General features: G+C 38.6%; 4 protein-coding genes across 4 annotated transcripts in view; 2 read left to right on the top strand and 2 right to left on the bottom strand.

The window, feature by feature from the left end:
* Positions 1 to 1,784, bottom strand: part of LOC134002400 (kelch-like protein 34) — a 1,942-nt gene extending 158 nt beyond the window's left edge. The window contains exon 1 of the mRNA XM_062441742.1: positions 1 to 1,784. This exon is cut by the window's left edge and continues 158 nt beyond it. Within this exon, the coding sequence (XP_062297726.1) occupies positions 1 to 1,784 (1,784 nt within the window).
* Positions 1,785 to 6,588: 4,804 nt separating this feature from the next.
* On the bottom strand, positions 6,589 to 19,313 carry smpx (small muscle protein X-linked). Its single transcript, XM_062441800.1, has 5 exons — positions 19,193 to 19,313; positions 15,147 to 15,206; positions 11,045 to 11,131; positions 10,481 to 10,633; positions 6,589 to 7,038 (listed from the first exon to the last, which is right to left on the bottom strand). Exons 2-4 carry the CDS (start codon positions 15,180 to 15,182, stop codon positions 10,484 to 10,486), a joined length of 273 nt encoding a protein of 90 aa, XP_062297784.1. The 5' UTR covers positions 15,183 to 15,206; positions 19,193 to 19,313; the 3' UTR covers positions 6,589 to 7,038; positions 10,481 to 10,483.
* A 6,126-nt stretch (positions 19,314 to 25,439) lies between these two features.
* On the top strand, positions 25,440 to 40,869 carry mbtps2 (membrane-bound transcription factor peptidase, site 2). The gene is made up of 11 exons (XM_062441848.1): positions 25,440 to 25,679; positions 26,957 to 27,105; positions 27,914 to 28,052; positions 28,793 to 28,896; positions 30,827 to 30,954; positions 34,094 to 34,212; positions 35,106 to 35,286; positions 35,857 to 35,963; positions 37,414 to 37,612; positions 37,938 to 38,013; positions 39,410 to 40,869. The coding sequence occupies exons 1-11, from the start codon at positions 25,605 to 25,607 to the stop codon at positions 39,630 to 39,632; spliced, it is 1,500 nt and encodes a 499-aa protein (XP_062297832.1). The 5' UTR covers positions 25,440 to 25,604; the 3' UTR covers positions 39,633 to 40,869.
* Positions 40,870 to 43,233: 2,364 nt separating this feature from the next.
* phex (phosphate regulating endopeptidase homolog, X-linked) lies at positions 43,234 to 61,544 on the top strand. Its single transcript, XM_062441849.1, has 22 exons — positions 43,234 to 43,682; positions 46,872 to 46,928; positions 47,129 to 47,290; positions 47,678 to 47,761; positions 48,339 to 48,565; positions 49,543 to 49,611; positions 50,583 to 50,699; positions 50,877 to 50,960; positions 51,813 to 51,955; positions 52,186 to 52,279; positions 53,663 to 53,791; positions 54,005 to 54,106; positions 55,151 to 55,228; positions 56,353 to 56,456; positions 56,540 to 56,598; positions 57,046 to 57,100; positions 57,664 to 57,731; positions 57,848 to 57,978; positions 58,252 to 58,317; positions 58,724 to 58,828; positions 59,466 to 59,542; positions 59,666 to 61,544. Exons 1-22 carry the CDS (start codon positions 43,559 to 43,561, stop codon positions 59,766 to 59,768), a joined length of 2,238 nt encoding a protein of 745 aa, XP_062297833.1. The 5' UTR covers positions 43,234 to 43,558; the 3' UTR covers positions 59,769 to 61,544.
* The last annotated feature ends 10,545 nt before the right edge of the window (positions 61,545 to 72,089 follow it).

Below are 72,089 nucleotides of genomic sequence, written 5' to 3'. Positions count from 1 at the left end.
CACTCAGTCCCAGTTAAAGGTCTGGGGAGCTGACAGATTTCCTTCCAGCGATCTTTCTTAGTATCGTATTCCAGCACAGTTTTCACTATCACTTCCTGTCCTTCGCTCCATTTTCTTCCTCCGAATACCAGAAGATTCCCAGACGGCATTGACACCATCCCGTAGCTGAAGGAGCCGATGAGAAGAGGTCTGAGTCGAGTCCAGTGATCTGCTTGTGAATCGTAGCGTTCGATATCACAGAAGGGCTCATACCTCCCTAACAGGGCGTAGATGTAGCCGTTGGCAGTTGCCATGCGGTGACAGAACCTGGCAATGGACATGGACGCCCGCTTGTCCCAGACTCTACCTTTGAGGTCCCAGTACAGGACTTCTCTGCTGATCTCTCTGTTTTCAGTCTGGTTATCTTCTTGGTTAATGCTATTGATGCTGCCTTGGTTGCCCGGGATACCTCCTGACACGTAGATGCCGTTTTCAAGCACGGCAGAAGCGTGGCCGCGAAGGGAACGAGCCATTGGTGCCCCTCTCCTCCACGCTCCTATGGCCATGTCATAAAACTCAACAGAAGCCACAGAGGTATGTTTGTTGGTGTCTGCTTGAATGTGTCGTCCCCCAATGGCATAAATAACATCCTCGACCACGCAGCAGGTGAACTCCGCCCGTCTCTGCAGCATGGACACCACCTGCTTCCAGCAGTCGAAGCGAGGATCGTACCTCCACACTTGCTTGGATGTTTCCACGATGACGGACTCTTTTCCATCCTGATCACCCTCTTTCACCTCTTCTCCTCCAATCACGAAGAGGAAGCCACCCACTGAGCACACGCAATGACTTCTCAGTCGCAGCGGGAGACTGGAACTCAGAGATGAAAACTTCCTGCTTCTTGGGTCAAACGTCAGCAGCTGCTGCTCTGGCAAATCTGCACTGGACCCTCCACCTACAAGCAGTACACAATTGGGTGACGCTCTTAGTGTTGATTGTCTGCTTTGTTTGATTGGTTGAATAGAGTCCATACTGTGGTACACCAACGCTTGATTCAGCTGGCTTCTTATTAGAGGTGTGGCCATGGCTCTGTGGGCGTGGCTGAGGCTGTTGAGGTCAGATGGGGCAACCAATCCAAAGCGCAGATGACTTAGTAGAAAATTTGATTTCAGCAATGGGAAGGGCCCATTCTCATCCAGCCAATCCAGAGTCAGCTTTATGAGCTCCACCTCCTTGGCGCCACATATTTCATCTGCATCGAGGACTGCCATCAGTGAATGGATATTCAGCCCAAGAAGATCATCCCTCCTTTCCTGTAGTAACGTCCCCATCTCCATGGCAATGGTGTAATTGGCAGCGTCAAGTCCATCTGAAAGTCCATGGCGCTCAGCCAGGTTAGCATAGCAACAGCAATTTTCAGCACATAACCCATCAGTAATGAAGCGCTCACATATAGCCACAGCTGTGTCCACTTGCAAGTACCTGGCGGCCTCCAAGACGTCAGGAAGCGTGACTGTTGAGACGCTAAGCCAGCCAGAATACAGGAAGTCAAGAATCGCGCCTAAACCCTCAGGTGTTAGCACTGGGAGGCTAATGGAGCCCGCTAACCTCTCTGCTGTAGTGTCTCCAAAGAGAGCCCAGAAATACTCGCTGGAGCTGGCCAAAAGAGCGCGATGACATGGAAAAGAAACACCATCGGTCTCTAGGACGACATCACACATCCTCCTGTCAGAGCGCAGGCGCTGGAAACCAGAGAGGAGCCTAGTTCTGTGTGAGGAACTGTAGAGGAGGAAGTAGCTATCCATCCAAAATGTAGGAGACAGAGAGAGAAAGAAGGAAGGAAGGAGAGGAAGACAGAAAATAAGAGCTTATTAGAAAGAGGCAAAAAAGAGGATGAGTTAAAGTTTAGTTAGAAAGTAGCGGGGAGGCAGAAGTAAGAGTGAAAAGATGTGGAGGAAGAGAGAAGAAGACAGAAAGAAAAGGAAAAGCTGCAATGAGTGCAGTGAAAAAAGATGTAGCCGACAAGCTGCACAAAAGAGCGCTTGACATAAAGAGAATCAGACGTTAGTAGGAGAGCATCGTAATGGGCCGCTAAAAGCAAGAAGGAGGAAACGAGCAAAAAGAGTTGAGAGGAAAAGAGCTGAGAGTGCGTCTCCTTAGTTGAGATCTCTCCATCTGTGTTTTTGTTCTGCTCTGTCGGCAGCAGTGGGCATGTGACATAGGAAGGTTAACCAACTGTCCCCCGCTGCATCCCCCCACCCGCACCCCACCCCCACAAACTGTGTACCACCCCCTGGCCCTTAAAAGTGAACCGTCCCAAAGCCCTCTGTCTGTCTGTCTGTGTCCAGCTCTGTTGGCTTTGATTTTGTCCCCTGCCCTTTTCTCTATGTCCGGGAGGGAGTATCTCCCAAATTCATGCATACACACAAGCAGTTGCATGTATAAACACACACACTCGTACACACACACACACACACACACACACACACACACACACACACACACACACACACACACACACACACACACACACACACACACACACACACACACACACACAGAGGCAACCTGACAAGGTTTAGTGTCTATCCCAGTGGATGAACTCATTGGTAAATACAGCTGCTCGTAGCACCAAGATTCCAGGGCACGGTTGCCACGGCACCTATCTATGCCCTCATCGCCATGGCGACAGAAATAGAAACACAGACACCGCTTGTTGGTTTCAAGGCGAGGTACATATCAAACCCGCAGACGTTTTGCCAAGCTGTCAAAGATTTTACCAGTATCACATAGCTTTTGTATTGGGTAAGCTGTGCCCTTTTGGGAGGCATTTAACCTCATTATGACCTGCAGTGTTTCAAAATCACGCACATGGGTGTCATGCTATTATTTTTATCTAGACATAGGAGCCTTAGGGTGGGAGTGAAGGAGGGAGACATAATGAGGGAAGGAGTAGATTTGTTTACAGTATCAGGCTCCAAGTTGTCCAGTGTGTTTACGGTCATCTGATTAATCCTGAGCTGCTGTGTGATTTGCTACTGTCTATCTAACACATGCTTACACAAAAACATATGCACATCAGTATGCAAAAACTCTGTTTCATTGTGCACTTACAAGTTGTTGCAGCGTTCTCTGCAGCCTACATTTTGCAGTGAGTTATGATCACTGTCTCTGAATAGATGCTGGCTCACACTCAGAGAGATGAGTGTGTATCTGTGTGTGCGTGACAGTGTTTGTTTTTATGGGAGGGTTACACCAGTTCAAAATTCAGCGTGCAGGCTACTCGCAAAAGAAAAGGAGAAAAAAAAATAAAAACAGACTCACACCTTTTTGAAACTGCAAAGTGTTTTTAATCTTTCCCACACAATGTCAAATCCTCCCATATGGTTTGTTAAAACTCCAGCAGTGAATATTCCACCATGACCTGATGGAGGCTAAACTTAGCTACAGCTGCTCCGTGTGTGTGTTGGTCGGTGTGTGCATGAGGACATGTGATGTGTTGATGGATACGCACAGTGATGGGGTAGATGTGGGGGGGTATCAGGGCTTGTGGTGTGTATGGTGGCATGTGTGTAATGTTGCATTCCTTTCCGAAACAGATGGATTTGGAGGTTTAGGTCGGGATCAGAGTGACTCCATGCACAGAGACGCCCCTGACTCCAACTAAAACCCTATAATATATAGGATGTAATACAAGAATGTTACAGTTAGAGATATCAGGCCTCTTTTTTTGTGTCTGCAGTAATGTGACTCTGAAAACTCTTCAAGCTAAATTTTCCATTTCAATGAACATGAAGTTTTAATTTGTTTTTGTCAGAGTTTCAGGTTTAATTTAATTTAGCCTGAATGGAGTGGGGTTTTTAATGTATTACAGCAGACTCTGTTTACTGTCAGCCTCCTGACACCCACAGGAAAAGAATATAAGTTTCTGCTAGGAAATAATCTCCTTTAAACACCTTAAAAATGTGTACTGTCACATCCTGTCTTTTTATGTGGGATATTTGTTATCTTATACACCCCAATGAGGAGGTTTTCTTTCTTGCAAAACGACAAAAACAAGTAAATCTTATTACATAAAGCAAGTGTTCTAAAATCGAGGACAGGCATACTGGAGAAAAAAAAAAAGCAAAGATATCCAGTGTTTGTCTTTTTGTCAGAAAATCCAATAAAAAAGACCAAAACCAACAATGTGTCGGTCCATCTCTCAATAATTTCTGACTTTCATAAAACCTGTCTGTGACTCTCAGCTCCAAGCCTATTCACTCCACTGAATGGGCTTAAATAAAAAGTCATTACCTAAAACAGCTGGGCACTGTAGTTTTAGCAAACAAAGTAAAACAGGGGTTAGTTGTGCTTTTGTTGCGGACTATTTTCAGCTGCAGATTTTGTGCTCCAGTGAGTATTTCTGGCAGAAGGATGGTAGATGAAGGATTTAGTCAAAACAGACTACAGTGCCAGTGTTTATTGTGATGAAAGAACATGTCACTCAGTGCAAGAGTGAATCATCAATGTATTTTTGATTGGACAACAAGCTGCAACTACCACAGATGGCCACTAGATGCTGGCTCCAATCAACCCCTAGCTCCAGTAGATTCAAAAAGTGTCCACTTCACTCTAGAAATACTAAGTCAATCATTACGGTCTCAGTCCTTAACTTTAGGCCTCCGATACGTGTGTTGGTGGTCATTTTGCAAATTATTTGCTTACTTTTACTAAGATTTGAAGTCTTATTGTAGGTTTGATGTCTGTGTTGATTGACAGCCAAATCAATTTAGTTAAAGTAGCCAAATGTGCAGTGCTCGCTAAGGATGCCAACTTCCTGAAATGGAAATACAGAGGACTGCAGAGCTCTGACAACTGTCAACCAATGACAAACATTTTATTAATGCTCATTCAGTTGAAAACAATGGGTCTTACACCTGCCTTAACCTTCAATAGTAGACTTATCTAAAGATATAATGTAAAAAAGACTACATACTTGGTTGTGAGAATTCCTATCCAAACTATACATAGTCACATTAAGGAAGCTGCAATGGCTTCAACCATTTACCTGACAATTTCTGACTCTTTAATGAGTAGTCACATCGGTGAATAATAAGCAAATTCAATGACAGCAATAAAACATGTCTGAGCCATGCTGCTAGATTTTGGCCTATATGTGGAAACCTTGTGTTTGTTAAAATCGTGCTATATAAATAAAGTGGATTGGATTGGATTGGATACTCAAAACAACATGTATAGTTGCCCACATATTTAACTTTGGGACTGATACAGTTGGTCCGTATGCCAAATTATTTCTTTTTTGCAATTATTTATGAAAATACTTGTTCAGATCTTCTTGCCCCAGAATAAGCTGACACATTTACAGTCAAAACTTATGCTTACCTTGTCTGATTTTGTTCTTGTCCAAAATAGTCCACACAACGGCCATGTCCTCCTGTCTATCCTCCCTTTTTGTCTCCTTTGGCACTCCAGTAATTAGCCTGCAACTTGTGACTCTTCAATTGAAGTGCCACCCTAACATTAGTGCATTTAATGTAATTTTCACCGCCATGTTGTTGTTTTTTTGGAGGTTTAGATTTGAACTTCACTGGGTGCATGACTTGTTTACTGTGCGCTTGCTGTCATCACAGAAACAGAACGTTATATTGGTTTGATGCAAATGATACCAATTGACTGAGCAGACGCCTATCAATGGTGTAGTGACGTCACCTTCTGATAATTATGGAAAGTAGCTGCAAGTAGAAAGCAATTATGGGACAATTCCATATATTATCAGACAAATCCATATTTAATGCGATGAATGGCAACTCTTCTGCTCGGTGTTCGATGTAGGCTAGTGTTTGCTTCAGTCTGAGGTTGCAGAGCCCTTTTCAGGAGTATGGAAGGCAACGGCCACATTACTTATTTGGATGGTCCTGGCCGCAAATGGAAAAGATGGCGAAGAACATAAGGAGCAACTCTGAGCTTCAAACCGGCTCCAATGCAAACCAGTGGTTACTATGACACCCTACTATATCCATCTTCATATACAGTCTAAGTTGGATATTAATGGAGCTATGTGACACAGAGGAATACATTATATCAAGCTTTGGATACAGAGACTATAATTGTTACTAGGATCAGTGTTGATGTTTTTTTTATGGAATTTGTTGATAATGAAGATAAATATTGAATATTGTCAGACTTATCCTTTAACTCTAAAAGACACCACTGTTCTCTACTTTAACAGCAGATGCAACCAGTAATAAATAGAAGAGTTTGGTGATATTTTTTTGACCGTCTTGATTTATTGCAGTATTTTCCTGAAGAAAAGCAGTTTCTGGGAATCATACCATGAAACAACAAAAATATTATAATTTTGAAACAAAAAAAGTAGTACAGTTGAACTCAAAAATTGTGTTACCTGTTATGAACAACATTTAGAAATGAATAATTTAAAAGAAAGCATCAGTATAAATCAGTGCTGAATCATTTGAAAGTATGGAAAAGAAGTGTCTTCATGTTGTTCATCACAGAGTTAGAAGGGGAATCACAGTTTTTGCTTTTGTCAAGGTGGATTCCTTGTATTCATGTCGATTGTCAACAAATGTCCATGAGATCTAACATATTGCTTTTGTTAAAACACCTCTGAAGCAAAAATAGCAAAGAATATCCCTTTATTGCAATCCAACTTACTTCTAAAAGTCCAAGTAAAATGGAGGCTCACCTGCAGTACAAAGAAGTCAGATTATCTTGCTTTATCTCTACAGTACTTTTTTTCTTAAAACTATGATATAAGTTTGAATTCAGAGACAAAACAACATCAACTGACGTGGTAAGATAAACTATTATTAGTGTTTCAACCTGTTAGAGTACTGATTGAAAGAGAGTTTGTGGATGTGAGCTTCCTGGTGGTTTTACAGGGTGAATGTTGGACACTTTCTGCAGACGTTGGCTTCACCGAAAGCTGTTGCCAAACATGTTGAGATTGAACTGTACTTCGCTAGTCTTCGGTGGCAGTGGGCAAGTCTGTGTCTATGTAGATTATCTGCCTTCCTCTGCGCCTGGCTGGGCCTCCTAGAAGAAAAAGACAGATAAAAGACACTGTGAGAGATCTTTACCATCTCCGTTCAGCATCTTCAGAGCTGCTGACCCCTTAGAGACACAACAGGACCGGGACAAGGAGAGGGTCAGATGCAGACCTCCTGTAAAGAAACATAAGACCTGTTTTTTCTGTTCTTATTTCTCTCTTGACCCTTTTCCCGCCTCTCTGTCTGCCACATGTTCTGTTTATTTCTATCTCAAAGACTCAAGTTTTAGTCATACAAGCCTTCAGGCCTCGAGTTAGACATGAGTGGATGAAGCCAAACAGCGACACTGACGCCCATTGGAAAAGACAAGAGGTTAAGAGAAAAGCTAATAATTTGAAGCATAAAGGTGCTCAGTGGTTGCTGATAAACAATCATCTACCATGCTAAATGATGCATCATTTAACTTCACTGACCCTCATAATTTGAAGCAGTTATGCAAGCCTGCAGCCAAATAACAGCTTCAAAGGTCCTCTTTTGAATCAATATATATGGATTTCTTTGCCCTTTTTTAAAAAGTTGTTTTTAGCTAATGATGGTTCAAAAATCTGCTTTATTGCTCAAACTTAGCTTAGTACAACTGAAAAATATCAGTGTTATACACTGATTTTCATGGTATACTCTTGTTATAGTACATATCTTTTGTTTTACACTAACAGGAAGTGATACAATATTACCAAAACCACATGGACACCCCTGCTGACAAACTTCTGCTTCGAGGGTGGTTTTCAGTTAAGGGAAACCTTAATACAACAGTATAAAACAATATTTTAGACAGTAATGTGCCTCCAACTGTGTGGCAACAGTTTGAGGAAGGCTCTTTCCTGTTTCAACCTAACAAATCCGAATTTGCTGAGGGAACAACTCGACTTGCCTGTACAGAACAACACCCACAATGAGCCAGGCCTTCAACATCAGTACCCAGGGAGCAAATCCCTCCAATCAGGCTCTAAAATCTTATGGAAAACTCTCCCAGAGGAGTGATCGAGACTCTGATAGCAGCAGATTAATGCCTATGGTTTTGGAATATGTTCAACAACTACATACAGTATGGGTGTGTTAATATAGTGCCTGCATATTTTTGGCTATGTTGTGAATATAATAAGTGCTGACAGACTAAAATAACCATGACAGTTAAACTTCCCTAAAATAAATTGAAATGTTTTTCCAATTTCTAAGGCGTCTACAATCTTCCTTAAGCTTTTTCAGTTTTACAACTCCTCCATTTCTGTTGTGGTTTGGACTGTGGGAAGTGTCTATTAAAGGCACTCTAAAAAAATCCAGCGGTTTAGTGTGTATGCTCTTTTTTTGGAATATATCATACTAATTTTGTCACTTTTCCTGTGTGAATGCACTCTTAACCTGCTTAAAATGAGTATGTACAGAAGTCTTTTTTCTCTTTCCAGAGCAGCTCAGCCTCTGAGAAATGTGTTCATAACTGAAACTTCAATCAGTGTCTTCTTTTCTTTTTCCATCTTTCTCTCTCATTTATCTCCTACGCAGCACTCCCACGTGGTTTGGGCAGGGCAGAACAGCCACAGTGTTTGTATATTGTGGTTTTTGTGTCCCACTGAGAAAGTCACAGCACGGACTGCCCTTCAATACACACATCTTCTAAAACACACACTCCTATAAAGTATAAATAGAGCCTGACTCAACCCCTCCTGCCCACACACAGAGGCATCAACACTCTCTGCTTGACCCAAACAAAAGCTGCACAGCCCACACTGACTCCATGTGGCAAACCTCGACCACTGCATGTAATTATTGTAGATACAAGACTCACTGATGCCATCCAGTATCAGAATGCATCATACTGTAGTAGAAATATAATGACAACAACATTGGCATCTAATGGTTGGGTGTATTTTTTCAGCTGTTTTGAATTGAAACGAATTGGCTCTGAATTATATAACTCACTTAACGTTTTACTCACTCACATGAACTCTTTAAATGACTTGATTAGCAACACCTAGCACTTGTAAGCATATGAACAGTTAAGAAATGGTTTACAACACACTATTATGTTTGTTATAAACAGATACAGTAGAAACAGTGTTTATATAACTCCTCCTATGGGCACCAATAAGTGGAGGCTTGTGTTTAAACAGATAATGAATGTCAATATAGTCAAATACAGTGTACAAATACTATACATTAATAAACACTCACAACTACTTATGCTTTGTCATAAACCATTTATAAAATGTTTGTTTAGTGTTCATGAATGCTAGGAAATAGGAAAAGGAGTGTAATGATGTGTCAGAGTTGCTCATTTTAACACCTGACGTGACATTAGATGACCTGGGCAGCTGGGGTTTTTCTAGTTTGCATGTCGTCTCAGTGTCTGAGTGGTTTCCTCCCACAGTCCAGTGACAAGCAGGTTGGGTGGATTTGAAACTGTAAAATGCTCGTAAACAACATTGTCTCCTAGAAGTTACATTTATAAACTACTAAATTTAGAGGAAAATGAGTACATTTTGAAGGAAACACATTACAACCTTACTATTCTTTACTTCATCAGTATGTTTCCAGTGCCCAAAGGCTACTCTTTGTGTACTGTATATACAGACCTGTATGTAGTTATGGATTTAATTTAGACTAGATTTGCATCATTTACACAGAAACAGTGACTCACTTCATAAACTCAGCCGTGTCTCTGTAGTTTGGTTCTGATTTGCATTTTTCTCTTTGGACTCTTTAAGCCTGATGTGTCAGCAATGGACAACACTCACAAAAGAGTTGCGGCAAAAAATTCCAATTAAGCTGTTATCACCAATGGATCAGGGGTGTGTCCAGATACTGACAATGATAAATACACAAATTACCAGATGATTACATGCACCTGTACAATCTAATGCAATCCAAACAGTGGTGGAATAAGTTCTACCTTATGCTTATAGCTTATGATATTCAGTTGTCTGACAAGTTCAATGCGGCAAACTAAAAAAGGACTGAATAGATCCTCATTCAAACCACAAAAATACTTATTTACTTGTTTTTCATGGTTTTTCCTAATTGTATGATTATTGCTTATAAACATGATTTTGAAGTGATTTCGATTTTTGATGCACTTCTTCTAATAGGGGCTCCAATGTGTTTCTAAATAATTTAAAATATAATGAATTTTCACTACATTATGTAACTGGTGTTGACAGAAAATGTCTACCCAGGACCCTCCCCCACACCCTCACAATTCCCATATAAATCTATTTGAAGTTCTGTTATTAGAGATTTATAAAAGTTTTTGATAACTCATTGACCCCTAAACAAAACAGTAAAAAGTAGTCGTATCACAAATTGGTGACAAACCAAGGGGTTAACACTTCAATACTCTTTTTTTTGTTTTTTACATATTGGGTTTTAATAGAGAAAGCAAAGAGGGAGGGGTTTGTGGGACCCCAAACAATGTAGAAAACAGGATTCATGACCTGTTAGTCCTTGGTGACCCATCGTAGTTCGCTCTTGACGTTCTGCAGCTCTGAAAGGTTGACAGCAGGCCCAGGCAGTTTCACCGCACCCGGCAACGCCTTCTTTTCCTCCGGCGTCTGGGCTGCATCCACCGGCTGCTCTGGTGACTGAGCCTGAGAGAGAGAAAGAAAGAAAGAAATAAAAAAAGAACAGAATACAGACAGAGGTAGATATTGTCATGCAGCTGGACATGTCCCCATATATATGTCTTTAAAATACAATGCGTGAAATGGATTTTTGAAAATTGCATCGTAGTTCTTCAAATCATCCAAGCCAAACTGTTCTCTTTATAGTAAATATTACACATGAGGGAGGGTATTTAGTGTATGTGTGTGTGCTTTTAAGCTGCTTGAACAATGCATTTGCAATCACACATTACTTCAATAAAACCTAGTAGTATGAACAAACTATGAACAAAGTAATATATGGCAAAGGAAATAAGTTTGCATATAGAACAATTCTATATCAATTACATGTTTTATAAATCTACTGAAACGGTGTACAGTTCTCATGTGTTGTCTTACCTCCTCTGTTTCTACTGTCTCCTCTCTCCTCTTCGCAGGATGTCCCGCCCCTGGACGCAGAGCTCCCATCGGGATGTTCAAATTAGCCTGATGGACAGCAGGACTAGCCAATGAGATACTTTCAAACATATACACAAATAAAGTTTCCCTTCTCTGCCTCTGTGCATGTGCGTGTGTCTGTGCGTGTGTGTACTCCCGCTGTTTCTTCAAAACCCCTTGTTTTGATTATCACCACTACTTCCTGGTATCATCATATCCCTAAAAGGGACTTGTGTCTTTATGAAAATAGGGATACACGCACTCACTCACACACATACACACACACACACACACACACACAAATAAATACACTCACAGAGCTGAGAGATCTGCCTGCTAACTTGATGTTCTAAAGCTGCCTGCCCTGACGTCCTGTCACTTGGATTTGATGTGTTTTGTATTGTACTGTACTGTAATGTATTGTATATATGCTCATATTGTACAGCTGTACAGAGAGGGAGTGTGCTGTGTGTTACTGAGGACGCTGGCTGTTGTTTTATGAGAGAGTTTTATTTTTCCCAGAGATTAAAGTTTGAAAGGAAGGTTCTGGAAAAAAAGAAATCATCTCATTCACGGCATGTTCGCTAAGATTTGTATTACTGTAACGTTGCTTTGGCTGCAGTTGTTTACTGTCTTATGCTTATCGTGCTGTTCGCAATCATCTTCTGACATTCCACCAGGCGCAACCAAAGATAACTATAAAGAAATATTTAATCCTAAATTGAAAATGCAATCATTATGCTCACCAATATGTCAAATACAATTTACAGGAAACACACTAGTCCATCTCAGCCTTTCCCGTGTTATTAATGGGTTATTACAACTTGGATTTTATGTTGCTATTAATTTGACTTGTTAACACAAGCAGTCAGATGATTGTAAAGGTTAAAAAAAACAAACATGCAGCATAGTCAAATATATTTCAAAGGGAAAAATTAAGGCTGATGATAAAATTAAATCTATCCATAAATATTTCATACAACTGACAGCCCAACCCTCTGGTTCAACTTCAACTTGCCATTCTTGCTATAGTTATGCACACTCATAGTGTTCTTGGGAATATTAGCAACATTGTGGCTGCACTCACTTGTAGCTTTACCTCCAAATAAAGTGGTTTAGATGAGGGTTTCAGAGTCTGAGACTGCGGGCCCCTCTCAGACAGAGCTTGGTAAAAGGTGCCCCTTCACTCTGCCTTAGTTTACTTGCTTGTTTCACTCAATTTCTGGATGCCTGTGAGGTGTTTGGAGCCCCCCTGTGGTGGCCCGCCTCCCACTTTGTAAACCTCTGGTTTAGATAATCTGGATAAACTATTCACTGGTTTACAACCTGTGTCATATTCTGTTTGTTGCACCATTGGACATAATTTTAGTGGTGTTGCCACATTCTCAGTAGTTACTAAATAAGGCTCAAGTTGTAATAAGTGTTCCCTTGAAGGGCCATGCAAGTGTGTTTGCAAGTATCAGTCCTTTTAAGGGGCATTCCAGTTTACTATGCTATTTATACACCATAAAGTGCGAGACTCACAAGTGACAGTGGCAAAAATGGTAAAAAAAACGATTCATCAGGGGCTGACATATGCTCACATATAGACTATAGTATGGGGTTACAGATCCAAAATGTCCCTAATCCTACAGTTTTAATAATGCAATCGCATTTTCAATGAAATGAAAACCAACAGAAGATATACATTCAAATTCCCCACAGCAGCATGGAGAAGCTGTAAAGCATATTTGATTTGTATTCTTCTCAAAATGTTTTCAAACAGCATATGCAGCACACAGTAATTTAGAGCCGAACAGCAACACCGAGTGTATAAATATCTGGTATTATTTATCTTATTCATCTTTGCTCCTCTTACTAACAAAGCATATGCCTAGTTAGACTATTCTTTTTTTGTGTATACTATGCTGCTGAGCAATGTCAGTGGAAAATAGGTGTTAGAATAGTAAATATTGAAATATTGGAAACACTGGGACACAAAGTGCTTCAGTGGTGCTGCTCAAACTGTTTGGAGAAATGTAATGGACCCCTTTATGCTTGATATCTGGAGCTATAAAAAGATGGCACTGCCCATTAATCTAGAGGAGGCTGAGATGGAACCACAGAGTCTAACTGGTCTGCCAGTCCTACCAACATCACAGACGTTTTGAGTGACATGGGGGATGAGGAAAAAGTAATCTTTTACTTGGGAGGTGAACTAATCCTTTAAGCTCGCCTCCTGAGTAAACTTTCTGAAAGTGTTAGGTGAACATTGAAGGGAAAGTCTAGATAAGGGAGGAGGCTCCAGACATTTAGGGGCAATAGGGTGTGAAGAAGAAAAAAAAAATACTTTCAATCAGGCTTTTTAGCCAAGATTCAAGTGTTGAAAAAAAACTGCATCTGCTGCAGTGTCCTTGAGCAAGACACCTAATCTCTACCTGTATGTAGTGAAGCAAGCAGTTTATTCTGCTTATTTTGTGGCCTACATGTGACATACCAACTTCTGGCCAGCTTTACTGTTCAGCTTTAATGTTTAATTTTACTTGTGTGGTGCATTTGCCAATTTTAACAGCCAATCTGGCTGCAACAACAATTTCATTCTGGCACTTATTTTCTATTTTATAGCAGTGTCTAATTGAAAAGGGCATCTATATGAGCTATCGACCTCCATGGCCAGCAGAAGAATAAGTTAGAGGACCATGCTGGTGATTGTGAACGTTTTAATCCAAATCAGACATAATCATTTTGGCTAATTTCCTGCTTTCAAGCCAACCATTGCACTTGTTTCCATTTACTTAAGTGCACTATGAGAAGTAAACTGCAAAGACATAATTCGAATTTAAAAAAAGCTAATGCACTAATGCACTTTTATTGCTTCTTTAAGGGTCAAAGTTGCATTATTGCTGCATGTCAGTGTGATCATGATGACAATTCTCACTTGTGGTGTGTTCAAGAAGGCTCAGACATCCAATAATTGAGAATCAGCTGCTAAATACTTTAATTAATCCTTATATTTGTGCTGCAGTATCTTGGAAGAAAATCAAACCAGCAATTTGTGGCTGAAATTCAATAGGCAACTCTCTCTAAATTTTGGATTTTCCGGGCTATTGTAAATACACCAACAACAAAAACAAGTCCCCGTTTGAAACTGATCTATCACACAACACTAATATATTGATTTTCGTATTCTATTGATTAAATGGAAACCATTAGCTGTGTGGAAAAAAACAATCCCTTCTATAATATATTCTGTGAAGATATGGTATGTTTGTAAAAATGTTAAGGATAGAAGGTATTTTTTAATTATTGTGATAATAATTTGTAAAGGCATTCAATGTGCAAAACCACTGGCATGGTGGTTTGAACAAAGCTGTTTTTCTCTTTTTGTTAACAATGTTTGTATTGTGAAGCTGCTCTGCTGTTCTCCTGTGTGATTAAGTTAAATGTACGATGTGTGGAGTGCGGCAACTGATTCTTTGACTATCTGCCACAAGAGACTGAACTGAAAACCTCATCTTTGTTTTGTACTGCTATTCAAAAAAAAGAAATCCTCTGTCCTGATGCCTAACTCATGGTTAGATGAGAAAATTAGCACAAGGAGAAGAGAGACAACGGAAGAAACCCTCTCTGACATGCACATGCAAAGCCATTAACACACACACAGACACATTTACAAATACAGACAGCTCCTGCATCTTTTGCCTTGCTAAAACTCTGCACTAATAAAGCCTTGATACTGTATATGCACAGTCCGAACTGTAAAGTAAAGAACTGTATTTGCCTTTGCCAATAAATACTTAATGTGTCATCTGGGGTCTTTCTTTTAAACAGGAGGGAGAGTTATTATGCCATTTATAAAATGCTTTTATGCAAATGTATCCTTACAGGGAAGAAATCAAACCCATGCAGTGTTATTGACTGTTTGTGCCCACAGTAAGATGTTTTTAAAGAAGTAAAAGGTTGTACACAATTTGGCCTTCAACCAACAATGTTATCCAGACAAACACACACACACATTCAAATTCACTACAAGTACACCCACTAATAGAAACACCTCATGTGCACACAGAGGAAATTATTTTACCTGAAGGGCCTTAACGTTGGACGAAGGTTTGGACATAATCGCCCCGGTAAGTCCACTGACCTGGAGGAAGCACAGATCACAGACATTCAGCTGTGTGTTCCTGTGTGTGAGAGAGTGACTATGTGTGCATGTTGGGGACATTGTGACTTTCTGTGGGTTTTCAAGGCCTGGGATAGCATTTCAGTTGCTTAGCGACTCTTACAGAGAGAATCAGGTAGAGGGACTGTTCTCTGAATCATTCATGAGAGGGAGACAGAGAGACAGTGGGGAATGACAAGATAAAACTGTAACAGCAAGTGCGAAATAGAGAGAGAGAAAAAGAAGACACTTAAATTGGGTATGGTGATGTATAGGTATATAACAGGGTATAAGTGTGAATCTAAATGTCTTCCACCTTCCTTTACTGACAGTCGCCCTCTCTGAGCGGGAACAGCAGCAACAGGATCTAAATTGGCTTATCGATCACAGTGGTTGGCCTCAGTTCCAAACTGAACAAATGAGCCTGTCCTCTTACGAAAAATGACACCATAGGTCACAAATTCAGTTGCCAAAAACAGCCTATAGTTACGTTTGAGTGACAGACGCCATCTAGTGGCTGTAGTAATTAGGACCCAGGGAAGTGACGCAGTTCAGATGGCATCAATGCAAGGTGACTTCCTCATGAAAAGGGAGGCGGGTTGGGTGAATGGCTAGATAGTTATATAGCAAACAGTGGCAAAATCTGCAGGAGACCAATCTTCACTTCTCTAACCCTATCACAAAGTGTTTTTTGTGTCTAAACCTAACCATACTTCAACTACAGTGTTGTCACACCATAAAACATAATTTTTTTTAACAGTAATTAAATAAAATGGTTTCGAACAGAAGCATATCACAACCCTATTTTGTAGTGGCATTTTATGCTCCAATGGGTTTTTCTGGAGTGCAGGTACAAACAACTTACGTGGTCATTTACTTTGAACTAAGATATACTCATGTCTGAAATCCCTCCCTTGTTCACTTCTTTATGTCATTTACAATCAATTGTTTACTCTATAGTGAGCAGCTGTAATTTAACAGTTGAGGATACTGACTTTTGGCCTGTGACATGCAGCTTTGGCCTCAGTCTTTGTAGCCATCAGCTAATATTAAGTTTACGGTAATTGGAGTTACCATTAGCTTAATATTAATTTAGAACAGTTCTCATTTCAGCTGGAAATGTAAAACCTGGTTTGTTTACCTCTGTTTGAAAACAAGAACTCGTTTTTTCAAATAAAATCTATAAATCTTCAGTGTCTGCCAGCATTATCATTGTATACTACATAGCTTAGCCCAAAGATGGAAATCTAAACAGTCGGGGTTTAGCAAACTATCAATTGCAAAAGTTTCTGATGAAATTAAATAAAATCTACAGTATTTAAATGAATTCTCTGTAAATCCCTCACTGTGTGCCTGCACTTCCTCATTTCTTCTCTGCTTCTTTTCAGTTATTTTTTACTCTATCTTCTGCTACTTCACAGATCAACACTGACCCAAGTGGCTTCTAATCGTAGAAGTTTCCATGGCCTATTTAGCTTATCTACCAGTCGCTCAAAGCAGAGTGGCAGACCAGAGAAACAGAGAGTCTCTCACTCAGGCTCTGCGGCTGCTGCGTTCAGTGGCAGCGCTTGGATACCGTTTCCAAGGTGCTGTTTGTGCCACAACATACAGTAAGGGCTTTGCTGTCCTTGAAATGACAGCAAAATCCTGGACACTCCACTGTGCAACCACAGACATGCACACACAGGCTCGTGCATACACACAACGTGATGATATTTATGTTAGCCATGAGTAGCAGCTGCCCCCTGACGCCACACTGCAAAGCCTCACAAGCCCTTTCACTTTCACACAGACACATACACAAACACTACAGAAGCCTGAAATGGCAGTGCTTGCAATATTTTTTTAATATACCATTATCTGTCACGAAATCAAAAGTTAATTATTTAGTTATCTTGAGAAAACAAGTTTTGCTATCTCGAGATAATGAGATAATCATCCCATCATCAAAAGAAAAACAAAAGGCTGTTTCCTCTTTTTACTTATAATGTTTATCAGAGATCATCAGGAGAGCCATGCCAGCATGCATAGATGGCATCTTTACAACTCTGGTAACTGATTTAAGCTGAAAATGTCAAATCATCCAGTACCCTTTATTATTAGCTGCACCTTTATTAATGACATCTGTGTCACAGCCAGATACCAACTTAATGAGAGAAAGAAAAGTGGGCTGGAGAGAGTGAATAAGAACCAACATAAGACAGATTGGAACCCATGTCTTTAAGAGCCACCTGAAGGCTTCTTATGCTTGACCTTAATAGTTGAGTTATCCATATGATGGAGATGTGGAGAGGAGAAAACAGGAATGAACAAATGAACAACAAGCTCCAGCAGTAATAAATCTTGTGATGAATTATCTTGAGAAATCAGCCTTTTGTTTTCTCGTGTTGATTATCTGGAGAAAACAAAAGGTCATTTCCTCTTATAACTTATAATGTTTATCAGGGATCAGGAGTGCCATGCCAGCATGCAAAAATGGCATCTTAACGAGTGTAGCAACTGATTTAAGCTGAGGAGTACCCATTATTATTAACAGCACCTTTATTAATGAGATTCTGTGTCACAGTGAAATGGCAGGTTGATTAACCCCTGGTCATAACATGATGATGATAGGATGTTAAATGTAGGAAAAGTACCACCAAACAATAACTTTTAAACATTTTCATTGTATTAGACTTAATGAGAGAAAGTAAAGTGTGCTGCAGAACTAACATGACAGATTTGAATCCAATATCTTAATCTAAGTAGTTTAGCTATCCATGTGAGGGAGATGACTCCAGATAACGAGATAAATGAACTTGTGGTCTCTACAGATAACAGCATTAAAATAATAAGCACGCAAGCACTGCCGTTCTCGGCTTCCGTACAAACACAATTATTCCACATACTTTGAGTTATTCAAATGTTCATATGTTGATACCTTTTATACTTGTGTGCAGTCAACCTAACAAAAAGGCGCATGGTATCTGTGGGTGTGTGAATGACTTTGGGTGGAAGCGTCAGTGCGTGAAGTTATTACTGTACTTCAGGAATATTAACAAGAGAACGTGTTGAGAGAGCAGAGGCTGCATGTACAGTACAGAAAAATGAATATATGAGTAAAAAAAAAAGAAAAAAGAAATTTGCTCCTCTTAAACTAATGGATATTAAGACTTGGACTAAGCTAACATGTACTTTATATGTTGCCAAAGCCATATAGCTCATTTGTCTGTGCCATAGTCTACCATTGTTGTCAACTCTTGAACTGTTCATTTTATACCACTAACATGACCCAACACTACAAGCTAAACAAAACTATATGATTGTGACCATTTTTTAAAAAGCAATAGTTTGATGTTTTGGCAAATTAGTTTATCCACTTGTCTGGCTTAGCTTAGCATAAAGACTGGAAACAGGGATAAACAGCTAGCTTAGGTACAAGGTAAGAAAACCCAACAAAACAAAACATCTACCAACACCTCTAAAGTTCACAATGTTATATTTGAGTTGTTTAAGCTCTGCAAAACCTGTATGATAAAAGCAAGACGTGCAGAAATATAGCCAATGTTCATGCTAAGCTAAGCTAAGTGTCTCCTGGATTTGGCTTCAAGTTATGTGAACATGTCAGTCTTCTCATTTAAAAAAAGGGAATAAGCATATAGCGTATCTGTAAAAACAGGGAGATGGACTGATGCATTTTTTTGATTTGTTGACAAATTGCAAAAAATAAGGTAATGCCAGCATTAAAAGTTATTATTTGTGAACAAAAAATGTGGTGTACATTTGTAAATATACAAACACAAAATACAGTGTTCAGTACAATTTCTTCAGTGCTCAACATCGAGTGGTCCTGCAATTTATCAACTACCACACTGCTGCATTTAAAAAATGACCTAAATCTGAATGAAAATGACAGTGAAGGCCTAGATATACCTGTCAATCAAACATGTCACACTTGAAAACATATAAGCAAAGCAAATGCAACTTACCTGTTGATTGCACAACACTGTATTGTCTAATGGTTGATCTTATACTCTCTTGCCTCTTCACAAAAACTTTCTTTCGATCATACACTTCTTTCCTTTCGACTCTCCATCTCTTACGTTTTTCTTTCTATTTTCTTCTCCTCCCCACCCTCTCTCTTTCTCTCTCTGCCTCTAAGTGGTAGAAGGATTCCTCTCATATCTGGGATTTGTTCTCACTATAAATAGAAGAGTGATACACAGAAGGGACCTGCTTTCTATCCGCACACACACACACACACACACACACACACACACACACACACACACACACACACACACACACACACACACACACACACACACACACACACACACACACTTTCAGGCACACATGGACACACACGGGGACAGATCAAAACATAGTCAGGAGCACAGGGCACTTGGGTCTCCCTAATTTCAATATGTTTTTTTAAGGTTTTTGAGCTTTAATTACAGTTAAATGTAACAATGATTTAACAGCAAAACCTAACTTCACTCGAGCATTTAAGCATGATTCTCTTATCTTAGGATACTTATAAGTGTTTGTGCACATGTGCACATGCATATATATGAAACGTACAGTCATTTTTGCTGCATCTTTTACAAACTCTGGCACTTCAGTCCTGAAAAAAACCTTATTTCAGTGACTAAAATGGCACTGCCCTATTTCTGTTCTGACACTCATTTAAACATGCTCACACACACACACACACTCATACTCAGTGAAGTAGTTATGCTGGTATGTCTACATTTATACGCAGATGCAGAAGCACAAGCCCAGATGAGAACTGTGATCTCACAGAGTTATAGGTGTGTGCATGTGTGTGTGTGTGTCTGCTCTCTTACCTCCTGGCGTGTGTGGCTGCTCTGCCCTGCCTGCGCTCTGCTCTCTCTGAGGTCCTCTTCAGCTACCTGACCTGTTTCCGCTCGTCCTGATTGGCTCAGAGAGACATGAAACTCCCTGAGTGGAACCCGACCCAGCGTTAAAAACGTAGAATGAGTTTTAAGCCCGTGTGTGTGCGTGCGCGTGTGTGTGAGTGTGTTTCTTTCTATGGATCTGTTCATCATCTCATCTGTTTCTATATATTTGAAGTACCTTGATATATATGTGTGTGTGTGTGTGTGTGTGTGTGTGTGTGTGTGTGTGTGTGTGTGTGTGTGTGTGTGTGTGTGTGTGTGTGTATGTGTTTGTATATTCCACTTACCTTTCTTTCAGGACTTTACTCAACTCTTTAGCTGTCCACCTTCATTGCACCCAACCACACGAAATCCACCTCTGTATCTACTACTCTACAGTGTGCCCGGGTAGTAAAATACAGCAACTCAAACTGTAGGCTTGTTATGTATTTCAGACTATGCAAATGCAACCCACACATACACTGGTCTTACCTGTTGGCGAGGGCAACCCTAGCCTATTACAGACAAACACCATCATCACTGAATGTGGTCATTGTATTACTTAACATGATGTACCTGAACATTACTGAGCACTTTCTATTGTGGGTAGTTGAAGTTTTGTAATAAACCCAAACAATCTTAAGAGATAACAACATGTAAAGTTTGGTGCTGCGTTGGAACTGCACTACTCTGTAGCTGCTCTACAGGTCTGTGGGTGTTCTAGCATGAGATAATATGGCTGATTGTTTTGCACACTTCCTCAGGATATGCAGATGTGGATGACGTTTTCATAGCTCTTGGCTTTATGGGCATGGATGGAGTACCAGTATGGAAAAGGGGTAACTACCTCCTGACCCCAAACCCCCAGGAGCCATTCAGTTGACACAATTGCTGTATAGCATTTATTGTGTAGTAATTTGAGTAAATGCAAATTTATTTGGTCATTTTTACCACGAACGCAAAATATGTACTGAAAAGATAAAGAGCTTAAGGTGGCTTGTGTAGTTTAACCAATTTTTTGGGCCCTGTGTTGAAAACTAGTTTTAAAAACAAATAATGCCGAATAGGACAAGAAAATGTGTAGTATTCTTTTTATTATTTAATTATTTTTCCACTGCTTTCTTTATTTTAATTCAACATCATATTTTATTTTATATTGATTTATGTAATTTTTGTTTTTCTTCTTCTATGAGGCACAGTGAGTTTTTCAATATATTCCTAATATTGAGTATAAAATTATATGTAAAAGCCTGAATGCCAATGAAGAAGCTAAAAGTTGCATTTATTCCAGTTTTCTGCTTTGTGGGTTTATTGTGTTGTGTTGTGTTGTGTTGTGTTGTAATTTTGTATTAGTGAGAGTGAGCTTCAAGGATAGACTCATAACCTCAATGAGGACAATTTTAGCCTGATTGCACTTCTTCAAAGAGCTTTTTAGGACTTTAGCTTAAGGTTGGGATGGCTCAGGTGTGTGTGCATTGGCTGTAGGTTTGGGGCAAGGATTAAGATAATAAATAAGGTTTTAAATAAGGTAGCAATGGCTAATCAAATGAGTGATGAATTGACCCTGTGAGGTTTTCATCAGAGGTCAGATAATAGTTTTCACTGTCTGACACTTCGTCTCTCTTGGCCACAGGCAGCTGTTGAGTTGGCAGGAAATGAGAGGTTGGAGGCCACCTGTACATGGAGGCATCTGTCCTGTTTGTCTGTGCAAGCTGCTCATGTTGTTACACCACTTCAGTTGATGGCTGGACATCTTTCATTAACATCGTGGACATTTGCCTAACTGACTGTGAGCAAACAGATCAGGTTTTCGTGTCTCAAGGTTTTAGTGTCTCCATTTTAGTTGCTGTTGACGAACATGTTTATTGCAAAGAATTAAATTCACATTTCTGTCATTAGCACTGACCATCCACAGCAATACTGTGAATAAATAAAGAAACAGATCAAAGAGGAGACACAAAGAAAGAAGTGGGTTCTAGAAATTTGTGAAGTGAGTCATCACATTTCTTAAATAAAACATTAATATGCTAACAGGTTGGAGGTTCTGTAGACACTGAATTGTGGCTATATTAACGTGCATCAACACACAAGGCTTTATTCACAAGCAGTTTTATGTTCCCTTGGCCATATTTATGGCTAAATGACTCGGCTAGACTAGGTGCTTGTCTCCCTGTTGTCTCAGGGCCATCAACATTTATTGGAGTCCTTTAACCTCCCTGGCCTTTTGCCAGGATGAAATCCAATATCCAGACACTCACTTTCATTTATATTGTTGCAGCGTAACCAAAGTATCTCTTCAAACCCTGTAATCCTGATCGATTATTCTGGGCTCCATTTTGAGGACTGGTTTTGCCTGAAAATGCTTTGGGTCAAATATATGGAGTTTTCTTTCTTGTTAAAGATTTTCCCCTTTTGAAGTCATTATGATTGCACTGCCAGTAACCAATGTATTCTGTTGTTGGGTGTTGTTTTATTTTACATAAATTTAAAGCATGGCAGCAGGATTAAAAGTAGCAAATGTGCATCACTTATCCACAATATAAACACACTGTGCAATACAACTTATTTAATGCATGGGACACAATAACATGATCATCAATTAATCAATCAATCTTTTTTTATGTAGTGCCAAATCACAACAAAAGCCATCTCAAGGCATGATAGCATGATCTGTACACAGCTTGCTGGTTGAAGCATGCTAAAAAAAATTATCCGATGCACATATTCACAGCTAAACACAGTAACTTATTTTAAATCATGTTGACGGACAAGTACCTGTCAAATGAATGTAACTCACAACCAGGGTGATTTCCATCTTCAAAAGGACATAGTGATTGTTTTGCCTTCTTGGGTTTAATATCGGCATTTACATGTTGACAGTTATAAATCACATCACATGCATCACTAAAGACATAATAACAAATTCAAATACAAAGGGGGAAGAGAACTTTGAATTTGCTTGATAGATTTACCACCTTGATTAGACTTTTATGAGCTTTGAAGTAATAATGGCTTTTTTTTCTGACCTGCACTGAAGCCAACAAAATGTGTGATTAGTAAGATAAAACTAGTGCATACACAACTAAATTAATCTTTATAAAATGAGAATGCACCCAGGTGCAAACTGTGATAGCTGAAATGCACACTTCAGTGGTATTAGTGTACTATAATACACTGTGCATTAGTGCAAGTCAGGTGGGTATTGCTATGGTAGCACTGTGCAGGAGTGAATATGTGACATATACTCACCAAGCACTTTACTAGGAACACCTGTGCAATCTAATGCAATCCAGCAAAAATTGTAAATATAGTGTGTATGGAGATTGCATGTGTAACAAAGTATTAAATGACTAAAAAATATGTGTAAAAACAATCTAAAACAGCTCAGAAGGTGCTCTTTTCCTAAATATTTTCCTTTCTTTACAAGGGTTTTTACCAGGAATGTTCTGTTCAACGCTTGGCAGCAGTGGTGCTCCGTTTGGCTGCATTTGTTATAAACAGTAGGAGAAGAGCCAGCAGAATCGGATGGAAGAAAACAAACAAAATAATGCATTAATAGCTTTTGATAATTTGACAGCACTCACAAGCATCAGATCCGGGAATTCATACAGATAAGATATTCATTTGGTTTCCTGTCAGTGTAGGTGTGGAAGGAAAAGAGGGCGTACTACCCAAACAAACGCTGACATCACAGTCTGTTAGTATGCAGGTCCTGTTATGCAAAACTAAGGTCAAAACTATCATTAAAAGTCATTTGCAAAAAGTGTGGCAAGAATACTGAGATATCAAAGGAAGAAATCTCAACATCATACAAAAACATGTTGGCACTGGAAGGAACCTGGGCAGGAACCGAAGAAATGAAGCAATTATTTCCCATCTAAGGTTGAGGCACACAGGACTTAATCAAACACTTCATAAAATAAGTAATTACTCAACTGGATCATGCACGTGTTGCAATTAGTAACACGTCTAAAGGATGAATGAAGGAAATTGATATGAGCATTGAAAGAAGCAATAAACATGAAAATTAAGCAATACACATAAACCCAAACATAACAGTGTAAGAAAGGTGACAGTAATTTACATTTCTGCGTAGTAAGTGTGTACAATGTGCTTGCATATTAACATGATAAAAACTATGTGTGTCAAAAAACAGAATATTAATAGAAGTATGAATACCAATGTAGATATAAATACAGATTTGAGTGTAAATAAACAATGTGTGTGTATTAACAGGATGCATATGTTGAAGGTAAAAAGTTTTCTATATGCTCATTGAAAACCCAATTTTAAAGGGTGGGCCTATGAACATGATTCACAACTACAGTAGTTTGGAAGCCAATTCTCATCAAATATTCAACTTACACTTAAGTGTGTCATGGAAACGTGAAGCCTCCGGTGCACATATACTGAGAATGCAAGTATTAGAAATGTTGTGTCCAGCAGTGTAAACTTCTGGAATAAAATATAGATTCTTGAATTTTTAATGTGGGAGAAGAAGATTGATTATGCACATTTTAATGTGATAATTATACCATGTTAAAATGCTTTCTGAGAACACTGAAAAAATCTAAACTGTCCCAAAAACTGCTTGTTTCCTTCTGATAGGAAAGCTCTCCAGAGGGTTGTCAAGCCAGCCCAAAACTTCATTGGTACTCAGTTACAGGCACTTAAGGATCTATACAAAAGCTGTTGTCTCCGTTGGGCCACAAATATCATCTTCTTACCTGGGACACTCACACTTCACATTGCTGCCCTCTGGAAGGTGATACAGGTCCATGAAATCTCACACTTCCAGACTCCTTAACAGTTTTAATTGCCACTAAAATTATAAACTCATTAACTGTGCAGTAGTGCATACTGTGTATCCACCTCAGATGTGCAGGCATGTGCAATTAAGTCTGAACTACTGCTTTTATTTATTCTGTATTCATTACTACCTCTTATATTTATTTATTACTGCCATTTCATATATATATATTTATTTATTTTTAAACACAGTGTCTTTTATGTGTCTCATTGTATATTGTTTTATGTTTATTGGCTGTTGCCGTTTTATGTGTATTAGCCACAGGAGACACACAATTTCGTTGTACTGCTGTGCAAATGACAATAAAGGCATTGAATTGAACACAGATTATTGTTTGAAGCAGAGCATTTTTTAGATTTCTCAATGAATAACTATAGGGGACCTTGAAGCAAACAGGTTTAGTAAAGAGAACGTAATGTTTTATTGCTGCTGTTATTGTTTTTGTTGTTGCTTTACACTCCAGTCCAACAGGTGGCGGTAATGCACCTTTTTTTTTAATCTAGTAGAAGAAGAGCAACCGGGAAGTGTGTTTAGGGAAGCGGTGACGGGCGGCTTCTTCTTCTTCCCATCATCCATTCACAGCATTTCTGTCAACAAAGCCTGTATGTTATCACCTCACAGCGGACAGACGGAGCGATGTTGACGGCGCACTTTGGTTCATTGTGTCCGCTGAGGGATTGTTGATGCACCATGATCCCTGTGCCTCTGCTGGTGTGTGTGGTGGCAGTCTGGTGTACGGTCTATCTCGCCGACACACTGCTGAGGGTGAATACATGCTCATTGTTTTTGGTCTTAAATAAGCCTGTAAGCAACCCTACAGTACGTGAAAAAAGGCCATTTCTAGTAGAGCTAGCTAACGCAGGGGATGCAACAGCACGTGTTATGTTGTCATTGAAGGGGTGTAACAGGTTTTTATGTATCACCTTGATAAAACCATCATTTAAGCAACTCAGGTACAATTGTGAGGTATTTGTACTTAACTTGAGTATTTCTTCTACTTTATTCTTCCACTCCATTAAATCTTAGAGCGAAATATTGTACTTTCTACCTCTCTGAATTAATTTAACAGCTTTAACCTTTACATTCTGTTCATATTCTGTCAGTCATATCCCTATCAGTTATTAATAAATGTTTGATTCATCCTTAATGAAGCTGGCCGAGAGCAAACACAGTGTATGTTGTTTATTTATGGGGAAAAAAATTTAACTTTCACTTTCACTATCACTTTTTGGGATAATGGGGCACATGTTATAGAATATGATTAATACAATAACCTTGTTTTTTCACAAACATTTTCAAAAATCAGCTCAAAATTATGCATTTTATATCCAGTTTAGGTCACAAAAAGAAAAGGAAAAGTCTGGGTAAAAAAATGGTATACGGTACCAAAGGTAAAATTTGACCCTGAACAGTATGTAAGGGTTAATGAGTTTTCAGATGAAGATTTGACACAATGGGTAATAACACAAGCTTTTAAAATACAATACATTGTTAAATATGAATGAAATCAGCGTGTAGTCGGGGTCACATCTCTGATGTCTATGAGTTGTTAACAGCTCCACACAATAGTGTTCTTTCTCTCTAAACTATTCAAATGATTCAATATTTCACCAAAAATCAAAGAGTAGAGTAAAAAAGTCCTAAAACTGAAAATGTGTGTATCAGAACTTTGTTTTTTCTTGTTTCGTCGTCCATAAATCATCTCACAACCCCTCAAATTTATCTGATGACCCTTTGGAGGGGTCCCACTTCTAGGTTGGGAACTTAGTTGGGAACAAATTACTTGATGATTAATTTAGAGATCAAATTGCTATTTTCTGTCAGTTGACTAATTGATTAATAGACTAATCTTTGCAGCTCTAATAAAGAAATATGTATAGTATATTATTTTCTGGCATTTAAAGCTCTTAAATAATGTTGTTTTCTACTTTAAAAATGTAGTATTGATCGGGCTTTTATCATAACACTGAACTAAAGGAATTCATTGAGTTGGTCATCACCCTTTTCGATAACCTTTCCCTCTTTTCTATTGACTCCTGCAGTCGTCAGCGACACACCGGATCAGCTACGAGTCATGGCTGGCGAGTCGGGGGCTGATGCTGTCTCCTTTCCACGTGAGATGGCAGACCACCATGTTCAACCGGCTGTTTGCATACTGCGCACGCATCAACCCCCGAGCCCTCTACCTGTGGTGAGAATTCCTCCGTAATGACCCCATAATAAACACTCACCACTCTGTGGTTGCATCTTCACTGAAGCTTTCTTGGTGCCAGTAGTGACAGCACTATAACCAGTAAATTGGGATTTTACCCATTTAACTTTTATATTGTTATTTGGTGTTTTTTTATGATTTGCTGATTTTTATGTTGTTTTTATTGATGGTTTTCATGTGTGTATTCATTTACTACACAGGACGAAGGCACTGTAGTTTCCATCCTGTTATAGATGAATAAATTGAACCTTTAAACATGTGCAAGGATCAACAAGGCTGCCCTGAAGGTGGCAAACAATACAGAGATATTTTATCAGAAAGCAAAACAACATGTCAAGTAAAGAATGACAGATTTCTGACAGGAAAGACAATAGTTGGATGTTTTTAAAGTAATGCAAAGATTTTTTATTTTTTTTTGAAGCACACAAAATAGTGTATTAAAGTAACTTGAGACTGTTTTAGAATACAAATTTATCGAAATATTGTCATTTAGGAATGAGTGCCCATTATGGAAAACATTTTAAATGGTACTTAATCAAATATAAAGTCAAAACAAGTGGGCCGGTCTTCCTTTAATACTACTAATTGATAATCTTTTAGAGTAGAGTTTTGTGAAAAAAGCTTTTATATCCTTTAAGTTGTGGGTTTCTGTGGATCTTTTCTGCTTTTGTGTCCAAGCTTCAATTTAGTTTTCAGATCATTATATCACATTTATAACCTAATAAAGTTCTGTTCAATTTCACCTTTTGAAATAATTGCTCTGTTACATCAATGCTATCTTTCCCAGGTTCAGCAGCGGTCTGGTGTTTGGTATAGTTTCCATGCTGGGGTCAGTGGTGCTGCTGGTGAAGACGCTGCAGCAGACGCTGGCTCAGATGACCACAGACAACCCTCGGATGGGAGGTCAGCAGACCCTGCAGGTGGTGGTATGTACACACAGTTACCTGCATTTATGAGCTTTTACATGTGATTCACAAAAGAGGAAATTTAGATACATTAAACAGGTGCAGGATGAGTTTGTGTTCTTTTAATGAATGTAAAAAGCAAGCATTGCTGTGTAGAATAAAGACAGATCAGATATTCACTTAAAATGGAATTATGAGCAGTTTCCCGTAGTTTTCAGTGTGCAGGGTCGGAGATTAACAGCAACTCACAGCAGAAATGCCCTTGGAAGTTCACACAAAGCCTGTTAAATCCAAATGAGGGTTATGAGGAGGGCTCTTATTTAGCATTTTTCCCCTGTTCACTTTTTATTCATTGAGGTGTCAAATAGCCATGCATTAATGTGAGCACTATCCCCAGTGGACCACTGCAGGTGATTCATGGGGAGCTATTAGGAGGCCATTTATAACTGAGTATTCAGCCTGGAGCACCAGAAAGTGCACCACACAGCCATCAGTGAAGGAAAACCACACAGAAACCACAACTTCAGCAAAACATGAAACAATTAATATGGAAGAGGAGACAAAAAGGAGTGGAATGGAAGAATTAAATACAGCTTAGTCATACAAATGAGCGTATATTTTTCCAAATCTGCAGGGCAAATAAATGACCAAATCATATCATGAATGTTAAAAAATCTGAGAAAAATGTCTTCCTGAGAATGGTGATTAAGGATGTTTGTTATTTTTCTGCATCAACATAGTTGCTTGTTTCTCCTCTTCAGATCCCAGGTGTCAATCTGCCAACCAGTCAGCTGGCGTACTTCTTCACCGCCCTGCTGCTCAGTGGAGTTATACATGAGCTAGGCCACGCTGTGGCAGCATTGAGGTAAAAAAAACCACACACACACAAACGTCAAAACACAATATGTTAGCTTGTCAACGAGCAGGATGAAGAGCCTCTACAGTCCATTAAGACAGAAAAATAGGACAGAGGTGACTAATGTAAGTGCATGTAAATAAAGAGGGGGATTAAAGGCTGTTAGCTATTTTGTGACCTTTTTAGTTGACTATCGGGAGTAGCAACAGCAGGGAACAACTCTAAAGCTCATCATCCCTCATATCTCTGTGTGTTTTGCCCTGAAGTTATTTTTCAAAACAGTCTAATTAATTAAAACAGATTAACTCAAATACCACCACTAGTGCATAACAACTAGAGCTAATATTGATAAAATATCATCAAATGTCAGTTGATGTTTTTATTGTTTTTATACTCAGACAAACATCACAGTGGGGTCTGGGAAATAGAAAAATAATGTTTTTTCATAGTTTTATCACAGTTTCTTAACGAGCAGCTTTGCATTATGATTTATTATTATATCCTGTGCGGTGACAGCTTACTCTGAGCTGTTTTTATAATATAGACAGGTAATTAGTCCATTCAGGTGACAGCTCCCATCCTCTACATGTACGTCCAGAGATTCCCATTAGCAGAAACTAACAGATATAGAAAGTCTTTCATCCCCTCTGCCATCTCTCAACTCTGTGAGCAGAATGTGATTTAAGCACACAGAGCAACTCGGGGCCCAAATCCTTTATTATTTATATATTTATACTAAAACTGTTTGTTTTAAAGTGTTTTAATGTGTGTACTCCGCTTCCTTTTGCACTCTGATATTTTTATATTTATATGTGTGTGTTAAAGGGCTTTGTGTTATTATCCTGAGTTACGCTGCTGCACAACTGATTGCTCCTTTGGGAACAAATAAAGTAATTAATTGATTGATTGACAGTAAATTATAATTACGCTAAAAACTGAACTAACACTGATTTGCCATTTGCTTTGTTTAAACGGAGAACAAGGCTCATTAGCCACACACTCAAGTGTTTTCCAGATGTGTAAATGATAGTGCTGTCAAAATGAACTTGTTTTATTTTTGTTTGTCTTTTAATTAATTTGAAATACTTGTTAAAAAATGAATGTGATAAACACATTACTGTCTTTCAGAGGCTGTAGAAGGTTCAGTTTTAAAGCTAGAGTGTAGATTCTGTTGTCATATGAAACTAGACGACTTGAGACATAAACTGTTACTAACCAATGATTGCTTTTCAGGAAGGGGGTAAAATAACGCTCCAAAGTTAGGCTAAATTTTCGTGTATGAATCTCAATCCTTTCTTGTAGGATTGAGGACTATTTTGAACTTTGATGAAATTTAACTGGCACTTGAACACATTTGTTGTTGTTAATTATCATTCATGTTAGTGCATATAAAAATGATTGCCCTCTAAGCTGATTTTAATGGTCTTGCTAGTTTTGGATTTTATGTGGCATTTTAACATACAGGCTTGGGTTTTGTTATGATTTCTGTTAGTACATATAAGAAATCTGCCTTTCAAGCTGACAGTCAATGGTTTGATGGTTTTATACTGCAGTGCAAGACAATACAAGAAGATAACGCAAGCAATGTGTAGTTTACAGAAGAGAATCTGTACTTAAAGTTAAAAAGATGTTAGTAAACAATAGTATTTGAATGTTAAAGCATGTCTTTGTTGTTGATTATACATTAATGTTGTGACTTTACATTTTAATATCCATTATTACAAGCTTCAATATTAAAAATAAAAAGGCGATCACAGTGAATTGTGGGATTAATTCGTTTTGGGTTTTTATTAAGTTGATTGACAGTCCCAGTAAATAAATACATTTTAATTCCAGTAGGATGTGCATCCTGTACACTTGTACTTAATGTCTTCTGCTGGTTTTTAAAAATATGCAGGTTCCTTTTACAGCATCTAATATATTTTTACTGTTCCCTCAGGGAGCAGGTGCGTGTTAATGGCTTCGGTATGTTCATGTTTGTGGTGTATCCCGGTGCGTTTGTGGACCTCTTCACCACACATCTCAACCTTATATCACCCATTCAGCAACTCCGTATCTTCTGTGCCGGTAAGAGTTTCCTTCCAGACTTCCTTATAGTAGCACAGATGATAATCCTGATTACTTTTCCAGCTAATGTGATCACAGCTATTAATCACAATTATTATGAGCATTTTGTTAAATGCTCATTTCTGTTTTGCCAGTGAAGGTCACTCCAAAGTCTTCTATTTGTGAGCACCAGACAGCTGCTTCACATCAAATCATTTCAGTCTGCAATTAAGAAAATTCGATTTTAATTAATTGAATGGTTGAGATGGCGGTTAGTCACGCATGAATGTGACTGATGTCCCCTAGAGGACAAAGTAGGTAGTAGACGGGAGCCTGTTAATGGTTGATTACTTCCAGTGCAGTCTGTAAAAGCAAATTGCTGCAATGTTTGATTAAAAAAAAGCTTTCAAATAGGCAGATTGACGAAGCAGCAGAAAAAAAGGTCCACATAATATAAAAACCCTTGAGGGCCAGTATTGTAAAAGCTCAGCAATTTGGTGAAAATACCTGTGCTGTGTTTTTGTGATAGTCTCCAGAAGAATGAAAAACTTAAAGGTACAAACTGAGTTAATTAGGGTACAAACTTAACTTAATTCTTCAGTATTCAATTAAACGTTGAGTAAAATAACCTGAAAAATCAGATCAAGAGGCAAATTAAAGTTATTAAGTTATTATTAATTAAGTGAATTTCTTACCTTTGAGGGTAAACAGTTTGCTTATTATGTATTGTGCATATTGTAAATATATTTAGTTAATTGTCAGCACACTGAAAGCAGGGGAATTTATATTACGATAATTTTGTGGAGATGTTGGCATGCCAGTCAGCTGTCGAAGAGTATGAGCAAAACATTTAATGATCCCCTCCAGTCATTTTTTAAGATTTATATAAAACACACTTTGAATAATCATTTGTCTAAATTGTTTTTCCACAACAAAAGTTAATTATGTTGTTGAAAAAAAAAATCCATAATCTTTAAATATGTAAATAGTCTTCATTTCAAAAGTTTAACTGCTGGGCACAAGCTGTCTCCAACTTCACTCATTCTCTGTGTATTTTCCACTGGAGGCTTCAAGTTTCCGCGTCACACTTATGTGAGTTCAATATTGGACCAGAATTAGTTTAAATGAATTGTGACGTCACGTATCACGCTCGTAGGCCCGTGCCTTAAACTCAGATGTTCAATGATCCCAGAGAAACTTTCCACTTTCAGCAGATGAATGTGAGAACAGCCTTCTAGTGTCAACCTCTGCACATAAATCATATCTGCAAAAAACGCATTTTTGAGGTACTTTGAAAGGGGACTTTAAAGGTTGTGCGTGTTAGATTTTGTGTCATCTAGTAGAACACAACTCAGGAGAAATGGAATATATAATTCATAATTATGTTTTATTTAGTATATCTGAGTCCTTCATATCAACATAGGCCTTACACATTTTTTTTTACAGCCACTGTAGGTTCTTCTACACTCTTTGAGTGATGGTGGGTGGGTATTCAGTTTGTTTCAATCTGCAGCCTCACTGCTAGATGTTATTAAATCCTACACACTACAACTTTAATTAAAATGAAGAATAACTGACAATTGAACGCCCCCTTTGCAGTTAGAAGCCTTTAGAGGGCAGTGAAGAGCTGCTTTGAAAAGCATCTGTATCTTTAGTTAGAGGCTGTTTCCTCCAGGCTTTACCTCTCCTTAATGTGACAAGAAAATAACCCGGTTGGTGACTGCAGGCATAAAACTGAGACATCCTATCTAGTCATATGACGAGAGAGAGAGAGAGAGAGAGAGAGAGAGAGAGAGAGAGAGAGAGCCCCCTGAGAGAGAGAGAGAGAGAGAGAGAGAGAGAGAGAGAGAGAGAGAGAGAGAGAGAGAGACAGAGAGACAGAGAGACAGAGACGCACTGAGAGAGACAGAGACAGACAGAGATGCTGTTCCCATGGGGGAGTGGTGACATAACAGCATGCTGTGTTTATTTATCAGTCTCTGTCTCTGTCCTCCTCTCTCCACAGAGGAGATCGCTCCATAAGCAGGGGGCTTCTCTCACATAACATGTTTATTATTTCTTCCTGTAGAGATGGGTGATGCAACTGTAATAGTTTGTTTACTTTATAAAGTAAATATCACACAGATATATGACCTTTTCAGCTTTATGTAGCCTATAAGGCTAAAATTAAAATCCTTCAAAGGGGACCTATGATGCTCATTTCCAGCTCCATTATCATTTTGGAGATTCATGAGAGTAGTAAAGCATGACTTACAATTCAAAAAACTCCTCATGTATCTTACAGTGGCTCTTTATGCAGCCTCTCAGTTCAGCCTCTGTCTCTTAACATGCAATCTTAGCTCGTGTCTCTTTAAGACCCCCGTCCCCCGTGCCAGGTAAACTACTTATTTAACTTGGTGGTGCTGTGTAATGGAGTCATGGCTCGGTGTGACTGCACCTAGACTAATGAAAAAATGTCATAATGTTGGCAGAGTAGAGTAGTGAACTGGTGCGCTGTGTGTGGATTTAATGACCATATAAAAAATCCGTCACATGCTGACATCAGCTCGGGCTGAAAGTAGAAAAAAAACTTGGAAACCGAGCAGTCTGAAGCTCACAGGAATTAATTCTACATACATTTACCTCATTATTTGACACGTTAGCCACATTTAACATGGACATCTGAAATTGTAACATATTATAAATAACTGAAAATAAGGAAAGGCATAGTAGAATATGTCCCCTTAAAATCATTCAGTGAGTTTTTTCACTTTAATTTAGATGTTGTAACCAGCAGCGCCTGTTTTTTTAGACTAAAACACAGGATTACACAGGAGAACTAAAAGTGTTGCCTTGACTTCAGCAGGCGATATGAATTTCCCCACATGGTTTTGGGAGAGTGACTGTGTCATCGTGTATAATTGAGATGGTATATACAGTTATTTTTAGTGGGCAGTGGTTACTGTTTTTTCCACGACATCCTACAGTCCAGATATGTGGAGAACATAAAAACCACTTGTTACAACAGTACACATGGACTGTTTTGCTTTTGGAGTGGTAACTTTACCGTAATCATTTCAATGTTTAAAAAAAGTCCAAAATGTCAAACAAACCATTTAATTAACCCTAAATGAAAAATGTGAACATTTTAAAGACAGTTTTTTTTCTTTTCCCTCTCCAGGAGTGTGGCACAACTTTGTCCTGTGTGTGGCAGCATTAGCTGTCCTCTTCCTGTTGCCTCTCTTTTTGTTTCCAATGTACTTCACCGGTGCCGGGGCGCTGGTCACTGAGGTTGTGCAGGTCAGTGTAGCGGGTCAACCTTTTGTTCATCTACTCTTGTTTGTACTACTGCACTCTCTAGTCATTTTAGAGGTCCATACTTAAAGGATTATGCTGCAGATTTTTCTATATTTCTCTCATTGTCAACAAATCTCTTGTGCAAAGCCACACTAACAATGAATACATCTACTAAATTTACTTGGTTTTTTGTGTTTATCTATATCTTATTCCTTTGTGCCAAAAACAACTAACATGTCAGTGAGCCACTGCGTTAGACTGTTTAGCATGTTGCTTCACTACAAAGATTTGTGCGTATGTTAGTTTGTTTAGTAACTGCTCCAAAGATAAATAACATCGATCACATTTTCACTCCCTGAACAGTATTTCCTTATAAGGCAGACGGCACTGAGCATGTGAGGGAATGTTTATAGAGCTTCACTAGCTTCTTGTGCTACATATCATCATCTTGACTCTACTGAAGTTTTTTTCACTTTGTGAAATTTACAAGGTAGCACAAATAGATATAATCAGTTAATTGTTGGTTTGGCTCTGCACACGAGATTTGTTGACAATAAGAAAACATGGAAAATCACCAGAATTATCTTTTAACTTTAGTGCGTTGCATTGTTACACTAAATAACATTTTCAGGTTGACCACATAGGGCAAAATATTTTTCGATATCAAAATGTAATTTTCAGTTCCTGTGTGAGTATTGCATACCTCTATTTTCTCATGTTTTTTCCCCACTGTTGCAGTAATAAATGTATGTATTTTCTAGCCTTGATCTGGGCTAGGTCTAGAAGGCATGAATGTGCATTTAAATCTTCATCAAGTCTGTTGCTCAAGGACTCTTTGGCAGCAGTTGGCAAAGGGCTTTTTTAACGTTTTGACATGCGCGTGTGGGTCAAACCAGGGCTCTGCTGCTGAAGGTCCCAGGGGCTTATCAGTCGGGGACATAGTGACGGCCCTGGAGGACTGTCCAGTCAGAGGAGTGGAGGAATGGAGCAGCTGCCTGTTTCACCTCTCCCACACCCCACAAACTGGATACTGTGTCCCCACTGCCAGTCTACAGCCCAGCTGGGCTCATGGGCGAGGTGGGTGTACTGTTTGTACAAGACATACAGGAGTCTGTAGTGTATATATAGACTATACACAGACTATGTAAAAGTTATAATAGATGTATATTGGTTCAGAAATTTACAAATAAAAGGAATAAAGGGACAATTAGCCAATGTATTATTTCCGTCTTTATTATTATTTTAATATATAATAATGTTTTTTGAATTAAAATGCAACAATGATTTTAAATAGGGTTATTTTGTCATTCCACTCACTTTTCAATAAATCTTGCAGTACACTTTATCTGCATATTAACAGTATATAATCAGCTAAGTCAGTCTGTGTGAGTTCCTGTAAATTCGTGTGATGCTTGAGTTCATATCAAAAGTCAGCAGAATAATCTCAGTAATGTAATACAGTGTGAGATTATCTGTTCTTCTCTAATCATCTTCTGTGAGTGTATTTACCTTCTGTGAGTAAAAAAAAGAAATCGTCAGTGACATTTATCTTTTCCTTTGTGAGTTTTGTTCTCCAGCCTGACGCAAATCTAATCAATCCTCTTCTCTCTCCTCCATCTATCTTCTTTTTTCTCTCTCTCTGTGTAGCTTTCAAGCGATTGGATGGAACGATGGACTGCTGCAGCAACAACAGCCTGACAGACCTCTGCTTCTCTTACGTCAAGCCGCAAAGCAGGAACAGCAGAGACAGAGAGGTGACACACACACACACACACACACACACACACACACACACACACACACACACACACACACACACAGACACACACAAACACACACACACACACACACACACACGCAGACTGGGGCTTTTTTGTGACTCCTTTATCATATGAGCAAGTTTTCAACACATTTAGACAAAAGCATATTTATATTACTTCCTTTATTCAAGTGTAGTTCTTTTTATTCCTATTTTGTTCCACTTTGTTTGCAACTACATGAATTTAATGCACAGAAAAGCGCTGACACTAAAAAGTCTGTCATTTTCATAATGCACAGAAAAGAACAATTATGAATACAGACAAAATCAACTTTCCCCATTACAATGTTGAAAAAGAAAAGGAAATTCTTAATACTAGAATAAAGTAAAACAAATGATCTTCCATTACTTGACTCTGATTGATTTATGCTTTCCTGAATGTTGGCTGCAAAATATTCCACATTTACTGTTGCAGTGTTGCAAATGTGCTTTAAAATCAGGTCAGGGTCATTGAAAAAGACAGGCAATGTCAAAGAAGATAACCAGTCATAAAGGAACACAATAATAAGTGAGACTTAGTGCGACATAAAAAGAAGGACTATCATAAATGTAGATATGTAAAAAAGAAAACAAGATAGGAGACATTAAGCCAAAAAAACAAGAAAGCCTGAAGCAGGAAAAGTTGAACAATAATGATAATTATAATAGCTTTATTTATATAGTACTTTTCAAAACAAGTTAAGTAAGTAAGTGCTTTACATACTATTAAAAAAGACAATAATAAAATACAATGAAAGATACCAGAACAAACAGTAAAATTGGTAAAAAAAAAAGGAAGTCTAAAATAGTGGGTTAACCTCCCTGAGCTTTTCCCAGCAGGTCATTCCAAGAATGAGAGGCTCGAACAAAAAAGGCGCAGCCAGGAATGAACTACCACAGGCTCTCAGGTTGCATTCAGACTCGTGGGAGGTCAGGTCAACTATATATTATGGAGCTAACCACCCACGAGCCTTAAAAGCGATCATTAAAGTTTTAAAATCCACTTTTAAAACAGACTGGGGGCCAACGATGTGATTTTAAAACCGCAGTCATGTGTTTCTTCCTGTTGGACCGTGGTCAACATTTTGAAACAACTAAAGTATATTGATGTTTTTGTTGTGTGAAGCCTGAGAGGAGTGCAGTACAGTAATCTAACTGGGATGAAATGAATGCATGAATCACTGTTTCTAAGTTCTTGGGAGATAAAAATAACCTGATTTCTAAAAATGTTCTCAGTTGGAAAAAAACATGATCAGACAACAGAAATATGCTGTTTGAGGTTGACGTGGTTATCAAACATCATACTTCAATAAGTGGAAAGAAAATCTAGACATAAACCTACTATTTCACCTCCTGCTGAACTGATTTGTTAAATTTAAATCCTTTCTGTAACCCTGTGTCTGCAGTACGCCTGTATGCCGGTGCGTAAGATGGTGACGGGGACGCGAGCGTGTCGCACCGACAGCGAGTGCGCCGCACAGTCCAACACCGCCAGCGTTTGTGTCACTCCCTCTCTGGAGAACCAGACTCGCTTCATCCGTGTCACACACCCCCCAAACACACACATGCTGTTTGTAGGGTATCCGCCGCACCTGCAGTACTCTGGTAAGTGTAAATGTGTGGTAAGAGATGATTGAACTGCACTGTGTGTTAAAAATGTACAATCTGTTTAACAATAAATCAAAATAAATGGTCAAAGTTGCAACTTTTTCTGAAAGTCCCACGCTTGAAGGAGGCATGAGCATGTACATCTGTTATATTCATATAATTGCTGTTTACAGTCTGAGTGTTGAGCTGACTCCCTGTTTTTAAATGATAAACAGTGGGTGAGCAGGAAGAGGCTTATTGTGTTGTTTGCTGACAGTTACATGAAGTGTTGAGTGGATTAAAACGGTGTGCGGTAAGGACTCTTGTGTTTTGTCTTTCCCAGTGAGTCTCACAAACTTTGTCCCCCGCTTTGGTTTCCTCCACCTGGATCTGCCCGTCTTCTTGGAGACCTTCTGCAAGTATCCTTTCATGTTTAAAGGATTCGGCTTCAGTTGTGATGATGGGTGATGAGGAAGTGGCTTTCAAAAAGGGAACACCACTCTTCATCTTCATCAAAGTCAGTCACACAATATTTAAACCAATGTTACTTTTTAAGGGAGAAACAGATAATATAATGTAAGTCCTTGCTACCTTCTTCTGAATTTAATTCAAAATGGATATAAAGGATTTCACACATTTGATGAATAGGTGATTCTGAAGGGTCTTTGAACACTTTCTAAGCTCAGCTATTTCTGAATGTCAGGCTTCTGTTTCCCATCTTATCATCTTGTTTCAGTCAAGAAGCCGGATGCACTTCACAAGTCTGATGATGGCTCATCAGAGCCTGAATGGCTGAATGTAACCCTTAATTGCTAGCTGTGGACATTTCTGATTGCAGCCATGCTGCAGCACTTAATACAAATTTTGAACCATTTTTCTGTCAGTTACAGTCACTGTTTAGATATGTTGGCACCTATTCTTATTTATCAACATAATAAGGCACATGCATTGACTGGAGCTCAGTGTGAGGGTTATATTTAGGTTACTGGTGATGGTGGTTAAGGTGATGAGTTCAGTTTAAACATGTTAGAAAAATGTGTACTAAAAAATACCGCACTGTGAGGTAAGTAGAAAAGGGTGTAATATGGCAAAACAAAGGTATGCATTATGTAAAGTACACTCTGTGTATATCAGCATAGTTAGCAATTATAATGAGAGACAAAATATTATAGAAAGAGAATATGCAGCACTGCAGCTAGAGTCTGTGGTGTAAATACATGCAACAAGTATGCATACAACAAGTTTTATGGGAGGTTGTTTTTGAGTTTCATTGTACATTAAGGTACAATTGATTTAGTCACAATTCCCTACATGAACGCTCTGATGAGCAAAATCTTTATCTCTCAGTTCACTGATGATGTCATGACAGTCAGTGCAGTTAAGAGCTGACTTAGTAATCGGTGTGCAAGAATCAAAATGTTCCATGTTTGCCTGGTATTTCATTTTCTGGAGCACTTCATGGTGGCTCTTTTTATTGAAATATGTTGATTGATGGGTGAGGAGCAGCCACTCCTTCATCTGCTGCACAGTGATATTTAGTTGTACACAATCTCTCAATTCATAACCAAAGTCATTGTCTATTTTAAAGAGTGTGTGGGACTTTGTTTGTTTTTGTTATTTTTACTACTTGGCAAAAACGAATCAAATCAATTCTAATCTAATAGTAATTATCTTTCTTTTAAGATATTGCTAGTTGCCTCCTGTGACTCAGCAACATTTATTCGAGGGTCAGAAGGAGGACAAACTTCTAAAATGTGTGTGCCTGTGAATGATGAATAATCTATCCTTATTGTCCTAAGCCCTGCTGTCTCTCAGATATGTGGTTTCTCTCTCCGGTGCTTTAGCGGTAGTCAACTCCGTACCGTGCTTTGCTCTCGACGGTCAATGGATGCTCAACGCCTTGCTGGAGGCCACGCTGGTTACTGTGGTAACGGACCGCCAAAAGCGTGAGCTGATTGGTTTCTTCCTGCTGCTGGCGGGCAGCGCCTTGCTGGCAGTCAACGTGGCGCTGGGCCTGTGGATGGTCACGGCGCGGTAGCCACAGCGGTTAGCTAAAGTAAACGGATGGAAAAAAAACCCCATGTGGACTCAGAGTTGTTCTCGCAGGATGTGTTTGAGACGTGTGGACCATGAAACTGTGAACATACTGGGAGCTGACTGCATTTCCCAACAGTGCTGCCCAGTTTCTGGGGACAGTTGAGCAGAACATTAATCTGTTTTAAAGCCATTTCTGGACCACAAGGAAAACAATAAACAACTGACTTCTTTCTTCTTAATACCGCCATATACACAGAAGCACATATACCAATACAAATGCACTTGCTATTATAAGCACTGTCACATGTGACTGTTTACAAAGATTGCACAATCTTTCCAAATTTGAACGGTAAAATGTGTTTAAAGTTTGAGGAAAAACTTCTAAAACGCCATATTGTCTGGCTTCAGTGTGACGCAGAGAAATAATATTATTCATGACTCGAGAGGATAATCGAAAGTATCTGTGGGAATGGGGGAAGAGACTTTAAAAAGCTTTCATGTTATTGTTGAATGCATGGCAATACCTCAATCTTGTACTCCATATCACTGTTGAAAAATACCCAACTCAAAACATTACTACCTAATATTCATGTGACAGTGTCTCAAAAGAGCTGCCTCCTCAAAAGTAAATATATTAATTAGTTTGTCAAACAGACTCCTAGGGCTGGGTATCAATACTGAAGACTGAAATCGAAACTTCTCCAACCTGCATTCGATCCTTTATGTACTCCAGATCTAGAGACGTGATTGACCCACTATCACCGAAGCTTCAACCCAAACAGTCTGTGATGATAACACTTCATTGTACAGTTATTTAATAAATATTTAAATAATTTGAACAATTTCATAATGTCTTTGTATAAAAATCATTGGGATGGGGAAGAGTGGCAGCATTTTACGCAACTGAATTCTACCATTCACATGATGGGTAGCGAATGAATTAGGGAAAAAAACGGATAAAATGATGTTAGCTATTGGTATTACTTTCACTTCAAGGGTACTGGTATTGGTATTGATATGGCAATTTAAAAAAAAAATCAATACCCAGCCCTATAGACACCTATTCATTTCAACTGTTTAAAACGTTGGCAGCCGAATTAGAAAACAGATTTGTCCCTGTTTCTCTTCCTCTGGCATTATAGTGAGAAATTTACTTTCTCGTGCTCATGTTGTAAAATTTGATTTGTCAAACTTGTTGAATAAAAGACTGATTTTATTTAAGTGCTTTCAAGCAGTTTAATACGTTTCCTGTTTCATTTTTTTAATTTTTTTTCCCATTGGACTGCGGATCAGGGTGGATCTGTTGGTCAAATGTGAGAGTTTAAAAGATGCCGTGAGCGTAGATGAGAATATGTAGAGGATGCTGCATGTTGGTGCTGTTGTGTGATGTTAAAACATTAATATGGATATTGTAGGAAATAAAAGGTCCGTTTTCCATCTATTGATTCATATTTGTATCTGCTGTTCTGCCTGTGGTCATAGTAGGTTGGAGTTGATCCAAGAATCCATTGGGCAAGAGGCAGTGTGCACCCTGAATGGGTCACTAAAATGAGGAGATCACTATATTGACAAATACCAGTCAAAAAAAATAATAATTTTCCCGTTTCCTAGAATGAGAAAGTGTGTCCAAACTTCTGACATCTGCACGCCTTTTACTCTACAGTTCCAGATGTTTTTGGACTTTATTAGGCAACTTTGTATTCAAATGGTCAGTAGGTCATGTTGACAATCTGAGATTGTGGTGAGTAAAGGCAGCACTCTGTGAGGAAAGTTGGATTACATTCAGCTTTATTGTCATTGTTCATTCATCAGAACAAGTACCAGTAAAAAATGTTCATATGCAACAAGAAAGCGAAAACAGTACTACAGTGAATGTAAATAATGATTAAGATGAATTAGTGTACAAAATAGACAATAGAGTGATTACAATATGTACTTTATAATTGATTACCTAATATGTTAGTGGTATGAGAAGCAATTGTGCAGTTTAATACGGATCAGAAGTCAATACAAAATGGAATTAAAACTTCCTAATTCAGTTATTTAATATAACTTTCCTTTCGTTCACCATGCAATTAAGAAAATTATAATGAATGCACATTTAATGTGGAATAAGGTTAGTAGAACAATACTCTGTTTATTTTTACATTTTCTAGTATTTAGTTCATACATTCAAGGGTCTGAAAAACTGTAATACGTGTCTCTGTGAAACATGTAGGTACCCGTATGTTCATCTCGGGGGATTGCAGACCACTTTTTTTTCATTTCATACTCAACATGTCCCCGGCACACTGGCACATCGTCTTCCTCAGACACTAAAAATAAAAACTCCTTCATTTTTAGTAAGTGCTCCAGACCACAGTGTTTCATCTGTGTTTTGAAGGAGTCGTGCAGTGATTACATTTCCTGAGTGTGAGTGAGAGATGACACGTTGTAATTTGGCAGGGTGTTTCCCGCAGACATGTAAATATTGAACGGCCTTCAGCTTAGCCGCAGAGGTGTGTTTACCATCAAAGATAAGCAGACACCTCTGTCAACAATGTCAAAATTGTTGCCTTTTTGCAGACTTCTTCGTTGAATAAGTATGCAGGAGGATTGAACCCTGTTGCATGCATGAGTCTCAGGAGTTGACCTCTTTCTCGTGTGTGTTTTGGTCGCTTATCTTTGCACTAATGACAGCCTGGAGGCATGTTTGTGTAAACTTGACATGGGAGGTTGATGAAGAAGAGGAGGAGGAGGGAGGCATGTCATGAGTGTTTCAGACTGAGATATGGGCTGTTGATTCAGCTCCCTCTTCTGTGTAAAGAATCAGAGGCTAAATGAGGAACAGACACAATCAAAACTAGAGCAAAGTGTTCCAGTTCAAATTTAAAGAAGTAAAATAACCACGGGACGCAAGTGATTCTGAGTCAGGACGGTGAACAATAGCACTGTGGTCACCGTGTCTTCTTGATAAATGGGTATTATAAGCAGCCCGGGAAGTCAGGTCTATATAAGGAATTTGTGGCCGACGCCCCAAACCCTAATGAGGACGTGCGGAGTAGGTTCTCACCACAGTATGGGGGGGGGGGGGGGGGGGGGGGGGGGGGGGGGGGCATGAAGACCAATCAGGAGCTGTGGTGTCACTGTCATCACCATCTCTGTGTCTAGCTCTCTTCACAGAAACTATTGATGCATTCTGACAAAAAACACTGATGTGTTTTTACAGGCGGGCGACATCATCATCATCAGATTAATCGATTGTAATCAGTGTCCTGTGTGTGTGAGTGTAATTTTGTTCTGGTCTACTGACTGTCTGATCTGATAAATGTTTTGGAGCAGAGAGCCCTGCTGTTCTGTACATGAGATTACACACACACACACATTTCACATGTATGCCGCTAACAAGGTCTGCAGGCTCTAATGTCACACAGATCAGGGTCTGGTTTTAGTCAGTGATTTTAATAAATGATCTCTGTTTGGGTCATCACTGGGAAGCCTGGTCCTTTCTTTCCTAATGGGAGGGAGGAGAGGAGAGAAGAGGAGGAGTGTTGGGCCAGAGGAGGAGTGATGAGGGAAGGGAGGGAGAAACAGTTTGAAGAGTCAGGGTGAAGTTAGAGTAGCTACAGACAGACAGATAGCAGCAGAGAAAGACAGATTGAGAAAGTGAAAAAAGTCTGTTAAATTGAGCAAGAAGCAGAAGATAGATTGGCAGTTGGTAAAAGAGGAAGCAGAGATTTTTTTGGGATTTTTTTTTAATCATTTCATGGAGATGTTACTATAACTTTTTGTGTCACATTTTGTAATCCAAAATGATTTTTTGTTAGATTATTCTACTCTGGATATTAGTAGTTTCTGGTGTGTGTTTATCCACCTGATAGTTAGATTTTGAAGTGAGTGTGAGTGAGTGTGTGTTTGTGTGTGTGAGTGTGTGCGTTATAGTAAATCATGGAACTGGAGCGTTTGGGTGGCGGTGGGGTTAAACCTGAGCGTGGCAACAGTCGTCTCTACAAGATAGCACTGGCCATGTGTGTGTGTGTCTGCGCTACCCTGCTGCTTGCACTCATACTGGGTAAGTCCACACCACACACACATACACACACACACACACACATGCATTCACAGAGATCCACACACATTCTCCCTCGGTCATACTGCATTATAATTTCTAAGGAATTCTGTGGAAATGCATCGTGTAGTACGCACGCTGCCTCAGATTATAGTACATGCAGACTGTGAATAACACTCTGAAGCATGCTGGTGGGTGCAGAGGTCTTTGTGGAGGGCTGGCGGCTAACTTGTGTCAAACTATTTTTGGTTCATATAAGGTTTCAAACACACCCACATGCACATGCATAGTATTGCTCTCCATAGTGCACTGTAGGAGTAAAATTGAACTCTGGAAAAATAGGAAGGAATGTTTGTGTTGTCACTTTGAATGTTTATGTCCTGCAGAATGTGAAATTAATTAGCAGTGAATAGTTTGACAGAGTCATGGGGTGAACAATAATTAACACTGACTTTAGTTAAAAACCCAAAACATGAATGTAGATGTGGCAGGAGTAAAATAATTATGAATTGCATTCATAATCCCAACAGGAAAATAGATTGATATTACACATAATATTGATAAAAGAGTGAAAAAGAAATGTGTCCTAATGTACTAAATTAAACAATGTTTAATGGTATTTCAACCGTATACCATTTTTAAAGGGTGTGCTTTGTGCAATGCGTAATATTCCAGATGTTTGCTGCTGTTGTAGAAAAAGATGATTGTTTAATCTTACTGTGCCTGAATGGAACAATGCAGTCCCTTCTGGCAACTTTCCTTTGTTTCCTTGACTTACTGCCCATGGGTTTCACAAACTGGATTAAGGAAGGAAGAGCATACAGTATATACAGTAGGCTATATATATATAAGTATATAGCCTACTGTTAAAAAAAAAAAAGAGTAAGAAGAGTTAGTTTAGAATAAAGATAGGAGATATGGGGAAACAGCTAGCCCTGTTCTGGACAATGGTTAATGAAAATCCGCCTACCAGCAACTCGATGGCTGACTGATTAGCATCTTGTTTGTTTAATCCATACAAAAAACTGAATTGGTAAAATGACAGGGTGTGGTTTGATGCCAGGTTTGTGCTGATTTTTTCTTGGCTACGCACAGTAACTTCCTCAATAGTTCCTCTGTACACTCACAGCATTTCTTTTTTTCACTTTTAAGGCACAGATTAAATTCAGTTTTTTACTGTTGAATTAACCAGACTAGCTGTCTCCCTGTGCTTACCTAGCTAACCATCTCTCTAGTTTCTTATATAACAGAAAGATATGAGAGTGGCATCAATGATCCAATCTAACTCTTTGTAAGGAGTGTGAATATATCTGCATTTCCCAAAATGTTGAACTATTCCTTTAAAAGTGAGTCCTTTTGTAGACAGTTTTAATGGGTTAGTAGTTTCAGTAGTGCTTGGTTGTGGGGATGGTCCTGACTGGGGTAGGGTAAGTATTGTTTTTTTTTTTTGTTATTGAGGGAAGGCAACATTCTTGTGGTGGCATTGAAGTGTAATTATGTTACGTGCCTATGTATGCAGTACATTTCACCCACACACCCACTCTAATGGAGACACTCTTTTCTCCAGCCGTGCGAATGACCAGACACAGGAATGTCAAGTGATTGTTTTGATTTTTTTAAACTTTTGAATGAGCTTTTGAGTGTTTCACTTAAATGTGTGTTTGTGTACATGCATATTTACATCAGTGGCCTGTTTGGTATCTCAGTAATGAATGTGAGGTTGATATTAGTAGTGACACTTGAGCCTCAGACACCAGTGTGTGTTTCTGAGGGAGCAGTTGGGGTGGGGGGGTTGTTGAGGTTGTTCAAGGCCAAGTGGATCGTGCTGGGGTGAAGTTGTGAGTGTGTGCATTTCTACTAAAAGTGGACACAACATTAAGCAACTCTGACAGGCTCTAACCAGACAACAAGACCGGTCCACCTCAGAGGTCAGACATTGCGGCGCAACTCTGTAACGCTCCAATCACCCGTGCACAATAGGGATTTGGTTTCTAAATCTGTCAGCTTACTTCATGGGCTTCTGTTCTCCACGGAGGCACAACACATAACAGTGGTTTCCGGCAAGAGGTTAAAGGAGCAGGCTTGTAACCAGACTTTCGTTCTCCTTCTTGGATCGGAAGTTAACGGGTAAACCTGTGGTCACACTGAGTAGAATAAACAGTGGGTTACTCTGTTCTATCATCTTGTTTCATTCTGATTGCCTCTTTCAGAGGTGTGTACTCAAGTAATTACAGCTGTCAAAGTTTTAGTCAAAAATCTGATTACTGTTTTGGAAAGCACTCAAGATTTGCTTGTGACTCCATAAATAATGATTATTCTCAAGCGGTGTCACATAACTAAATGTTATGGTGCAATAGTAGGTGGTGATAATGTGGGTTTTTATAGTGCAGGCGGGCATTAGGTTAAAAAATGAATCCACTAACTGTTTACTCTATCCGAGTGCTCTCCAGCTGTATCAACTGCACTTTGGTCTGTACTTGTTCCATTTTGATAGCAAGTAGATTGTGGAAATGTACCTTATTACACTTCCATCTGATAACCAGCATAATCTGCAGCATAATGGCAATATGACTGTCAGACACTTTCACCTATTGAATGTGTGTATTATACAAATAAATAGAAATTACCCATGTTGCACCCTCAGGGACACATTATAATATAAAAATACAATTTTCTCTCTGGTAGCAACTCTAAAACATTCAGAACTGTATTATGCTAAAAGCAAGACAGGACTAAATGAATTATGTACTAATAAACGTACAAAATGTCTTTTGAACTCCCTCCAGAAAATTAAGTTTGTGTCCATTCTGCACTTTTTACTTTTCATGTTGTTTTTAAAAAATACTCTAAATTTAAGGTCCACTTACCAGCCTTTTTCTGACCTTTTCGACTGTATTTCACAGTCTTTAATACTGGATGCTCAGCCTGTCAATGAGATCATATTGCTGTGAAATAAGAAGCAAGAAAATCTGACTACATTTTGGTGGCTGATATCCTTGGTCAGTGTTTCTCAGGTGGTTTGTTATCCTACTGTACACATCAAGTTTCACTTTTACACAATAATGGAGGCAGAACCGGCAACCGCTTGATATCTTAAACCACATTTAATGTCCTGCAAAGAATAAAACACAACTGTTTCCAAATGTAATGTTCTATCATCAACTCTTTTTGATCTTCCTCATCTTGCTTCAGTTTCTCAAAGATCCCATCAGGAGGAGTTCTGTCTGACCCCAGAATGTATTGAGGCAGGTGAGGGGCAACTATTGCAACTTTTCCATTCAACACATTGTAGCTCTGAGCAATCACTATTGTTTGCAATGGTAACTTGTTTGAGATATTTCTGTTGAAACTTATTCAACTTATTTCACTTGTATAAATATGTGGTGTTCAAACGTTATTAATTGGACTCACTGTTTTTATTTTATCTTGTCCCTTTCTCTTGGCTGTAGCGGGATCTATTTTGAGTAAAATTGATCGGTCTGTTAACCCCTGTGAGGACTTTTATAGTTTCTCCTGTGGGGGTTGGCTAAAGGAGAACCCGATCCCAGAAGACTCCTCCTCGTATGGCATCTACCCATGGCTGCGACAGCATGTCGATGTCAAACTCAAAGGTATGCTTGGCCCCTAAAATTTCCCATCAAGGACCTGAGCATCAATGTTTATGTTTACTGAGGTAACTCAAAGTACACTTATAAAGACTTTAAAAAATAGAAGCCCTACTACAATACACATAAAAAAGAGCTAAAGCATGGGTTCTTTTGCAATAGGATTGCCAAGAGGCCATTAACAAGAAGGTCAAAGGCAATTTTTATTTTGCAACTCAAATGTTTGGTTTGGCTTGGTTTATTGAACACTTACACTCTAGCTTGACAGGATATGTCAGTAGGTCAGTGATTATTTTGCTACTGAAACAAAAGTCAAATATCAAATATTTTTGTCTTAAAAAAGGTGTGCCAGCTCATTTCAATGTGAAGACAAACTTGTTTTTACTCTTTTAGAGTTACTAGAAGCTCCTTCCGGACCTGATGAACTGACGGCAGTGACAAAGGCTAAGATTGTCTACCGCTCCTGTATGAATGAGAGTGAGTCTGACACACAAACTTGGTTTTGTCATTAGGAGGACAATGCACTGACAAACCCTGACCATAACAACTACATGTCTAATCTCAACCCCAGCTGCAGCTCTAACCTGAACCTTAAAGCAAAGTCTTAACCCCAAACAATCCCTTGAGTACAACCAACCAAAATGTCCCGTCAATCCAAAAAATGTCCTCACTCAAGTCTAAAACTTGGTCCTCATTAAGACAGATATGTGTGCATACACACACACACATACACACACACACACACACACACACACACACACACACACACACACACGCGCACACACACACACACACACACACACACACACACACACACACACACACACACACACACACAATAGGGTAAAATTGGACAAGATGTGCTTTTATTGATCTCTGTGACAGATTTAGGTCATTGCAAAAGCCAAAGCTATAAAAAAGGAAAACAGCATCTAATCACAAATGTAGAAAAATTACAGTAGCATAATATTTAAACTAAAATAGCAAAAATTGATCAAATAGAACAGACAACAATAATATACTTAAGTGTTGCATGTCTGTGTACTGTGCACAGCTATACTGGAGCAGTTGGACGCCAAACCAATGCTGAAAACTCTTAAACAGCCGGAGTTTAGGTGGCCTGTTGTGGGGGATGGGCTTGGCGGGCAGTATCAATGGTCTTCGGAGCAATGGAACCTCCTAAAGACACTGGCAGAGATGAGGAACCGACACAGTAAGAGCGTCCTGATTCGCCTGTATGTCTCCCCAGATGACAAAAACTCCTCCCACTACATCATCAAGGTCAGACACTTACAAAATTGACACTTACTGTTGTTCATGGAATATTTTGCATTACTGTCAAATGTACAATTTTCTACCTTCCAGGCAGTCATTGGTTTTAGTTCAAGTCAGTACAGTAGAGTTCAGATTGGAAACTTTTCCTTATGGTCCTCACTAAAATAATTGTACCTTTGACTCAACATTAAAATTAAGTAATGATTCACACTACTTATTTAAGTTGAATCAACATAATTCGATTCATGTTACAATTGTTTTTAAGACAAAGCATTTTAAGGCCATCTCTTTATCTTAGACCACATACCACCAACTCAAGTCAGATGGCTGATACCCCCTTGAATCTGAATCACTGTACTACATTTGAGCACCTCAACATTTATGCATAGTCATGTTGCAACCATCTTAATTCTCAAAAATGAACTACAACAAGGAACATAGCAACACAAAATTTGACTTGTTTATGAGTCTATTGCCCTTAAACTCAAAATCTTGTATTGTTTTGTGCCATTTCTGGGCATCATTGGTCCACATGGGCCACATTCTGATTTTGGTTCATGTAGTTTAAGGTTACACAACTAGTATTCAACTGGGAACCAATCATATGGGCTTGTACATGAGTTGAAATGGCAACTCATAAATCTAGGATGTTAAAGCCTCATTGAACACACAAGGAAAGGGTTTCAAAACAGTCCCAGTTTATCTCAATCAGGCTTTTGTCTTTGCATTATTATTATTTATACCACAGTGAAAAGAACAGAATCCGGTGTTGTTGTTGTTGTTGTTTTTTTGGAAGGCAGGAAATCAATCCACAAAACTTCCATGTTTGGCTAACGGGGGCTAAAAGATGCAAAACCACTAGTGAGAGCAGTTTCAGTGCCTGAGTCTAACATTTTTCAATTTTTATTGCTGCAGCAACAGTAACAAGATTAACAGGCCAAAAAAGCAGCAGACACAAACCCATGTCCTCTGTCTTCATGCAGCTCGATCAGGCATCCTTGTCTCTGCCCTCCAGGGAAGACTACACCTCCAACACTTCCTCTTCCCAGGCGGTGAGTTTCTGCTCAATCTTTCACCTCTCTTACCTGTCATCTAAAAAAAATCCTCTTCCTACAGTACAGAAGCTATGTCCTTTCTGTTTTAGTGGTAAATTATGGCAGAAATCAAAAAAATCAGACACTTATTAACAGTGAGTTTCAGTCTTTTTGAATCAACAAATTCGTATTAAGCACAAATACATATTAAAAAAGTCATAATGCAAAAATAATGTAATGGCAGCTAGCAGGTTGACCCACTACTAATGGCTGCTTCATTAGTCCAGCATGAAAAAGTGCAATGAGTTTGCAGTGACTCATACACGGATACATATCTCATACTGATGTAGCAGTGCAAGAGTGTCTATGTGTGGATTTAATTCCTCATGATGTCTGGTGTCTGATGTTTGGTAGTGATAGTTAACAGTAGCTTAAAGCAATGAAAGAGCAAGTGACATTGGTCTTTTTCTGCCCCTCACCCTCCCCCTTTTGTGAGTGATGTTACAGCAATATTTACTACAGAGATGGTTTCTCTGTTAGTGTATGACAACATTTGACATGTTTTGCAGCCATTACCACATACTGACTTTTCTCCCCACATACATAGGGCAGTTTCCAAGGATTGGAGAGATGGATAATCTCGGGATATACAATATCTAATTTCTTTAAAGAAAACCTCTCTCAAAACCTTTATTTTTAGGAAGAGAGATTCTGTCTCAGCCTCTCTTTTATGACTAAGTGAACACAGCCTGGCTTCACTGGTTAGCCTGTTCTGCCTGTGATGACCTGCTTCTATGGTCAGGCTGTGTCCACTCAGCATGTACATTGTCAATGTTTTCCTTAGTTTTCTATCAGTCACGGTGGTCAGGTACTCTGCCACCATGCACTGTCAGTTTGGGATCAAACAGAATTCGAATTTACTTTGTGATTTGGTGGTTTTGTTCAAATATTTGATGAGATTTCCTCTCTCTCTCTCTTCGTCTCTCCAGTATCGTACAGCCTTGCTGAGTTTGATGGTGGATATAGCCATCATGCTGGGCGCTCCAGAGAAAGCAGCACTGACCCAGATGGAAAAGGCTCTTGCCTTCGAGACCAAACTAGCTCATGTAAAGATGTCATGTTAGATAAATATAATCCCACTCAATGTATGGAAATGGCTTCATAGGCCTCTGTGACTCTAGAGATGATTACAACAAGGGATTATCAACCATGAAATATGAAATGAATTCATCAACTTCACCAACAGTAGAAATGGAAATATGACTTTCTCATTGTGCCTGCAGATTCTGATTCCCTATGAAAACCGCACCAGTGAGAACATGTACAACAGATACACACTCTCCCGCCTGCACCGCCACATACCACAGGTACTTTAAATAGGTAGCTGTACAAAAAGGAACACTTCTAAAAGACGTCTAAAAGAACAGGTCTTTTAGACATCTTATGTGTCAGTCCAGTTATGATTGTGTACATGTTTACTCCACAAAATGGAGACATTAGTTCCAAATAACAATTTGAAGAAATGAGTGACAGTACAGAAATAGAAACAAATTATATGCTTTGCTGATTTGGGCCTTTCATTACAAATGATTAATGATGTATTTGATTGTTATGATGGTGTTTGTTGGATTTTGATGCCTCATGCTTTGAATGCAATTCCAGACCCTTTTCTACCCAGAGAATGAAAGGATGTTTAATTATTGTATTTTTGGCAGTAGAATGATCCAACTTAAAGATAATGAGTGCCCCAAACGCACAAAACTGTTTCAGATTTAGATCCCCTCAAAGAAATGTGGATTCTGTTGAAAAAAATTGCAAAATAATGATTATAATCTTTATTTATAGAGCACCTTTCAAAACTAAAGTGCTTCCCAAGGGCAGCAAAATAAAATATTAAAATATAGAAAAACAGATATATCCAATTGAGTGTAAGATATAACGAGAATATTCAAAAGAAATAAAAACAGAAATAACAGGCAATTCATACAAAATACAAACACAAGTAATGTAAAATTAGAGAAGGCTCTCCAGTCTGTTTTAATAAGAGATTGTAAATAAGTCACTGACTTCTGAAATAGCATTTTAACATTTATAGTACCAGTCAAAAGTATGGATGCACTTTCTCATTGATGTAAATGGGACGTTTGTCCAAACTTTTAAAACATGTTTTATTTCTATATGTGAAACCTCCACTTGTCTTTTCCTCTGTCTGTCTGTAGTTTGACTGGCTGGGTTTTGTGAAGACTGTGGTGGAGTCTAAAGGCGACCCGGCTCGGTCCATCTCCTCCTCTGAACACATCATCGTCCGAGCTCCGCAGTACTTTAAGGACCTTTTCAAGCTCATTAACACCACAGATCCCAGGTACACACACACACACACACACACACACACACACACACACACACACACACACACACACACACACACACACACACACATGCACAGCTACACAGGGAACACACACAGACAGATGAGCACACACTGGGGCTGGAGGGCTCCTGTCTCTCATTATAAGTATATTATAGTGTATAATGAGATTACATCTAGGCATTTAATTAATGTCCCTCCTCTCTCTCTTTATCTTTCTCTAGGACTGTTGCTAACTACGTACAATGGAGAACAGTTTTTTCCAGGATCACCACTCTGAGCCGCCGTTTCCTCTACAGATACCTTGACTACGCTCGGGTTGGTACATGAAGCACCTTGCAAAATCTGTGCCCATAGTTGGTGATTTGTTATGTTTTTAGATTAACTGAATGACTAAAAGCTCCTTTATTGACTGACAGAATTCTCCTATTTCATGTAAAGATGACATTTGGTCCTACTATATGTTGCATGTAGTGTTTGGCTGTGAAACACAGGAATTTGGTTTAAATTATACCAAGTACCTCTATTTTAGACAGAAGATCTGGCTGTTTTGGCTTTAGCTACTTATATTTGTTGCTTACTGTAACTCTAATTTGAACTCTCAGCACATGATTTAGCTTTAATTACTTCTAAATCAGTTTATGTAACAAACTAACCCAAAGTCAAATTAGTTCATAACTTTCTTTCTGACATTTCTTAAGACCAAACCAGCAGATGATTCACTTAAACGAGCTGTTTCCCAATTTCATGATTCACTCTAATCATACAGCACTGTATTTATACTCATTTACTAACACTGAGGACACTGAAGCCGTGTCCTCTTTTAAGAATCTATGGTTTAACAACATGAGAGTGTTTAGTGGCTATTTTATAAGCTGATGATATTTTAGACTCAGCATATTTATATTTGATTACTTTTAGGTCAACACATAAACAAATCAATTAAGAATTCATTACTTTTCCAACAGAATTTCCTGGCATCTATAATTATGGCCTCAATTCTTTGCTACAGTCCTGCTTGTACTGTTTTATACAACCAGAAAATAACACAAGACATGTGCTGATGAACATGAATCAAACTGCAATTTGTGAATGATGCTGTCAAATTAATGTCACAAAGAGAAACCAAACAGTTTTTTTTTAACAAAGATGTACGATTTAATCTTTTAATTTCTGATTAATTTCTGATCATTTCTTTTACACCAACACTGTCAGTTTTGTAGTCATAATTAGCTTTGTGTGTTTCATCCACACACTCAAAAATCCAACATAATTATTGTGCATATTTTTACTTTTTCTGTTTATACATATTTTGAATTAGTATGTAGTACAATTTAGGGACACAGCTTGCGCCTCATACATACATAGATACTTTTTTTTTTATGAACCCTAATCCACATGAAAACTGACATTTTTAGAAATGAGGACTAAAAGTTCTCAAAATATATAAGAGTAACAGATTCTCCAAAACCCTGTTTTTATGTCTTAAAACTCTCATGACGGTAATTAGAGAGCTGGAAAAATTATGTTATTTTGACTACTGTGGCATCCTGTTTTTAAGGCCATGGAAAGAGCTTCAAATGTATATAAGTGACCCCTCCTGGCCACAGACTTGAGGAACTGTGTGAATGGTGGAAACTGGTGCTCTGTGGAGGAAGACACAAAGTCACCTTGCATCTCCGTCTGTCACACCCCCACTAGGTAACCACGGGAACCACCTCTCTGACCCCACGCTGGGATAAGTGTGTTAACTATGTCGAAAACTCGCTCGTTTACGCCACCGGGCGCCTTTTTGTCAACACACACTTCCAGGAGGACAAGAAACACATGGTGCGTGTGTTTTATGTGTGTATTTTGGAAATGACATCATGCAGCAAATCTTAAATTAGATTAAAAGTATTTTATTTTTCTATATACAGTATGTAGGTTTGTATTTTATTTGTGTATTGAGTGTATTTTGTCTGTGTGTCATGTTTTTTATACACCTCCTCAAGTCATGTTACACATTTAACCCTCTCATGGCTTCTGTGTGCATGAACTCAGATGGAGGAGTTGATTCAGGGCGTTCGCTGGGCGTTCATCGACATGCTGCAGAAAGAGAACGACTGGATGGATCAACCAACGAAGGAAAGAGCTGTAGAAAAGGCAAGAAGGGCTGACTGCTTCATCACCCCATCACTCCATCCCTGTGTTTCTCCATATTTCTTCTGGAAAATAATTCCCCCAGCTACTGTGATAATCTCCAAAACTACTTTCCTCCCCTTTCTCTACTCACAACTCTAAATCCTCCCCTCTAATCAAACATTTTGTTTTAAACCTAATGCTTCGTTCATGTTTTTTTGGCCACTTGGGGGCAGCACTGTTTCGGTTCTCACCAACTTCCAAGGGAAAAATATATGTCTCTTTAGCTGCTAGAGTAGATGTTTGACTTTCCTCATCAACTGGCTGCTATTTTTATTTGTCTGTAGTTTGGTGTTTAGCAGGGGACACTGAAAAACACTTCCTGCTGCAGCTGGAAAATTGTGTAGATTAGAGTGTGAGATTTGACCAAACATTACATGTGCCTGACACCAAAACAGTGAACTAAAAGAGGCTAAAAAGCTCAGAAGAGCTGTAATGTTAGATGAAAAATCTCTGTGGGTTTATCACTACAAGTAACTGTCATTTAATTAGTTCTTAAAATAAAATATTGATAATTGCAGCTTTAAATCAGAATATTGACCAACTGTGAGTAAAACATGCTTTTGATACCTTGAGATTCTGCTCTCTCATTGTATCACGTGGACTCACCCTTTTTTGACTTTTATGTCTGTCTTCAACACAGCAGTGCCATGCTGTCCTTCAAGTTACTGTTTTTATAACCGAAGGACCATTGATCTTTAAAACATTCCTCATCATCATCATCATCTTTCATGGAGTACTTTTCTCCTCATTCAAGCAGCCTTGCAAAAACAACAACCACATTCAGATGCTACCTCTTTATTGTTTTTAATGTCTATTTCTAATGTAACATTTCAATGGCTTTGTAAGGACTTTGGGAACATTTTTCTGTCTGCAGCTATGACTTTTACAGACCTTACTCTTCATTGCTGTTATCACAATTCTGCCTTGTATGGCTGATAAATCTGTTTATGACTGTGTAAAAGTCTGGTTAAACTCTCTTTAACGTTCACTCTGTCGTCTCTCCAGGCTCATGCTGTACTGGCTAAGGTCGGCTACCCTGAGTTTATTCTGAATGACACCTACCTCAATGAAGATTTAAAGCAGGTTTGTATAACAGCGTACTTCTGTAGGAAAGTTCTATAGCCTAACTTGGGTAAAAAAGGGGTCAATGGGAAATAAATGAACAAAAAACTACTCTGATCATTTCTGTGTTTGACTTGGCTGCTGTATGTGAATTATTTATTAATCTGACTGTCAAACACACTGCCCTCTGATGATAAGTCTTTGTGCAGCCCTGTGTATGTGCAAAATTGCTTTAAAAAATGCACACCCACATACATCTTTTTTGATACTTATAGTTTTTCATTTTCAAAATTTCATACTTTAAACACATTTTTCTAACATTATTTTTTATTGCACACTAGCACAATCTGAGAAATCTACCCTGCATTTAGCTGCACATAGTGTATGACCATGTGACAGATAAAACTGAATCTGAAAATGATTCTACACATTGAAAGAATCTTACCATCAAAACTGCTGCAGTTTTTTTAATGAAAAATCATCGTCAGTGACAGTCAGCCCCTGCTTACCTTCATAATGAAGTAGAGGAGTATGTTCAGTGGCAGGTTGCTGTCACAGAGCTGCAGAATTAGGAGATCCTTTTTCAACTCTTTACCTCTTCCCAACGGGAGGCGGGTGGGAAAGCTGAGAATTGAGTGCTGGGCCTGACGTTCTGCTCGGCTCCTCTGCTTACTGTGATAGTCACTTTAATTACTGTCATACTTACTTCATGCACTGTCAGACTCTTTATCACTTTATTCACTGTCAGTGCACGTTCCTTTGGCACTGTGGAACCATTCATCTACTGCATCAAAAATCTCAATACCTTTAGTTTATGTAGATAGCGCAGTCACATTCTTATTGTACAGGCTCATTTTTCATTGTTACAGCCTGATTTTTATTGTTGATTTGCTGAGTTTTATCGTGTGTATTTATTGTACTGAGCTACTGAATGCGTAATTTTCCTTTGCGAACAATAAAGCATCCATGCATCTCTTATATAGTGAAAATGTTAACAGTTTAAAAGTGACATATGATTGTAAACTGGGGGCCCAGTCAGGGCCTCTGGATCTAAATGTCTTATCCTGATTGAGTTTTATATGTTTAGGCTTAATCTGAAAAGTACTTTTAATAAGAAAGCATGTGTTTGCATGTGTCTGTTATAGCTGGAGTTCAATGAGACGGACTACTATGGGAATGTGATGCAGACATTGAAGTTCATCGCCCAATCCGACATCGCATGGCTCCGAAAGAGTGTCCCACGGACAGAGTGAGTGATCGGACCAATCTGTACTGCATCACTTACTATGTTTCACATCCTCATTGTAATGCCAAAATGTGTCTGTGTTCCAGGTGGTTCACAAACCCCACAACCGTGAACGCCTTCTACAGCTCCTCCACCAATCAAATCAGTAAGATAAATGATTGATTTCTGGCACAAAATTCATTGCATCAGTTGATTTTTATCATCCGGGTATTAATGACTTTTGAAGTTATGTCAATGAAAAAGATGAAGCTCCACTGCACTTCAGTGATTTCAATTAAGGATCTGCCTGGGATACATTTTTGGGATTATCGCTCCCCTAAAATAGCTGAGTAGGCATATCAGTTTCAGAATTAATTGAACATTTGCATGAAACACAAAGTAAAACTGATGGAGGAGGCAGGAGTTGTTTCAAAAAGAGGTCAAATGTGATCTGTTTTGTAATAGATACTTCCTGAAGAAAAAACACACTTTTAAAATCACAAATATCTTCGCCTCACACAGGAAATAGAAAAACGTTCTGCAGTAAATGAATTTTGTCTGGACAGGCCTGTAGACATGCAAACAAAAAAACAATTTCAATCTTCTCATTCAGGATTCCCAGCCGGTGAGCTCCAAAAGCCCTTCTTTTGGGGGAAAGAGTATCCAAGGTGAGATTAAAGAAATGTGACGTGCTCTATTAGCAGACCATGAAAATGCCTCCTCATGCTTTGCTCAGCAGAACTGTGGTGCTCTGAAATAATTAGAGCACTTTTCTGACATGAACCTCCAGGTAGAAAACCACAGAGTATGACTATTATGGTCAGGCCTGTGGAAAAAAACAGTATGATTAAATACCTCATGCTCTACAGATCATGAAATAACAACTCATTAGTAGACATGGCTCTGTTGACCCTGTTGTACATGTTGTTAATACTTCACAACCGTAGATATCATCCTCATTTTTTACTATATAATAAATGATTTGTCTTGTGTAAAGTGCAATCATTTTGCCTCACAAATAATACAATTATTCATGATTTTTATAGTCATTTCTAAATTGTTTTTCTTTTTAATGGAGGTTTAAGCAAATCCCTTATTGGCACCATACTGTTCATGTATTAACTAAATGACATCCCCTAAAAGTAAAGCTTAGATGAGGAAGCAGCTTATGTCCTAGAAACTGACAACCTTTCTAGAGTCACTTGACCAAACCTCACTCCCTTGTTTCCAGGTCTTTGAGTTACGGCGCCATCGGGGTAATAGTTGGACATGAGTTAACACACGGCTTTGACAATAACGGTAAATACTAATCTAAGAAAACTGCCATGATGATAAAGCAAGACATTTCTAAACATACTGGATTATATGATTTCTTTTTTTGTGTCTGTGTGTTGTGGTTTTTTTCTTCTGCACAGGTCGCAAATATGACAAAAATGGTAACCTTGACCAGTGGTGGAGCAACTCGTCCGTAACAGGCTTCAATGAGAAGACTCAGTGTATGATTGAGCAGTATAATGACTACCACTGGAAGGAGGCAGGGCTGAACGTAAGAACTAGAGCCTGAATACACAGAACTCACATCAACTACAGCAATAGAACATGCTCAAAGAAGTCCCCAAAAACCATGATCAAATCAAAAATAGCCTATAGTAATATTGTATATCATGGTTTTATATATTGTAGATGTGTTTCGATAGTAAGAAGTACATGTTTTAGAACCAGCATGGCTTGATGTGGGATTACCTACTCATCATAGTAACCTATGTGAAAGAATGAGAGATGAGGATATGTGAATAATGATTTTTTTCCCCTCCTGCAGGTGCGGGGTAAGAGGACCTTGGCTGAGAACATTGCAGACAATGGAGGAATAAGAGAAGCTTTTAGGGTATGATTTATTTCCTGACATTGGGCTACCAAAACAAGGTTTCATTGATCTTGAAAAAACAAAACAAAACATAAAAACTCAATAGTCATTTCTCCTGGCAGAAAAATGCAGGTGTAACTAATAACATTAGTGATGGTTATATTGAATTTAGTTGTGCCAGAAAGCTGTGCCAGTGAGCCAGCAGGAGCAATAATAGTACCCTTAGTTAGTTTCACCTGTGTTTCTGATTAGTTTCATTTGTGTCTGTCACTAGATTCACCTGTTAATTAGTTAATGTGTGTTTATTATTACTTCCACCTGTGTTACACATCCTAAAAATGTGATTGGTCTACTTTCAAAACTTTCAAGATGTCATGTGAAGAAGTCCAGAAAAAAGAAAATCTTCCCTCTGTCTGTTTTTGTGCAGGCGTACAGGCGGTGGATAGATGAGAGCAGAGGAGGTGTGGAGGAGCCTCTGCTGCCTGGAGTCGGACTGAACAACAACCAGCTGTTCTTCCTGAGCTATGCACATGTGAGAACACAGGCACCAGCTGTTTCTGCCATGCTGCTATTATTTTTCTTTAGATAATTAGAGCTTTTACGTTGAGTTGTAAGCCTTGACGTGATTATCAGTTAAGTAGAAAGAGGTTCAAATGTCTATACTAAGATATCACTTATAATAATTATTAATCGATTTTCATGTTTTGTTTTGTGATGAAAACGGCAACAGTTAGCATTTCAACTGTAATCCAATCTAGTGCAGTATAAAATGAATTGGTCCTTATATCACTTGTCTTTTGTGTTTAATGAAGCAGAACTTTTTTTAGGATTTAGTGCAAAAAAAATCTGCTGTGGGAGCCAGTGGCGACATAAACCATAGTGTAGTTATTATCGCTGCTGCAATATATTACCAATCTAATTGTACTCCATCTGGTTTGAGCTGTTAATGAAGAAAATGCTGTAGGCTAGTTTAGGCAGATATGAATGCACACATTCATATAATGTTCAGTCTGCTGCTCATTCTGCTAATGATGAGCACCACTAACCACCTGCAATAAGATGTTAAGGCGATGAAGGGTAAAAATGCATAAGTACACACATTTTTATGGCACTCACTGTAAAAGCATCTGTTTAATGAGCTTGTAACATTATAATGTGCTAATCTACAGGTGAGATGTAACTCATACAGACCAGAGGCAGCCATGGACCAGATACAGAGTGGAGCCCACAGTCCACCAAAATATAGGTGAGCGCACACACACACACACACACACACACACACACACACACACACACACACGTACACACACACGTACACACACAAACAAAACCCTTATTACTTGACCTTTACCATCACTGTTCTCTGCAGAGTTATCGGAGCGATGAGTAACTTCCAAGGGTTCCGCAACACGTTCAGCTGTCCTGACTCGTCGGCCATGAACAGAGGCGCACAGTCCTGTCGCGTGTGGTGACCTTTGACCTCAGCTTGACTATGAACCATGCCAGAGCTGTCGGCAGGATGTCAGCTGAAAAGGCTGATAATGCTGGACTAATCCAACATAGTTTACATGATACGGGAGCAACACAAAAATGAAGCACGAGTTGTTCTCCCAGAAACATAACCCCTAACATATAGACATGTTAGGGTAAGAGTGGAAATGTTTAGAGACTGAACCTATTTTTAATGGGTTATTGTATATTGTTACTGCAACAAATTTGTTACTTTTTTTCACTGGTACATTTACTGCAAATATTGCAGCTACTGCATAAATTATGACTGAAGAGATTTTGTTAAGGACAGTAGTTTATGGATTACAAAAATGTTGGAAAAAAGTATTTGTTATAAGCTGTTTTTTTTAAAAACTGATAGTTTTTACAACAACACACCACTATGTACTGTAATTTTAACAATATAAAGCTAGAGCTTTTTTTATGGGAATAAGAGTATTTATATCACGGTTGCAAAGACTAGATTTTTTAAGAGGAACATATATTTCAGATGTTACGGTAACTGTCGAAGCAGAAATATATCAGATTATCATCTGCATATGTTCATTAGCAGCTTTGTTGATCAATTCCCCACACCCAAAACCAAAGATGACCATATTTGTGCATAAATATGAGCAAAAAAAAAAAGCAAAATACAATATAAACCTTCAATTTACATATTTTGCTATCCAAATTTATTTCATATTGTGTTGTGAATCTTTATTTTTCTGCTTTTGCTTGTTTCTCTTGAAATAATTGTTAACGTGGTGTATTTGTACTGCAGATCCACAAGAAAATTATATCAACCTGGCATATTTTTAAGACTTAACGTGAGGTTAAGATTACTACTACTACTTATTAAGATCTATATGTTTTGTACTGTGTGTGTGTTTGTGTGTAGGGGAGGGGGGCTCCTTTGATAAATCTCTGTCCTGTTTTAGTTCCTGTCCCACTTTGTTTAAATTCAATTTGGTTTTTGTGTCAGACATTTATATTCATTCTACTGCAGTTGAGCCTGAAGCAAATAAGCTCACAGAATTACAAGCACTCCTAACTACAAGATGCACTCTGTCCATGTGTCTTTCTATCTCTGTTACTCAGCTATACTGCTGGGGTGCACTCACACATCAGCTTGTGATAGTATTTGGTATCATTGTGGAATAAAGGAGCGTTTTAACAAGTGAAGGTGTGAAGCTTTAGGAAACATCCTCTGAGGTGTTATCTTTGTAAAAGACATATCTGAATCATGAACCTAAATATTAACCCTAACCCTAAATATTCTGGTTATGTTTTACAGATTCTGCTCTTTGAAACACTCTGATGGCCTCGACACATACTGTGTAAAAGCAATCTGCAATAAGTATATTTCATTCACTAAAATGAGTGTCACTCCAAAATAATATACACCAAAGCACATAAATATCAAAACAAGCATTATTTTAAAACTATCTATGGATTATTATTGAGGTTCTCAGTTATGATAACAACTCTTATCCCCCAACCCCATTTTTTTTAAAAAGCTGAATAATAAGCAGAGTATAAAACCTTCATAGTGCAAATGATTAAATTGAAATCACTGTATCAAAAAAATATTTTCTTTATTTTCATTTTGCTTGATATGTTTTTTTTTAAAGTAATGGGATAAATTCTAATTTTTCCATGCTGTGATGGTGGTTAACTGTGTTGCCCTTTGTTTTTTCTTTTTTTTGGCTGTGCTTTTTGCTGTCAGGTTCTAATAAAACTATGATGCTGTTCCTTCACTTTAATTTTGCTGTGATTGATAGGGTGAGTTGGAAGACAGCCACTTTTGAGGACACAAACCAGACATAACACCATTTGACTGCAGGGACAGATTGTGCAACGGGAAAAAAACCTGTGTTCCCAATTGGTATAATGCTGATTTTTGGGTCAGTGGTTAAGGGTTAGGTTATGGAAAGTAGTGGTTATGGTTAGAGTAGGGTAAATCTCCAGGAAATTAATGTAAGTATATGTAAATACCCCAAAAGTGACATAGGTGTGTGTGTGTGTGTGTGTGTGTGAGAGAGAGAGAGACAGACAGACAGACAGTGGAGAGAGGTGGCAGACAGTGGATGGAGGGTGCTGATGGATGGAGGACAAAAGACAAAGAGATTGGAATTGCATCTGAAAGCATGTCCATTTATCGATTTTTCTTTGGACGTGCTATTACATACACACACACACACACATCATATCTCATTCATTGATGTCAGCAGTTCCCATGGCAACTTACACTGTGTTCTTACAGGACAGGAGGCTCTTGAACCTGACACTGTGCTTGTGTGAGTATGTGTCTTTCAGTTTGTCTTACATCGCCAGGCAGGGGGTTACATTAATGACTTGTATCTGTGGCAACACCAGCGGCGGTCTCATCAATACACACCAATTAGACAAACAGTCCAGTGCCTCAGTCTATTATGGGATGTGTGTGTGTGACGGAGGGGTTGGGGTGATTAAGAGTCAAAGAGAGAGAGGGGAGTAAGTGAGATGGATGATAATGAGCTAAGATCTTTTACAAGATGTGTAAGCAACATCATGCGCCAGGCCCCTGGCAGCCATTTTTTCACTCAGACATTCATTACCACTGATAAGACATAGATGAAATGAATGTTCACTTCTTTTGTTCCTTGCTCTTACTGCATCCTTGCTACAGCCTCCATCTGCCTCTAGTTAAAAAAAGTACACTAAATTGTACTTAATGGCAGTATATTTCCATTTCATACTACTGTCCATTCTACTGCCTCCTCCTGCTTCTTGTTTTCAAAAATGATGCCAATGTTCTCTTAATTGTCATACATTCCCTTTTACTTTCTACAATATTTGCTACAGCCTCCTTCTGCCTCTTAGTTTAAAAAATGTACAATATAAAGTAAACAAAGTACAATACATTTTACTTAATTGCAGTATATTTCCATTTACTTGCTCCAGTTCTTGCTACAGCCTTCTGCTTTTTGACTTCTAAAAAAGATACAAAATTGTACTAAATTGTGGTATAATAAGTATATTAACAACACTTACAAAGTACAATTGATAATGCAGTTTCAAGTTGTAATTATGTAATTTTAGTAGACTTGCTTATCCATCTAGCAAGTGCAATTAAAAGACATTTTTACATTATTTAAGGATACTTCAATGACACATATGACATGAATTTAAACAGATTCAAGCGTTACCGCTACCTTGCTGCTCTGTATTGTTACAGTAGTTAATAATGAGCTACTGTCTGACTTTACACCATTACATCATTGAATTGTGATAAATCCACTTTAGTGGCCAGTGTAAAAATGACAGCCAAGGTGATTAAAGCACTTATTTGTCACCGGGATCCAGTCTCTGTTTAACATGGCTACACCAATATGAACACAATTGATAAATCAAGTCACAGAGAGGAGCAAATATTGACCCCAAGAATTGCTCAACAAAGAGTTAGGTGCAGTTTGTGGCGCCAGGAAACTGGGATAATTTAGATGTTCTTCTTTGAGCTTATATTTATATCTCACCCTGCTTTCAAACAGTCCATTAAGTCAAAAAAATGTGAGTAAAAATTTCCTTTTTCATTTTTTTCAAGTAAGTTACATGACATAAGAGGTATGAATGATCACATTGCATCCTTGAACATTGCATTAACAGTTTTTTTTTCTTTTTTGGGGTGTTTGGGGGTACTACAACATGCTATATACATACAATTGACAAATTATGAAGTTGTAACAACAAAACCTGTTAGCAAACAGTTGCCTATTTATTTATTGTAGCAGCCAGGAGCAAGATTCATTTGTAGTGGTGTTTCTGGCCACTTGACAAATCCACTCTTCATTTAGCTCTCCTAACAACTTCTGACAAAAGTATCTGGATCCTTCGCTGGTAACTTCATCTGCAGTGGGCAGTTTGGTGCTAAGTAGATAGCACACAGTGGGTTTAACTGGAAAACCTACTGGAAAAAGTTGATGAGAGCTATGAGAGTGAGCCTATAAAACCAAAACAATGAGCTCAAAGACATTAAAAAGCTGAGGAGAACTTAGAGTCAGGTGTTTATCTGATGGTTTGTCACTGTGAGGGATTATTTTCTAATAAGTCGACATTTAATCAAATGATAATATTAAAATATGGATTTATGCAGCTTTAAATTATCATAGTCTCTTCTCTCTGCTTTTTCAGCAAGATAAATTATGAAGAAAGGGACATATTGATACACACATGGATTTTGATATGAGCCTTGTACTAAAGTGTTGAGTTTACTGAGGCGTTTAAGAGTTTACCACACTTTATCACAGCTTTTCCGATGTTTGTGCAATATTCCCCCACCATTTTATACACTGATGTCCTGCTTGGCATCTGTGTTGATTTATCTTCAGCTTTTGTGATATTGAATTTGCAGAGTTCAGACTCAGGATCTTGGGAAGTGCATGACCAAGCACAGCTGTTCTCTATTTGATGTTATTACGAGCTCTGGGGCTCCCATTCGTTAAACATTTGACCCGATGAAGGTCTACTTACTGCTTGGCTTTAATTATAAATATTTGCAGCAGACCTGTGTGTGCAGAGGCATATATTTTCCACATTTTACCATCAACATGATTTCTAACATGAAGTGTCAGCATTTTGTTGACTCACTCAGCACTCAGGGGTGTACAGAAATTATTTGCCTGACAAAGTGTAACCTGATTGCAGCCAGTCATTCCCTACCGTATGAAAGGATGGAGATTTGTATTTATTTTTATACACCATAGCCATCCATTAGTATCTCTGGTTGTATTTAGCCATAATGAACAATGTTGCATATCAGTGAGCATGACTACTGTATTGAATTTACAGGATTTTAGCTTTAATGCGGTGTGAGACATTCAAATCTATGAAATTAAAATTGACTATATAAAAAGACTGTATATAATGCAGCATATATCACTACTATAATATACTGTATATTACCTTGAATCACCCACCCCTCATATTAATTAAACCCCAAAGATTTATCAAAGCAAGCAGAAAATGGCCAGGAAGCATATTTAGATGCAACGATATCAGCTCACATCACTGTTCTTATTTCTGCTGTCAAAGTCTGAAACACAGTGTGATGCCAAGACCAAAATTATAATCTTGTTTTTGGTGCCCTGCACATTTTTCCTTGAGTGAAGGAGACAGCAAAGGTGAACGATCCTCAACAGCACTGTCAGTTTCTAGAAACACACTGAATCGCTGTAGCTTTAAGAACTGCTTCAAGAAATCCCCAAGATACACAAACACACATCATCTTGCTGGGTTAGACAATCGTGCAGTTCTGTTTCTGTTCAATAGAGGGCAGAAAAAACATTCCGGGCTGGGTCTTTCTGAGGTGACGTACAGATTACAGATGGATCCAGTAATCACACAGATTACATTTAGCTTTCTGAGAGGTGAAAATGGCTCTTCTCAGATATCACACTCTGACCTTTTAGCAAATCTGGTTTTCCTCAGGCAATGCTGGAGTTATGTGGCCTCTCCCAGTTTTCTCTATCAAGCTTGGGGCTTTAGAATCAAGTACAGTTTGGGCATTGTGTGAAAATTATGAAAGATTTTCCAAACAGGGCAAAAATGGAAAAAAAAAATGACAGGGCCGGTAGTGTCGAAAAAGTCAAAAATGGGTAAGGGTGGGCGATTGTCCCAAACCTTGCTAAAAGGGGCCAGGGGGGCGGGCTGAGTGAGAAAGGAGCAAAATCAAGCACAGTTGGGGCGTTATGTGAAATTTGTGAAGGATTTTCCAAAGTGGGCAAAGATTGAAAAAAACGACAGGGCCGGTAATGTCGAAAAAATCAAAAATGGAGATTGTCCCAAACCTTGCTTAAAGAGGCCAGGGGACGGGCTGAGTGAGAAAGGAGCAAAATCAAGTACAGTTGGGGCATTGTGTGAAAATTGTGAAGGATTTTCCAAAGTGGGCAAAAATTTAAAAAAACGACAGGGCCGGTAGTGTCGAAAAAGTCAAAAATGGGGATTGTCCTAAACCTTGCTAAAAGGGGCCAGGGGGGCGGGCTGAGTGAGAAAGTAGCAAAATCAAGTACAGTTGGGGCATTGTGTGAAAATTGTGAAGGATTTTCCAAAGTGGGCAAAAATTTTAAAAAACGACAGGGCCGGTAGTGTCGAAAAAGTCAAATATGGGGAAAGGTGGGCGATTGTCCCAAACCTTGCTAAAAGGGGCCAGGGGGGCGGGCTGAGTGAGAAAGGAGCAAAATCAAGCACAGTTGGGGCGTCATGTGAAAATTGTGAAACAGAGAGAGCGTGTGATATGCTTTTTATCTGCATCTGTCTGCATTTGTCTTCTCTGTTTCTGGTCTGTAACTGTAATCAAATCTCTGAGTCTCTAAGAGGCCATGAAGATGACTTTATGGTATTTCCTCCTCGCTTGCCCCTCCCAATAACCCCCATCACCCCTCCCCACTTACAGCATCCTTCCTGGTCTCATGAGCTAATGTCTAAATGACATTTAGAAATTATGAATGCTGCTGACCACCCTGAAGATGCAGAAAATAGATAGGCGGAGGGAAATAAAGATGGATAAATGGATGGATAGAAGGAGATAGAGATGCAAAGGGTGGGAAGGGTGGAGCTGTGGACGCTCAGACTTTATATAAATGAGGAGAGCCTAATGCCTTAAAATACAAACATCCATCAGGTATAATGTTTTGTTATAGGTTTAGTTGTTTGTTGGAAAGTAAAGGAGATGTTAACTTATATAATCAGTCTCTTTTAAAGAATGGCTTTGCAATTTTTCAAGTCTGTCTTAAAATAGCCAGGTGCCCAAATAAAAATTGAAACAGGTTTTTCTTGCTGTAATCATTCCTCCTGTTCATACTGACCATTAGAAGATCCTTTCATAATTCACTTACAATGTAAGTGATGGGGGCCAAAATCCACAGTCCTGTTCCAGTGCAAAAATGTAATCTAATATGAAGTTTCAGTTGTCTAAATGAGTCAGGTAAAGTAGATATCTTTCAACATTACTTTTTTAGTGCCAAAGTTCCTCTTTTTGTTACTATACTTCCACCACAGCTCAACAGGGAAACACTGTCTGAGGAAACACAAAGAGGGAATTTGGTGCTAAAAAGACTGTAAATGTGGTGGATATCCACTTGATATGGCTAACTCAGGCTGCTGGAGCCTTGTATACGCTTCATATCAACTTTTAAATGACTGAATGGACACACTGTGGATTTTGGCCTCCATCACTTGCATTGAACGCCCATTTGAATGAACAGGAGAGAAGATTATAGTGAGGAAAATATTTTATACTGCTCATAGGAGCACCTGACAAAACCTGTGAACCTGTCCTTTAACTCCAACCACTTTGGTCCAATTTCCAAGACACACTTTTTGGCTTGTCTTGTACTATAGCACTGTGCCAAATGCTTTAACACTTTTCAAGTTTAATGACTGTTTACTACATCCTAAAAAAAGTTCAGACAGGATCAGAATTAATTTATCTTATGCTGTAACCGCAGATGTTTCATAAAGCTGCTCTAAAAAATATTTTATATTAACAAGGTTGACGATTACTTATGGAAGGGGTCACCCGAAAAAAAAGTTATTATGGCACCTCTGCCATTTTTTGGCATTTTTCAGCTCATTGCTTTGATTTTATGACCCACAGCATTAGTCTTTTGGTTGACTTACATTCATCTTAACTAAGAATGAGATGACAACATTTACAAGGTGATAACATGTCAGTGTTTTGTTACAGCTTTTTAAGCTGCCCACAAGTGGCCAACAAAAAAGCAATTAATGGTTGGTTAATGGATAACAAAAAAACTCCATCCTGAAAATGTTTGCATTCATTTATATTATGTATACATTAAAAGTGCATTTTCTACTTTAAACTTTATACTTTCACATCAAAAAACATAATGACAGACAAGTATAGAGACTGCTGGGAAAAGGAAAAGCATTGATAATGAAGGATGTAAAAAAAATGCACATATATCAATAATATTTGGACCTTTTTTGAGCAGTAATATTTGGGTCAAATACTTCTGTCTGAAAAGTGATTTGCTTCTTAAATTAGCTCTATTGTTGCATGTATTCAAATTTTGATAGATATTGAAGGAATACGGGTTAAAAGTTTTAATTTGAGTAGTTAATTACTGTTATTAGTATCTTAAAAACTTTTTTCTGACAAACTCCAGCCATTACAATTTGACTCTTCTGGGCTGGAGTGTAAAATTTCCATTTTTTGTTGCATTTAAAGTCTCGGAGCCTCTGTAACACCTACCCTCAGCAAATGTACTTCATTTAAATTAATGGAGCTGCCAATCAGCATCTCTTCTGAATGTTATTGAGGCAGTTTAAAAGATTTAGGTCAGATAAATTCAATTATAAACGTCAGCGGTTTCTTTTCCCCCGCCGACATCTGGAACAGAATTTATAGAAATTTGGATTAAATTAAGTCTTAATTTTTCATCCTGGGCAAAGTTTTTAGGATTTTTCATATGCCGTATCCCAATCAAGCAACCATAGCTGCTCACCATAACTGCGGATAGATGGGTAAATAAATAATACAGAAGGATGGGAAATAGAAATGAAAGGGCAGACTCTTTATTAATGGATGGCCTCCACCAAAACAGATGGATTGGGGGATGGGGGGGGGTGGAGTGGAAAAAAAGGGTTGGGCAGGTTGGAGGAGTAGCAGTGGAGAGCCTTATTCACAAATACCTGCCCTCGACCATCTCTGCGTCCATATAGCTGTCTTTAATAATGGAGGGAAGATGTCATGCAGATGCACAAACAGGCGAGTAAATGAAATGTGAATGAAAATATGGACCTGCACAGTGACAGCCTGTTAAGTCATAAAAAGTGCTCTCCTGCATGCTGACTATACTATTCCCCTCATCTGTCCATCTTCTGTGTGTGCATGTGTGTGTTTAAGTGTGTGTGTCTATTTGCTGGCCACGTTTTCCAACCCCTGGAGTATTTTCTCTCGTCTCTCCCTCCATCGACTCTGTAGGTGCAGAAAATAGCTCGGCAAAAACAGGCACGCTTTCAAAGGACTCTCATTCTCATTCATGTTCTGCACCTTCTATCTTCCACATACACATGTACACGCACACACTATTCTGATTTCTATAAATCATTTAACAACATTAATTAGTACTTTTGTTATCAGAAAACTGCCCCGAGCCCCTTATATCTTTGCAGTCTTTCATTTTCTATTCTGCTCTTCCTCCATCCCTGGGGAGACACTTACTCATTCATTCCTTCAACACTCTTCCCTCACTGGACTGGTAATGGGGATTAAAGGCTAATTGAGGCATAATTGAATAATGGATTAGAACATGCGTACACACGGCCATAAGCACATGCTTGGGGATGGTTTTTTTCAGTTTTCATTTTCAGTTTTCTTGGAAATATTGATCATCTGCATGTTTAAAAAAAAATCTCATCTCCTTGATTCATCTACAGTGTATTTTCAAACCTTATGGGTTTGGTTGTTACTCAAAACCTCTCAGACAGTTATTATTAGAGCCACATTTACTGTATTAGAGATCTTTATTTGCTTCCTTTCCATGTTTTGAGATCTTTGATGTTGATGTGGTCTTTGAAGAGGAAAAGTCGATGTCTTCACAATTTCCTCTGCCACATTCTTCAGTCTTCATGATTGTGCCTTCAAATATACAATACTTGGGCTATATTTAATGTTCTTTATGTTTTACCAGTTTATATTTAGTTAACCCTTCTATATCTATTGAATTGACTTAAAGCAGAAAACTAAAGCTTCTCTTTAGACCAGAAGGGAAACAAAGACAAGTGGATGTATTGCTGTTTAACAGGATAATTAAATCATCTTTATTAAATGAATGTAATATAGTAGCTAATTACCAATGGATAATAAAGATATATGTGTGCACTGATGGACACAAAGCCTGAACTTTCTGTCATATTTATAACAATTAAGCTTATTGCTGCACAATAACTCCAATATCACTACAATAAAATCTTTTTAATAATTTAGCTGGCCAGATATGGATGGACTATTAGTAGTCACAAGCAAAACACAAGAACAAGTCTTAGAATATCAAGATATTTCGGTCTGGACTAACGGACAGATCAACAGATTGACTTTGCCATCTCCTATAGAGCCATACTGGTAGCATAAATGCAAATACAAAACTTTTTTTCTTTTCCATAAATCTAAACATATTATCATTTGAAGGGAGCAAAAAAAAAAGTTATTTTTCTGTTTTTAATCCAAACAGCTTTGATTCATGATATCAGGGGAGAAGAGAGCCATTAGTGGTCCCATGCAAACAGAACAAAGGCTGCTCGGCTATTTGATTTCATGGGTTTGGATAAAAAAAGACAGACAAAAAGGAAGAGTGTGATGTTCGTCTGTTTGCACTCAAAATAATCTGCACATCTCCGCCACTCCCTGCTCTGATCTGTGCGTCTCTTTTGCTTTTAATGCCACTGCATCAGACACCTCCACACCATAAGCAGATTGGGAGACAGCAGGTGTGTGTTGTGTGTGTGTGTGTGTGTGTGTGTGTGTGTGTGTGTGTGTGTGTGTGTGTGTGTGAGTGTGTGTGTGTGTGTGTGTGTGCGTGCGTGTGAGAGTGAGTGAGAGAACGAGAGAGGGAGAGAGAGAGAGAGAGAGAGAGAGAGAGAGAGAGAGAGAGAGAGAGAGAGAGAGAGAGAGAGAGACAGAGAGAGAGAGAGGGAGGGATGGAGAAAGTGTGTGTGGTGTGGGTGAACCACTCTGTATATGTGTGTGTGTGTGTGTGTGTGTGTGTGTGTGTGTGTGTGTGTGTGTGTGTGTGTGTGTGTGTGTGTGTGTGTTTGTTTGTGTGTATTTTGGGGGATGGGTGGCATCACCATCACCATGGGAACCAGAGCTTGTAAAAAAGAAAGTAATTTGTCTGGTTTCTGTGGCAACGTGCTACACAACAGCAAACCAACCCTTAGAGCTGCTTCATGCATCTGCAAGGACACTTAATACTGTATGTATTTAACTGTGTGAGCAAAATGAAAAAAGTTGCACCGGTCACATGATGAAACAGAATAAAATGTGCATTTTTTTATGCTGGAGGAGGAAAACAGTTGGTCATAATGCTCCTGACAACAGGTTGTCATGTATACACTCACACTGACTATTATGAAAAATATTTATAATAATTCTAAAATCACTTTTCTGGATTTTAGAAGATAAGACTGGTAGTTTTTCTATATGTTGTGCAGAGCCAAACCAACAATCTACTTACAACTATTGTGTGTGTATCTATATATATATATATATATATATATATATATATATATATATATATATATATATATATATATATATATATATATATATATATATATATATTATTTTTTATTTTTTTCTCTGTTCTGTAGACCTCAGCTGTTGTCCAAAAATGATCAAAAACACCTCAGTGACCCAAATACTGTGACATGTTCCTTTATCTGTGACTACAGTTTAGAAATGGCTCCAAAGACCAATAATAGCAATCACATTTTCAGTCTTTCGAGAGTAGTTCTGTGTAATGGAGCGTGTGTGGGTATGTGGTTCTATTAACAGCTTTACTAGCTTGTTGTGCTACATATCACAACTTTTCAGCTTCATACTAAAGTTAATTATGATGTACAATAAAGTAGTACAAATAGATATATAGTGCAACAAGAACCCCGTTCCTGCACGTACTCACATGCTCACACACAACTACTCTCCGAAGACTGAAAACTTGATCACAGTTATTAGTCATTGGAGGCGTTTCTACAAACAACTGTAGCTGTAATCTTCTTGGTGAAGGAACATGTCACCCAGTACAGCGTGCGGTTCATTGATGTGTGAACATGGAGGTCTACAGCACAGAGGAATAAGATACATCACACTCACAATACTTCATGGCCGGATTTACCATATGGGCAATCTGGGCAAGTGCTCAGGGGCCCTTGAGCAGACAGGGGCCCTCAAAGATGGGAGAAAAAAAATCTTTACAGAAATATGACACAAGTATGGTCACTAGTCACCTAGAAGGTCCAAAACAAAATATGTGAGATTAATGTGAGTTCAAATATGTGTTACAAGGTTTCCACCTGACAGCAGTGTTATCCAATCAGTATAAAATAAAAAGTTGCTTGGGGGCCCCCTGGAAGAATTTATGGCACACAGCCATGATACCTGTTAGATCAATTCATTGCTGGTTTGACTTTGAACATGTGATTTATTGACACTAAGAAGAATGTAGAAAATAATTCCTTAAACAGCCATTTATGAATATCACAGTGGGGAAAAGATCTATAAGATCATTAAATATAGGCTAGAA

The sequence above is a fragment of the Scomber scombrus genome, chromosome 20 (assembly GCF_963691925.1).
Source record: "Scomber scombrus chromosome 20, fScoSco1.1, whole genome shotgun sequence".
Lineage (NCBI taxonomy): Eukaryota > Metazoa > Chordata > Actinopteri > Scombriformes > Scombridae > Scomber > Scomber scombrus.
Note: the sequence above shows the minus strand (reverse complement) of the source record. Positions and strands in the feature narration are given on the sequence as shown.

What these genes read in the sequence shown, in the direction of transcription:
- phex (XM_062441849.1), top strand. Translation starts at nt 43,559, where the DNA reads ATGGAACTGGAGCGTTTGGGTGGCGGTGGGGTTAAACCTGAGCGTGGC. An exon ending in CCTCCCACTACATCATCAAG is followed by an intron (nt 48,566 to 49,542) that starts GTCAGACACTTA and finishes GTCTTCATGCAG; the next exon opens with CTCGATCAGGCATCCTTGTC. An exon ending in AGGAAAGAGCTGTAGAAAAG is followed by an intron (nt 54,107 to 55,150) that starts GCAAGAAGGGCT and finishes TCGTCTCTCCAG; the next exon opens with GCTCATGCTGTACTGGCTAA.
- smpx (XM_062441800.1), bottom strand. Translation starts at nt 15,182, where the DNA reads ATGTCCAAACCTTCGTCCAACGTTAAGGCCCTTCAG. An exon ending in CCAACGTTAAGGCCCTTCAG is followed by an intron (nt 11,132 to 15,146) that starts GTAAAATAATTT and finishes GCTGTCCATCAG; the next exon opens with GCTAATTTGAACATCCCGAT. An exon ending in AGACAGTAGAAACAGAGGAG is followed by an intron (nt 10,634 to 11,044) that starts GTAAGACAACAC and finishes TCTCTCTCTCAG; the next exon opens with GCTCAGTCACCAGAGCAGCC.
- mbtps2 (XM_062441848.1), top strand. Translation starts at nt 25,605, where the DNA reads ATGATCCCTGTGCCTCTGCTGGTGTGTGTGGTGGCAGTCTGGTGTACG. An exon ending in CCCCGAGCCCTCTACCTGTG is followed by an intron (nt 27,106 to 27,913) that starts GTGAGAATTCCT and finishes TATCTTTCCCAG; the next exon opens with GTTCAGCAGCGGTCTGGTGT. An exon ending in TGGTCACTGAGGTTGTGCAG is followed by an intron (nt 34,213 to 35,105) that starts GTCAGTGTAGCG and finishes GGGTCAAACCAG; the next exon opens with GGCTCTGCTGCTGAAGGTCC.